The sequence below is a fragment of the Rhopilema esculentum genome, chromosome 10 (assembly GCF_057945365.1).
Source record: "Rhopilema esculentum isolate cy_ngs chromosome 10, ASM5794536v1, whole genome shotgun sequence".
Taxonomy (NCBI): Eukaryota; Metazoa; Cnidaria; class Scyphozoa; order Rhizostomeae; family Rhizostomatidae; genus Rhopilema; species Rhopilema esculentum.
In genome coordinates, this window is record NC_142824.1 from 7104080 (window position 1) to 7158843 (window position 54764).

Sequence of the window (54764 nt, forward strand, 5' to 3'; positions counted from 1 at the left end):
TTGTGATTCAAGTCAGTGAACAATCAGAACGTAAATAATTTTCTGTGGTTCGCAAGAGACATTATTTTCTATGTCAAAAATGGCAGTTTCTTGTCATTTTTAAGTTTTTTATTTGGGCTGCAAACTTTTTAAGAAGACACAAGAAGAGAAGATAAAAGATCTTTTTAAAAAGACAAAACCTCTGTATCATTAGGTGAAATTTTTTGCCAATGGTCAAAAAATATGATTTGACTCTAAGTTTCTTCTCAAGGTAAGCAGATGTCTTTCTTTATTTTTGTTAAAATTTTTAGCAAAAACCAAAATTATAATATATCCAGCCAATATGTATTAAAAGTTCAAGAATCAAATTCGCATCACCCTAATTTTTGTAGAAAAACCCATCAATGATAACGACAATAAGGAAGACCTAAGAATCGAGAAGAAGAGAAAAGAGCAAAATGAATATGTTTCTTTCGTTCACTCTTCTTCTATATCTACAAAATTTACGACTAAGGTATCAATAAAGACTTTTTACAATCTTAAAACCATTCCTAAATACATTAGCAACTCTTATTTAATTTACGGTATCTTTCAACCTAACAGAAAAGGACAGAACGCATTAGTTACAGAATATGTCTTATTTCACAGAAACCAACCAAGCCTGGCTTGGAGACGATTTTCAGCTTTGGTTGACGTTTGTCGATATTTAACAATATATTATTTGCATCAATGAATCATGGGAAAATGCTTTTCATCGCTACGGGTTTTTCAAAAGCATTTACATTAAGAGCTGTGGCTGAACTTCTCGATCTCTAATCATCTGAACATTTAATCATCAGCATAGCTTGATAGCTTTATTCATTAGGTATCACGGTTATTAGTAGCTTACATTTATTCAAATCTATAGAAGCTTGGGGCGGAATCCATTGCAACAAACTAGTAACATTGCTAACAACTAATAGCCGATAGCATTTTAAGCAACAAACTTGGTATATGCAAATTCTTAAACCATATACGTTTTTCTAACTATGTAGAAGATAATGAAAAAAGAATAAGGTTACAACTGAGCATGTAGTTGAACATTTTTCTTATACCTGCAAACCTAATTTTTTATTGCAATCCTATTGCAACACTGGAATGAAAGCTCTCAATTGTAAATTCCTCTTTGTTTAAACTCTGTTGTGATGGCACGAATATTACAATGTCTGTTTATGTTACATTCTCGTTAACAGAAGTCTTTAGTTAACATTTTGCCTGACACTGCTACCATAAATAAAGTGAGGCAACCTTTCTTTTGATCTACATACATCGAATTCAGGAGAACAGTTCATTGTTGATCTTGATATCGGAGAATCTTCTTCAAGATCTTTCGACATGTCAACGTGGTCGCTGAATTCTGAAGGCGATTTTCTGTCAAGCTCTGACTGCTTATTACTCCTGCAGAAGAAAAGCGGTGGTTGATAACTGAAATTTAAAAGAAAATACATTCCAGGTAACTAAATACTGTTTATTATGACAAAGATTGCCAATGATTACGCGTTATATCTTAAGGGCCTTTAGATCTAACAATGTACTACATAAACTTGATAAGTAGATCAAGCCTGGCAGAAACGATAAGCAGAACTCAATATCATGCTGTTCTCTCCTCCCATTAGAATGTTTGTACATGAAATAAATACACACAGTGCTCATAGACAGCTGAAAATATTTTCGAAGCAGCAAAAGCATATAGTGGATACATTCAGATGTTTATCGAATCAACAAGTAGCCTAGAATCCTGGCTTTAAGATATCTCTAAGAACGCTCTACAGAAAACATTTGCATTATCATGCCGGTGACAAAACACTTGCTAAATGATTGTTTGTAAACCAATTATCATGATATTGATCCTCTTTTGCCCACCCTGTAGTAAAATGTTGGCAAATACCAAGGTGACTAGATCTCGATTAGACAGTTGCTATTGAGATGAGAGAAGAAGTGCTCTCTTTGCAGCTGATTTAGAACCTTCATTAATATAGTCTTAAATCTTTCCAAAATAAAAAACGAAGATTTTTTGCAAGCTGCGATGCTGCTAGATCACTCCCAGTTGTAGTGACTAAAATTCGTACAATAACCGTTTTGGTTTGCCAAGAATGTTATCGCCTAGATTTGTTCGTTTGAGGTAATTTGCTCAACTAACTGATATAACCATGGAACCATAACACCTGCAGGTTTCTGACCTAGCCAGATTTTCTAAAGAAGAGCACTAATTCAATTCTACGGGGCAGGACTGTTGATACTTGAGATAAAATAAAACTGAGTTCAATTAAGACGTAGAAAAGTTATTTTGATCAGAAGTTTTCTTTGCAGATTACTGATAAAAGTTTATGCAGCTTTGTTTTAGTCTTTTGTTTTGTTTAAAATCAAGATGGAAAAATAACTTAATGCACAGAAAGTATTAAGGTATTCAAAGCTGAAATATGCATCCTTTCACAAAACACAACAGCATCGTCGCAATTCTTGCAATGTGAACAGCATCGCGCCAACTAAAAGGCAGCTCCATATTCTGTGAAGCTTATAACCTATTTTTGATGCTATTCAATTTTGCTTGAGTAAGCCTTCTAGAACATGTTATAATCTTGAGAACATTCAAAAAATTAATTTACGTTAACCGACTACCTTTTGAAAGATAACTCCTTTGACCATCAGCTAATTTTTATATGCCTTTAATGTTGTTTTTGATGCATTGGTAATATTTGAAAGAGTTGACAGTAACAAACCAGCAGTTTTAGCTTTTTTAGGATGAATTAGGCTACAAAATGGGATACCATATCGGAATTTCATTCAAGCAAGAAACTCCTAAAGCTTGCCAAAATGAAAAGTAAAGCACAAATTTCATTATGGTTTAGATGTTTGGTTTCATTTGATGTTCTTATTTAAATTGTTTACGATATTTAAACATCCTTTAAAAGCTTTCGAAGCAAGATTTTGGTCATCAGAAACGGTAATACGTATTCGATTATAGCTGCTAATTGTGACAGGCATATAGGTCGATGTTTGGTCTGGTAAGCAGTCTTTAGTGGAATTGCTCTCAACCAGAAAATTGAGACTGACAAAGAAGAAGCTGCTTGACCTACTTTTAAACTATCAAACAAGGATTAGAAAGAATCACAGCTTAATTTAGTGATTTCTCATGAAGTTTTATAGCTCCAAAGGATAAGTAGCTTACTCAGGTAAACCGTAATCAAGGATAGAATATGATCTGTAATCCCTTGCTACACGAAGTTTGGTTATTCTATTAACCATCGTCAGAAGATGCACGACTCTGTGGTAAAGATGACCTCTGTAAATTTGGTTGCTTGAACAACTTCTATTGCTTGATTAGAGTGTATGGATAAGCAGTATGAGAGTTTACCGATCTAAATTATGAATGTATGATGGAAACTTGATATGTTTTAAATCAATTCACGTGATAGTACGACAGATGATTGAATCAACTGCTCCTATATTCTGTAACAAGTAAGATTAAGGGGAAGAATCGTTTTTTATTTCAGATTATCCCATTTGGTATGGTAAAATAGACAAAAATCTACTTAGTTTTGCATCCATAAATTGGGAAAAATTTCACCCATGTCTTTTAAACTACAACAATGATATAGGTTTTGGACCAAAAGCACGTCAACACCTCAAAGACTAGCTGGAAGTGAGTAGAAAAATCTTCATCTCTTTTAAGCAATCCAGAAAAGGACTTTATCCTTGAAGGTGAATCGGTCACTCTTTACACGTCAATTTTATTTTCTTTATTGCCATTACAGATGATTTCACAAAATCCAGACCCGTTGTTCTTCACTCTAAAAGCTTACAAGAATAACTTTTATTTAAAAGAAATCAATTATTACGATGGACTTTGATGAAATCATCAAACAAAAATCTAACTTTAATGGCTCTTTGTTCTCTTCTCTTCCATTATCTTGCTTGTTTTATTTCCAAAACTTTTTGTGAGGCCTAAATTCAAGACCAATATCCTAATAAGGTCAATATGTGGCATGAGACCAACATGGGAGCCTATCTTTTAGTTTCATTATTATGTCTACCCAGTTGATACTTAAACGTACGAAGAAGGCTAGGGCATTTTGTAATACTTCTGATAAAACCTATTGGACCAGACTTCAGAAAACCTTAGAATTTAAAACTTAGAGAAAAGAAAGGTGAATTTGTTCATTCAGAATGTGTTGCAATTTTTCTTAAAAGCACCTTTGTGATTATGTTACTACTTACTTATGCTTGGCCGCAGCCGCTCTATCCCTTTGTCTTCTATTTTTGAACCAGTTCCCAACTTGCGTTGCTGTTAAGCCCGTAGCATCAGCTAGCTCCCTTTTCTTCGTAGGGCTTGGATATGGGTCTGATAAGTAGAATTCTCGTAACAGTTTTCTCGTTCTCTCTTTAAAACAATGAGTTTTTTGCTCTCCGTCCCAAATTGTTCTTGGTAGAGGAAAACGCTTCCGGACGCGGTATTTATCGACCGGTCCCAATGGTCGCCCTCGTAACCTTTCTGCTTCGCTATAATGTGCCTCTAGCCACATGGTCTGAAGTTTAACGTGAGATTCTTTACTAAACTTATAGTTCTCTAAGATGTAATATAGTTCGTGATAATGCCCAGTATGAAACGCGACCAGGGCTCGTGCTCGCAATACACACTCATTACTGTTCAGCAAGTCATACACGTCCGGAGAAGTCGGTAGGGACCATAGAAACCTTGAAAGTCGCTCGATATCTCCACATTCTTCCAATGTTTCGCAAACTCTTGCGATTTGACAAGGGGAAAAGGGAAGAGACGGAACTGGAGGTCGATGATGATGATGGTGGTGGTGGTGATGGTGATACGATTGCATCTCGTATCAGCTTGAAGCTTCGTGGCCTAAAAATGGGGCAAAATCCTTTATTAAGTATACATCACCTTGTTTTAAAATTTAAAATGAAAAAAGGGGAGCAAACACATACTCTGATAAATTACACAACATTGTCATATCATAAAGCATACAGCGTTACCGCAAGTGTATTGCAGCCCAACTGGCAGCTTAACCTTGAAGGTCGGTAGTATTCTGTACTCAGACAGTTGGCGGTTTGAAATTCAAATTAAGTGTGTTGCGCAAACTCAAAGAAGATATATGTTTAAAGATAGGAAGGTCATGAAAAAAGAAGTATTAGGTCCTTTTTGAGCCTAAAACGATGTCCATCCTGACACAATATCGTTCGGTTTCTTTCCTTGGGTGATCTTTAAATTTAGTCGTTAGACAGTTAATGTTTCGGTTAAGAAAATCAAGTATAAAACTGTTTGAATTCAAAAAAAGAAAAGTCATTATTTGAACACATCCATGTTAATGGTAAGGAAAGTGTCTTGATGGTAAAATAACGTAAAAAAGTGATGACGCCATTAGAATATGTTTAGAAGTTTTGAATCTAGATCTAAGGGTGAAAAAACGCCAAAAAATTCCTACATAGGTAGGTCAGCTAAAGCTCTAACGAAGTGACTGAGCTCTGACAAGTCAATGACCTGATGTTGCCTCTCAAGTTACGGTTGTTTTGGCCTGGTTCACAAATATTCGAACCCAAATTGGTTTGCAGTGATATTTAACGGAACGAGCCTATCCTTGATTGACTAAATCTCAGTCAGTTGTTCGCAAGTTTAAATATTTTTAAAGACGATTGACTAATTCCAACGTTTTTTTTGAAAGGCAAACAATCCTAGAAATCGATTTCATGATATCATCACTTTCTACTAGTTCACAATCTGTAAGACGTCCTATGCATATTGTAGCGGTATATTTGTTTTAGCAAAATGTTTCATCCTTTGATATATTTACTGTATAGTAAAACTTCGATTTCAGCATCTTTTTCAAACGATTTTTGTTCTATTTGTGCTATGATTTTTTTCAATTTGAAAAATAATTGGAATTTCTCATCAATTTTTTGACAACCTTATTTCTTCAATATATCACCACTTTGGGAGCAGGTTAAAAAGAATAAAATCGTTGATTTGGACCTTTTCAATCATATGTGGGAACAATAAGTCTCCAATGAGCTTATGGAAGGCGTTACCAATCTTTGCAAAGGAAAATTATTGTATTTTATGAACTGATTATATCATTATTATCATTTAAATCACTCAGATTAAGAAATATTGCTAGAAGCACACCTGTTTTTTGATCTGATTGTTGTTCGAAATCGTAATTCTTATAAAGTGAACTCTTGTAATCTGGTAAACAAAACGATACAGAAAGACATTGCAGCTGTGAATGAAGATTCTATTATGGTACGAATTTCAGTGAAGGCAGTAGTCCAGTGCTATTATAATTTGCAATGAGCCGACGACTGGAAAAGATGTTATTGATGATCAAATTTCCAAGAAACTTGATTTGGTGATATCGTACTTCCATGACTGTAATGAGATGAAAACTATATTGATTCAAATAGTTAAAAGACTGTTGAAAAATATGTTTTTGTGACCTAAAAGTAGTCGTTTTATCTTGGTTGCTGTAGAAAAAAACAAAATAAATATATTGCAATTTATTCAAAACGCTTTCTACGATTTCAAACTACGTTGTGTTCATTTTAACTTCGTTGAGTTAATAAACCTGTAAACTCTTTTGAAAGAGAGCCAAAAATAAAATCATTTTCTTATCAAATAAAAAGATCTTCACTGTCATGCTATCTTTTCTTCAATCAAGGGCAAAACTGTAGGTGGCAGGAGGTTTAGCAACGTATTATGAGCTGATAGGAACATTTGTGACATGGATAGAGATGAAATGACCCTAAAAGAGAGGCAGAGCTGCCTTTGTGACCTTGAATACTGTCTTAACAAACGTAGGTGTATCATTAAAGCGCACAGTACGTGCAAAGGAAATAGGAATTAATGTTTATTAAACTCATTCCACCCACTGCTAATAGCATTATCAAGAAAAAAGAATGTTGCAGCCATTGCAAAGGCAGCAGCTATATTTTAAACAATGGCAGCGGGAAAAATAGACAGAGAAGAATATCAAAGAGTGCAATTTCACATTTTTTATTCTAAAGATATAAATATCATATCAAACTCAAACTAACAAATAGATAAAATATCGAATGACAATGTAAGGGAATTGAAGCAAATTTGATCAAATCAAGAACTTCCATCTAGTCTAACGGCATCTAAGCTCATGAAAAGAAAGGTTTGTCACTAACTCTGAGTAGAGTGTCATACTTAATTAAGATCAATGAAAGATGAAAGATGAAAGTCGAGTTTCCAATTTGCTATATTTTCTACCCTCAAGAAGACGGTTGATAATATGATAAGATCCATTTTGATTTGACACCAGTTTGTTATAACTGTGCTAATTGAGAATACAAAAGGTAAGCCTCTGTAATACATTTGTCCAAAATCCTCTCGCTTGCTAAAAGAAAATAAATCTAAAAAAGTTTTAAAACATTCGTAATTTTTTTTTTGATTTGTAGGTTCCTCCATCGTTGCATTTGTTTTTAAAAGAAAGCAAAAATTTATTCAAAGAAACGAGAAGCTGCTTATATTCTTTGTGAAACACACCAAAAACTGACACATTCAATTCCATTTTTGAGCGTCTTAAGAAAAGACATTTGAAACGATAGGCATAAAAACGATATATAAATCGTCTTTACTGTTTTTAAAACAACTCTTTCAGTGCAGCTAAAGCAAGTATCTGTCGATTCTTTTTCATGATGACCAGTATAAATTGTGATAAGAAGATTGTTAGTGTAAAAGATTAACATTTCAATCAAAACTGAGAATACTTCCACAAAAAGAGATTTCATTACATTCAAAGGCAACCGTGAGAAGATAAAGCTTCCTTCTCTTTCTAGAGCTGAAAAGCTGACATCGGGAACTGTTGTTTTTAGTGGAGCAATCACTCTAGGCTGACAAGTATTTTGACAATTTCAAGTAAAGGATAAGGAGGTAATATCTAGGGATTCGAAATCATCTGAATAAGTAGGTCAAGTGCAGCAAGAGAAGTCTTTAGAGAATTTTATCTAGCACCACTTTTTAGGGATGCATCTACCAGCTCCTCTGACGGAAACTCTTTGTAAATAGCTATTTTTTCTAACGTATCTGGGAATTTCTAACGTAATGTATTTCGTCTCTGGGAATTTTTTCTAACGTACAATCAGCATAATCAAGAATGGTAGACTTTTCAACTATGTAATTTACTTTATATGTATGCGACAAGAGTCATTGCCAAGGACTAACTGAAGTTCTAAAAAAACCAGTGCAGACAAGTTCCAAAAATTTCGTAATATATTATCTGGTTTTTGGAGAGAAGAATGTCGAGGCAAGATAAAAAGGATTAAATGAAAAAAACTGTTGTCAAGGGCAGAAAGTCTACGCTTCATATCGTCAAATTGTGCATAAAACTAAGGATTTGGAAATGAATGATAAATGTTTGTTGGAAGTTTGGTGAGACCCTGATATAATCTCGCCGTCGGTTAGACGCGTTTCACACAAAACTATTCACGACACATGTCTAGATGGTGCTTTTCAATGGGAAAACTGGAGTTGCATTGATGAACATCTCTTAATTGAAATTCATATTTATAATAGTACGTTGGTAGAAAAAAAGAGTGATGCAAGTAAAAGAAAAATGGTTCTAAAATATGTGGATTATATGCAATATTGAGACTTGCTATTATAAAATAACAACACATATTTGGCACTTATCATAATTCAAGCAGTCAGATATTTCATTCTTATTTCACTGTTTGCTCTTAGTTTTCACTTTTGCTTTGTCTTTGCTCATATTTTCATTTAGAATATTCGATCTTGCTAGCAAAAGATACTTACAAACAGCACGCTCTCTAGTAAAAAGCCCAAGTTATCTTCTCTGCTAAATTCAAGTAAATTAAATAAGTACTAACTGGCTCATACCAATTAAATTTCTGACACGATGAGGAGCAATCAATCTTGAGTCTTGATCACGTCGTAGCTTGCACCATCTGCTCCTCAAGAGAATGTCATTTGATCGTTAATGCAAATACATTGTTCTCGTTTCTCTGAGCGTAAACGTATACATCGACCAGCCAACGAAAAGAGTCCGTTAATCCACAAACACAATGTAACAATTGACCTAAGATGATTTTCAAGATAGCCTTGATTTCACATGATACAAATCCAGATATAATTGACTACAAATTCTTCATACTTTTTCTCCGTATTAGCTGATGTAAGCTCTATTTTCTAGCCAAATTACAACGTATATTATCATCGGCTTGCCAATGCGCGCTTCTCTTTAAGCAGAATATTCTAGTTAAAGAAAAGCCGCTTAACTAGATTTTTTCAAAAAACAAACCTAGATGAATCGTTTAAAACAGAAATCGAGTAAATTAAAAGATGGTTGTTATCAGATCGGGTAAATCTCGGCGTAACAGGATGATCTATTCAAACTTTATGTCACGCCTGTCTTTCTACATTGTTTTGTGTGACAGATCTGCAATCAACCCGGCAAATCTACCCGTTCTATTCATTCTTTTAGATGATAAATCGAAACATTAACTCATCCGAATAATCATAGGTTAAATGCACAGACTTAGAACATCAAAAGAATGCTCGAGACATTTTTTAAGTGATATTTTGATTGGAAACTTTTAAATTTATAACTATAACATAATAATTATGTTATTTGCGGGTAAATTGATATTGCTTGTGATTTAAAGAAAAATGTTAAGCTCTGGATAAAAAGTTGTTTGCTTGTGGACTACCTGATAACTTTGTTGATAAGCTCAATGAGCAACTGGCGTTCGATGAGCAAATGATAAAGATAGGCCTACATTCCAGGCATATTGTCTAGCGCATAATGCTTAGAATAGCATTATCAGCGTGCTTACATGCCTGCTGTTTAAAAATGATTTGAAAATGAAACAGTAGCTATATTAACATAAAGCACTCTAAACTTGCTAAAAGAAATAGAAAATTATCAAGAGAACCACGGATTTACATGCAAGCATTGACCCATGCTAGCCTATGATGATGTTCAAAACAACCCTTATCCAGACCAGCCTAAACATTTTTCGTATTTAAAAAGTAAACAGATAAGCAATTACAAAATTTTACATAGGGAAAAAAGTTGGCAAGATTTTGCTACGAATAGATATAAAAAGAAAATGGTTTTGTTTAGTTAGAAGTTCCATCTTAACATAGTTAACACAATTCAAGTATATTTCCTTTTGGAAAAATATGTATTACGGCAGAAGTCAGACTCGCTGAAGATGAAAACCAGAGATCAAACAAAATAAAAGGAAAGGGGTTTAGACTACATATTTAAAAGATACAACTACTTTTGAGAATCTATAAATTCATGATCAGAAATCATATCAGCTGAAATAAACCCGTCGGGGAAAAAGCTCTTAGTTTGCTGCAGCTGATAATGACTCTTTTAGTTTACTAAGACAAAATGAAAAATGAATTGGTAGCACAGTACAAATTTGTTCAATTAGATATGAAAAAAGAATTTAAAAGAGTAACGCAGTATATGGTCTCACTATTTAAGTGAAGACTTTTATGTATGTACGTTTCAAGGGCAGCTAGCTTGATAATGTTTCAGTGACACTGAGAAGAAATGCTTTAAACTAATAACATGATTTTATTTGTCGCAAGGATTCAACTGCTTTTTAGATTGTCAAGTTGAACGCATAGAAGGAGAAGGAAAATTCACTGAAAAAATATAAGAGAAATTCCTTCTATAGGTCGTGGGAATGGCCTGGTAAGGCAGATTACAAGCTTAAGTATTGAAAGCTGTTCAACGCTCGTAGATAGAAAATGACACTGGCCTTTGAAAGAATTTGCGAAAATGACCTGATATGAATCACAACTGGCCATGATTATCTGATTGTCATACTAAAGCAATTCATGAATTCACTAGCTTTAGAGTCCTTTAAGACGACTTGCTTGTTCAGGCTCCTCATTTTGGAGCTGCTTTGTTTAAACTAGTTTTAGAGAATTCTTCATCAAAATGTCACACAGAAAAGAAAATATAAACACACAACGTCCTTCTTGTCTGTTGCTACGTTTGTGTAATCATTCGAGCTCAGCTGAACTATGACAATGTTATAAAAGATTTGTAATGCTTTTTAGATGACAAAGATAAAAGAACCTTTTTGTCTACCATATCAAACTTTGAAAGGCATGTTAAATTTTATGCTATAAATCTATCGAAAAGTAATTCTAAGCAATTCTGTTCTCGAAAGGTAACACGATGGTCAACACATTAGGAAAATCTCTTTAGGCCTATTTTAAAGTTTTTCAACTTTTAAATAGACACTTTAAGCGGCATAAAAGTAAATCCGTTCTTACTTCATTCAAATATTTCTGGTTAGAAAGTGTGATGCTCAAGAACTAAAAGTCATATTTCGGGTTGTTGATGATTTTAAAAGATTTTGAATAAAACCAATAGAATGATAGCTATTTCGTACAGCAAAATCTGCTTTTCCATTTTGGCAAATGTTCAGTTTTATGGTACTGCACTTTCTTTTAAATTTTGATAGCACCTATTTTTCAAAGTTTCTTGCCGCCATTTTGGCCTAAGTGTAACAAAACCCAGGAAAACATGGGAATTAATAAGTTGTTTAGAAGTAGAAGTAGAAGTCCTTAATCTTTCAACCGTCCAAATGACAATTGGCACTATTGATAGTTCGGCTAGCCGCCACCTTTTTTTTTGTTTTTTGTGCTTTGGTCTCGCAACCTGGATTTCATAACGTTGATTTAGGAATACTGCTCAGTTGCATTGGAGGAGCAATGAAATGCTTGGGTCAAATTACAATTTCGATACTTTCCCTAACAAAAACTTTTTGCAAACTTATACAAAAAGTGCTTTTTTGCAAACTTTTATAGTTTGATTAAGAGAATTAGTTGCTAATTCTATGTATCGTATAAGTGGTTTCAGAGAACTAACTGAGAAGTCTATCGTTTAAGGAAAACTGAAGAATATTCTGTATTTTCAAAATATTAATTCAAATTTATATCTTTATCTTCTATATCAATAATATATAAAAATGTATTCTTCACATTAGAGTTACTGAGGGCATAGATCAAGTTTTTCTTGAGCCACTTTACTTACATTTGGCCGACAGTGCCATGTCGAATATTGGAATAGAAGTAAACTTAATTGCAGCCAAAACAGAAATCGTGTAAAGATTAAGGCGTGTCTTTTCATCTTCAATAAGAAATTATCTCTTAACCTGTAAATGATACCTGTCCAATGCTATTTATTGCTAAAATGTATACCTTATTCTCTAGAAAAATACAATGCTGTATGTCTTATTTGTTAGAATGTCTGCATAATGAATAACAAGTGTGCTTCTTTTGCATTCATTTTATGGTAATCAAATCAAAACAACAGAGCAACAGAAAGCATCACGGTTGGGTCATCGTATGGTTGGTTTTTTAAATAATTCTTGCATGCTAATGTTGTTGCATTTAAAAGAACTACTTACATAGTGGCATAATTTTTTCAAAAAACCATTAGCTTATATTTTTCAAGGAATCGGACATTCTTTTGATTTGTCATAATATTGTATAGCTAGGTATGACGGAGATTCAACCAAAAACCGCCTTTGGTCTCTTAACAGAAAAGATTGGAACTTCTTATTTAATTATAAACAAGACTAAACTATGGTACTTTTATATCACTCATAATCTTCATCGCAAATGTTCTCTTTAAAGAAGATTCAGATATCAAACCAAAAGTTGGGATTTAAGTATGTTAATTATCATCTACACTATTTGCCAAAAACTCCAGCCAGTTCATTTTTGCTAGAGCTTTTGACACAAAGCTGTTATCCAAATTGCCATCACGTTTTCATCAATCTTTGTCGGCATCGATGCATAGATCGCTGTTATGACACTTTACAGCAATAAACAAAAAGAACTTCTTCTTCGAAGCTAAATGAAAAGCCTCTGAAGTCTACAAACTGTTTGCGTTGATAACAGCATGTCATACATGTTTTATGCCTACACTAGAGGCAGGTCAGATGTATGACGAAAGTCTCTTTACCAAGATAAGCAGTTTTGAATCAACATTATAGTTCATAATGCCACTGAATACAATTAAAATTACACATCTTAAAATGGCACAAATCTAGAACAAACGAAGCCAACTCCAGCATCGCCTCTAAGAGATGAGCCACACACAGCTACTGCAAGCACAAGAATTTTATCAACAACCACAAACTGCAACGAATTCTATATTGCATTTAGATTTTTCGAGTTTTGACAAATTTCTTTAAGATGAAGAGAGGGTGTAGAACTAGATTGGGTATTGTTAAACTAGTATAATTAAAGTATTGAAATATAATTATTCAATTAATCTAACTTTCTTACAAAATTGTGTTTTCAGATCTTAAAAATTAACCTATACCTGAATTTCATGACTTGTTTATTAGTTTTATGTAAGAGTTGCCTCGCATTAAAAAGAGAAACTCTCCTTCCAGTCTACACTTTGCTCGACTGCACTTTTAAGTTGTTCAACTGCTTGAAGCTTACTAGTTCAGTTAGAAAATTCGTCTGTCATATCATGATTAAAAGTTCAATTAAACTGAATGAAAATTGAGAAGTTATTTTCTTTTTAAAAGTATATTTAGGTCAGCAGTATAGCAGGATTTATTTTTAATGAATTCTCCAGAAAGGAGATAAATCATCAAGAGAAAAAATGTTTTTACGATCAGTCAAACCGTTTTGAAATTATCTTCAAACAAGGAAAAATTCCCTCTTTACGGTTTCTTACTGACGGGCCTGTGAATGAATACCTTTAAACAGTGGGAGATAAGTTTGCAAATAATTTTTTTCAGCATTCAAAACATGGAGAAGCCACCTCAAAAAACGGACACCTCATTACAACGAACAATAATTTTTGTTCTCCAGTTGTCCGTTATATTAAAGTTGCCTATATTCTTAACAATTTGTTCAACAACGCCAGTAAGCAGATCAAACAGCCTAGCAGACAAAAAAAGAGACATCTCTGGCGATGGTATTTTCATATAATAGCCTCTTACTTGCACATAATTCTCCTAACGAAGTTTTCCCATACATTATCGTTAAAAAGCTTAATATTTGAATTAATAAGTTTCTCTGACAAAGACAAAAGGCTAAACCACTATTTATAAAAGTGATGAAAGTTTGTCGATGGCGTCTTGTTTTTTAGTAGTCCAATATATTAATGCATGGAAACGAAAGTATGTGGATCAAACATTTTAGATCATAAGAAACTAATAATTTATAAATGTGTCTCGAAGACAATGGAAGGTTTACACATAAAAAATCAACCTATGTTTTACTACCCATAAAGGGTTGTACGGATAAACAATAGATGTCGTTTTCGAATGATAAAAGAATTCACAAGATCGAAACTTCTGTATTTTATATAATACTTTTAAGGAAACCAGTAAAATAGAGCAGTTTTTCAATATATAGAAAAATTTCAAACAACTACTACGTTTTTTCTGCAAGACATCAGAGCTGTTAATTGTGATAGCAAATATATCTGCCTACAACACCGCACCAAACTATGTTTGATTGGGCCATTTAGAGTCTTTGCATGTTTTGCAACTTTTTGTACTAATTGGTACTGCCTTGTCGGCGGTCGGCTTAACTGATGTCATGTTACACATGCTCTTTGATCCCAATTTTGCTTGTGAATTCCTGTTGGCAGATCTGATACACTAGCCTATTAGCAAATTTTCAATGATACATTGCTCACTGCAAGAAATCAATGTTGTCTGATACAAATATGAAAGCTTAGTACACTGTAGTACTACAATGAAACTTAGGTTGAAGACTGTTTCATGTAATTAGCAAACCTCTGCATTAGTAACATATTTTTCGAAAATATTTGACTGTTGGGTGTTACAATTGCAAGTCTTTTTTATAGGGCACAATAAGAAGGAGAACCAGGAACTAGCATGCAATGAAATAAGATGCAAAACGTGCAATGCAATGAGAATGCACCCATGTTGACATTTTTTTAATCCTTCCTATGTTGACATTTTGTTAATCCTTCCTATGTTGACATTCTGTTACGTGTGCTGATACTGGAAGGCACAGGCCTCGTTGTGTTGAACTACCAAAGAAGAGCATTTTAGGGTGGTAACAAAATCAAGAACATTTCCAGCTATGCTTTTGCTTCATATAGGATATAAGTTTACTCTGATGTGATGTGCACCAGTAAAAATTAAAAGGAATAAGGTATGTTATCTGAACAAACATCTAGTCAAAAAGTTAGATTGTCAGGCTGTTAAAGTTTGATATCTTTTTATGAGAGTTGCTCGATATCGAAGTAGAAAGAACATGCAGCTTAAAACTGTACAAAGCTAAAGAAACTGTGCATTATTGACAAGGAGCTGTGACTGAAAAGGGCAATTCAAGGATTCGCTTGTGCTTGGGCACTTGGAATTGTGTGACCAAAATCCTCCAACAGCTTAATCATATTTGAAAAATCTTATTTCCTTTCCAGAAGATTCTTAAAAGGTCCAGAAAAAGGTTGAAAACGTTTTTAAGGTAAATAACAAAGATATGGCATGGCCTGGCTACAGTAGCCAATTTTTTTGTCTCAATTAACCTTACGCGAAGCTTCAGGTGCTTTCGCAATTTCTAATTTTCACCACTTTGCATTTTAGTCCAAATCCTCATTTTTAGCAAAGCTGCTATCGATCATTAATTATGATCTTTCTTTCCATTTAACTTTTGCAATATATCAAGTGGTTTGCTCCTACGCTTCAACTAAAAGGCTACGGGATTTTTCGAGGTTGAAATTTCAATGAGATTATGTAGTGAAAAGAAGGATGTTTGAAGTGCCTTACCGGCTGTAGTTTTGTTCATGCAATTTACATCTTCATTTTTAATAGAAACGTTGCTACTTTATTTTGATCCACAGACTTTTTCATTTTTTCCTTTCTGTTGAAGTCACGTCTGATGCATATTTTGTGTATAGCTATAAAGGATGTTTGGTAAAGTTTTCAGGTCAGACTTTGAGACGTTCTCAGGTAATCCTTCCATGATCATTTCATGTTGAGACCACAAACTGGAGACTAAAAATAGCAAAAGATAACTTGACGTATGCAGTGATTGTTTATTACTTATGTGATAAATCATAAGCAAAAATTTCTTTTTAAATTCTCTTAATTGGCATTTATATTTTCCAGGTACTTCAATTTCAGATCTCTTGATAGCCACATTGGGAACTTCACCCCAAGGGCACCTATCACATTGCACTCTGAGATTATTGAAATGAAACCATCGATTGACCAATAAGGTGCTTACGGACTGAAAGATTCTAAATTTCAACATTTGCCTACAAGGGCATCGAAGGGGGTGTCAATTCTTATAAAAGTATCGTTTCTTTAATTTTCACGATTATTGTTCGTCCTTCGTTACCTATGATATCTGCTTCAGTTGGTTGATGAATTGGATCTTGTGGCTCATGTTGAAACTTTTAAAAATATACATAGTCCGTAAGAAGTTGTAGTAGCATACTTTCAAATGAAGAAAAATTGATAATTCTTGATAAAATTGAATAAAATTAATATTTTTGTCATACTTTTTCTTCTCTGCACAATTTTTTGACAAATCTTTTTTCAAAGTTTTGCTGATAAAGAAAATTGATGGCACATGAACGTTTTTATACTATTTCAATATCTATTCAAGTTGTTATAGCAGTAACATCTACACCTCTTTTTACATGATGCCTGGCCTTAAAAGATACTAGCCAAGAATGCGAGAATCGTATGCAAAAGTATCGAATAAAAACTGTTTATTTAGAGCAAGAGTACACACGAGTTCTATTTCATTCCCCGTTGAACTACAAAAAACATTGTCCTCGATGACACAAGCCCTTGCTTACTCGAACCATTCTTATCACTTTTTTGGAAGCTCGAGATATCGCGATTATACGGTATGTACTAAAAAAATGTATGTTTAAGGAACCCCTCTTATTGTTTAGTAGAAGAATAAAAGATTGAGTAGGCGGTCAACTAGCTGTACAAATCTGGTAATAGTTTTGCTTTAAGTTTGGGATTGTCAACGTGGGAAATGACGTTTTTGCTAACGACATAAATTTTGAGAACATGAATTTACTTCTAAGAGATTCCTTTGCTTCTTCGTTTAACCGCACCTAGAATAGCCTTAACGTATCCTAGCCTTTAATTTTTTATATTGGTTTAATTAAGGTAAAATCACCCCAAAATAGTTTCATTGTTTTAATATTCTTTATCTTTTTATAATATATACTGTGAACTGTGCATTAGCTTTTGAATAGAGTTGTGCATCAGTTCTCTTCATCTGTGATAAGCTTTTCATCGCTTTGGAGGGAAGCCTCTGACATATACACCCCAAAGGATAGCCACTATCACAACCTATGGCTGTTTGTGGTATACGTCAACCATAGTATGTAGATTGGTTTTGGCCAACACCTACAGCACCTTGAGAATTTACTCGCACCTCTTAAGTGTCAAGAACAAGTTGATCTGCTCTAAGTAGCAAATAGGCATATCTACTTATGATTTCTAATTTGTCATTTTAAGAGCGTAACTGATACGTCAAGCTGCCTATTAAACTTCAAATACCAATGTCAGAAGTTTCCTTACGTTTTATTGTCAAGTGTAGCTAAGGGTAATGGAATGTTGCCGTAGGGGATCCAAAGAGATTTCTTCCAACGGCAGGATCCTGGGAAGTTAGCCTGTGTTGCTCCAAACTATCTAAAAAGTATTGGTTTACATTCAGCCTAATTGATCCCAAGTCATTAAAGCATAAAACCTGTGAAACACTGTGAAAACTTGGCTTTGTGACCCAAAGAATAAACCATCTTGAGATCGTTGCCTATACATCAAACTTTGTGTTTGCTTGTATGCCTAGAGGGTATCTTATAAAACCGTTTTAAAATGTCCCACTCTCGGTGTAAAATGCTTGAATCTTCGTAGACTTCATCTTTTAAAGCCATAAACGAGGCAGTTTTTAGTACGCGAGAAAATTGTTAGCCCGCCTTGATATAATTGGAGGATGACCAATGAGCAAGGTTAGGCTTCAGCATGGTGGCGGATTGACAAAATAAATTTAAGATTAAGGTGTTTTTGGTGAATGTATAGCATAGTTCCTAATGAATGGTGATCAAAGCATAAAGCGTTTCGACTTTCATTGCAATGAAAATTTTACGTGTTTACGTAAAAGTGGAATTGAGGTGTCTTATCTTCAATTGAAAGACAATTCAAAAATATATTTTCTGTTACTTTCAAAGAATTTGGTAGTACATTGAGATATAATTAAGTATTTTGTAACTAAAACCTTGCCTTCATTTATTTACAAGGTAAGCGATTCATGAAATAAAGTATTGAATATATATATATATAACTATTCAGTATTTGAAGGTTTTGAAACTAATAACAGCTAAATATATTTGCATTCAAAAGTTTTTCATTCAAACAATCTTTTGGTGGTACAAAACTTGAAAATGGCTTTGAAAAAGCAAACATTTAGTAAACCAAAGCTTTTCGTCTGACACTCTTCAGAATTTAAAACGTCAGCAGTCCTGTGCTCATGTTTCTGATTGGCCTATTTCGATCCACAACAGGATAGATATATTTCCTAGCGTAGAGTTTTCGATCTATGTTCTGATGTTTTAAATTCTGAAGAGTGTCAGAAGAACAGCTTTAGCTTACTAAATGTTTGCTTTTTTCAAAGCCATTTTCAAGTTTTTTATTCCTGTCTAATACTTTTTCTAGACAAACTGCTTCAATTTTGTGGTTTATGTCAAGGCAAATGCCAAAAAATCAACATCAATTAATATGACAATAAAGTTACATAGGGATAAAATGAGCATAATATTTTGGTCACAACCAGATTGATCCCATAAAGAGAGTTTTCTTTAAAGATGAACTCTTCTAGTAACGATACATAAACGACAGCACTGGAGTATATTTGCACTGGTAGCATCAGACAATCAAAAATATTAATTAGACAATTATTTTTTTGCTCGGATAACATCATCTATGCTACTGGTCATATGTGTCACTGGTCATTTAACTTGAGCCTAGAAGGTGAACTTTGTAAATATCAAACAGTCCTAAGGAAATAATGACTGTGTTGGCTGTCCTCTAATTCACATCAAATTAGGCTTTCTGCAACTCACTAATAATCATAGAGTGTTGTCAACCGCTGAGATATTAAAATAGATACAACACTTCTACATCTCAAACAGCGAGCTAAGAAGAATTATCAATCAAGAATAGAGATGTGCCTCTCTCTGGCTATGAGCAGACCTAAAGCAAAATTCAAAATTAAGCCTTCACTGGCTTGAAACCACTTCACATTAAAATCGTAGGAGAGATTTAATCACATTAGGCTGTGATGCTTATCACACCAGGAAATATATTTTGAAGTATGATCCTATCTTTTGACCATCAGCATAAGGCTTTCAACAAATAACAGTTATATGGTATTTTAAATCAATTTCATACCCACTCAGTAATCTTTTATCCTTTCAGATTACATTGCTTCTCTATCTCATTATGCTGAACTGGGCAGAACTGGACAGATTTGATGAACATTTTTCTTTTGCTTTTATTCGCTTATTTCTGGCTGATAACTCAGCTGGATTCACAAATACTGCCAATGCGCTTTAAAACCTTCTAGCTAGGTTCATCTCTCATCTTCAGTTGTGGCAAAAGAAACAAACCACGCAAAGGACAAAACAGAATTAAAGATAAAACACATCGTTTTGTTTAATTCATGAATGTGCATTGTAAAGTGTTTTAATTTGTCCCACTTTATCTTTCAGGATATTCACGCACTATATTTGCTATGGTGAGATATGAATAAAAAGCAAAAACTGCTACCACAGAATTTGATGTTTGCTTTTGTTTGCTCAAAAATTGAAAAGCCCGCTAAGTAAGATATTTTAACATCACTATTACACATTACTTTAAGTAATTACGAATGAAATAGACTTTTGCGATGAATACATAGATTAGAATAACTAATAAATTATTTCTAAAGAAGCTTCACAGGAATCCATCTTGGCGCTTATTCATTGGATTGCACTGTTTCGTTAGGCTCACGAGAATTATCTTTGAGCATTATGGTCAGTCATACTCACAATGAATTATTACTAGTTAGAATCCATTTTGAAGGGATTTCACTTTCTCCTTGGTTTGACTGTTGAAGGAATTAGGTAGCTAGTCGTTGTGTTTTCAATAAAGTTATAGATTTCGACTAAGCCGAACATTTTGCAAAGAGAGTTACTATTGTAAACTTATACAATGATTTATTTGCATTGGTTACGAATATAGGAGAATGATAAGAAATGGATTTTGCTTTCTGAAACCGCTGGCTGATGCATCTTGAGCATTTCATTTAATTGTACTGAATTGATAAAAAAACGAGCCTGAACCCTGTCCAAAAATTTCCAAAAAGCAATCTTATTCCTAATTGCCAATACTTTAATACTTGGTTTTAGGGAAATTTTCCAGCCGACCTATAACTAATTTTTGGAAGGAGAAAAGAAAAATGTCTTAGGCCCTTTTGAAAGACTGATGTGAAAGACTTGAGGTCACTTGAAAGCTCAGTGTTATATGTACACTGCTATATCTAAACAAGTCAGAGATAAGCGTTAGAGAGAAGTATATAGCAAAATACAGGATAAGCCTTTTCAGCGCTAAAGAATGCCATTATCAGTAAGACAAATTCAGACTCTTACATAAAGTTGTAAACATAATGGTACTAAAGCGAAAATGCCTGTTCCTTTGGCATTATCATTTTTCTTGCACGATCGATTGTAGAATGACCTTTAAGCTCTTAGATTCATCTCTTGAATTTGAAAAGCAGCAACGTTTGGAAGTTAACTGTTACGTACCAGGCTCTATTCAACTTTTCTGATTTTGTGTCTTATTCGACTAATTGAGATTTTGCTTAAATTGTACTGCCGGACCGTGGGAAAAGAACTGGCAACAAATTTTGATTCTTTTAGAAGCGTAGTTGCATCTTCTGACCCATCGTACAGCGGTACTAGCTTGAAAACGTTTTACCATAAGCTACAAGATTCAGGTACGGGAATTTTTGCTATGTAAATTTCTGCAAACCATTTCCTTAGGTTCGCTGGGAAAATTGTCTCGCTCAAGGGCAAGAGTTTATCACCGGACCAACTAATTAATCAATCAAACACAGTTGAAACCCTTGAAATCGATTATATTTTTCAATGTAGGACGCTTGCCCCACTGTTGATGAGCAAGGTGTTTTAGGAAATTATGTGTTTATATATGAAGCAGTAAAACATTTGACAAATAGATGTAAAAGGTGCATGAATGATTACTATTTTTATCTTTCATTGACAACGAAAGCAAATTTTTCTCTAATATTTTCCAATAACAAACTGTCAAGAAATTGGGGTTGGGGGCTTTTCAGCTGTTATATTTGTCTGGAAAAATTTGCCCTTTGACTTTCTTCACTGACTTTTATTGCGCACCACAATAATCACGATAAACTAACAGTGAGCATAAAATTGTAAGAATGAGTTTTAATTGATATAAAGCATATTTCCTCCCGCTAAACCAATTCAATTGGTAAATGACCTGATGTTCTTGCCCCCAGCGTGTTTCTTTCACAAAAGGTAATGACCTGAGTTTTGCGTGGGGAGAACAGAATCCTGGGATTACCACAGTACATGTGTTCAAAAAACGCTTTTGTTTTTCGTCTCATCATCATTTTTCCTGATCAGAAGTTTGTATTCCGAATGGACGATTCGCGCTCAAAGATATTAGCAATGACATGTGAAAAAAACAATCCGTATTGTGTGGCTTACATTCGTTTTGATTATTATTGTTTCTGATTCGTTCAGCATGAAATCCTATTTGCGTAGACTTCGCGAAGGATGTTAAATCAGATTACGAGTAAAAAAGCTGGAGGGAGGAGCTTCTAAGCTATGATATCTTGTGTAAACCGGATTATTTTCGCAAAGGTTTATTTGCTATTTGCTGCTGTCAAGGAATTCAGCACAACTTTCCTCACTAATTTCTACTTGCTTCTTCTCGCGGATGTCTTGGTAAAGGCTTTGTCTTGATTTTGACAACTCCTATTTTACGCTATGGTGCTTGAATTTGGACAATAAATGCACTTCATCAGTGACTAACTGCGAAGGAGCTCAAAATTATGATTTATATCCGACCAATTAGCCCCAATTTATTTTACAGAAAGTTTGATCATGAAAATTGTAATTAACTGAAGGATCTAGGACTACTTGAATCATTTCAATCCAAATTAGAGCATATATTGTGCATGAAAGGCAATACAAATTAACAAAAATTTTGATGAAGCTCAGACAATCAATCCGAGGATTAATTATCCTCTACATTTGAAGTTGATCCTAATATATTTACCTATCTTTGAAAACTTTGTTATATCATGATTTAAAATTACCCCATTCTTTATTCAATGATGTCTGATTTACAACTGCCAAAAATTACTTGTTGAGTATGTCCACAAAATCTATTTTTGAAAGGCAAGTTTCTTTTTTTTCTTTACACTCAGTATGAAGAAATGTTTTCTCGTCTATATCGAGATGAAGTAATATGAAACAAAGTAGTGAAGATGTATGTGATAAAGGAAAGAACATCACAAAAAGAATATGCATTTGTTTATTCTAAGTAGCATATTTGTCGAATAGAAATTCTCACATTTCACTTAGGCCGATGACAACTTGCGCTTTCATCAAGTTTTCTATATAATGATAAATTACAATAATTATGCGAATGTTGCTTTGAGTACAAAACGCATGCAACTGATTGGTTTCGGCAATCCCCTTGGTATTGGCATCAAATACTAGTAGATTTCACTGTGAGGTGCCAATGCCAAAACTCACTGATTTGCATGAAGTAAAAAATGAAGTCATATTTCAAAGAAAGCTTTTAGCAGCAAAAAACAGTGGGTTGATGAAAAAATTGGTGGAATTCAAGAAAGTAGACAGTTTTCACTTGGTGAGTCCTCCAATCTTAAGCCACGTTGGAATTTTTTGCGAGAAAAACCTAGTGTAAATTTGTAAACAAGAGATGATAGGCCCTATTGGTTTAAATAGAAATTTTGGTTGAAAATAACTCCTAAAAAAACAAATCAAAAGTCAGTGATGTAGCCTAGGAAGTAAAAAATATTCCAAAATTGACCTGTTGAACTAAATTTTCTTTCGAATGTACCTAGAAGGAATTGAAACGAAGTCAAACGCTAACCTTTGAAAAGTACTGATGAAGGATTGTTTACTCCTCCAAAGGTTAGAAAGCGTCTTCTGAAAAGCATTTTGCTTCATAAGCAGTTTGATGTTTCACGTTATGATCTTGGGTATTACTTGCATAGTCTACAGCATGAAATGAATGTGTCAATAACACAGTACAGAAGTATACCCTTTCTAATATCGAGAACAGTTGTTTTTCGCAGTTAGTATGTATTTTGTTACGCTATTCATAAATCGTTTACAAAGAGACTGTACGGGTGCACAGTTCCCTGGGCGTGTCTATCAATCGATAACACCGAGGTTTTCCTGCCGTGGATAGGGAAAGCAATAAGATCTTACGAAGGAAATACGTGAAAATGTTTTACCCAGTTACACAGTTGCATGAATTAACATACGAATCAAGTCTCCTCCTACTTGCATGATATTCTTTGATCTTTTGGTTTGTCTTCGTTAGGCCATTGTTGGCGCCATTCTATCGCAAATTTGCCTTCATTTAGGTCAAGTAGCTCTTTTTGACAAAGAGAAGTTACTGAAAATTATTATACTGTAAAGAAGTCAAAATGCCCCTGTCAATTTGTGCATGGTCGTGACAACACTTTTGGGACAATCTTGTTCTAGACGTTAAGGTAAAACAGCTACATTGAGAATTAGCAATGGAGGCTTAGAAATACGAAAATCTTTTGTTTTTAGGAGTAACTTTGGTCACATGTCTACATGGATGGTAACCTATTCGCTGTAATGGTTATTTCTAAGACCAAGAGCTGCCTTTGCGTTGCTGAGCTTTTAGCCAATAAGATACGAGCTAAGAATTTTAACCTCTTGGTCTTCATGTAAAGGGATGTAACTTTTTAGGAAATTAGAAACTAACCAAAGATCAACCTGATATACGTTTATGACTTGAAAGTATGTTTAAAAAAATTAGAATATTCTTTTTTGCGTACAACGGTAGGGTTTGTGATTAAATTAGCCTGGCGATCTATGAAGTTGAAATATCGCATATCATTAAGTGATTTATCGTTAACTTTTCTTGTAGACGCTTCCGCTGCTAAGGGCCCGATGATCGCATTAAGGATGGAACTCGGGGTAGCAACTTGAACCGTGCTATTCTATACATCAAAAGCCTTTCGAGTATGTATCATTTCTTCAAATAATCCATTGCTTTACGTTGGCATTACATCAACGTGCCGACAGAACGAATGCATCTGATATCGGTATCATTTTTCAGACCGGGATTGTTCTCATATCTATCATTATTACAACTAATCTTATGGCAGCAGACTAAATCAAGTAACGAAGAAGAATCATTTTGATTTTCACAGCTGCAATGAATCTCCCATGGTTAATGTCTGGGTCACCTTCAAATTCGACAATACCATCAAAAAATCAATTTTGACAGCCTTTCAATCATGTAGCGCGTACATTTTTCCAAAAATGCCAACCTCAAGCTTTATTATCCTGTTTCTGATATTTTTCTATGCTTTCAGCAAGAGATTTTCTTAAATATTCAACTTTCTAGGTGCAACAAACCATCGTTTCCAAAATAGTGAAATACACTTTTAATGTCAGCATTCAAATCAAAGATTTTGATAAGCTAAATTGTTGTAAACAACCAAAAATTTGCAAAGGGCCTGAGCTATAAGTAGAGCCTGCTCTTTTAGGAACAACGGCCCATGTCATTTTACACTTAATGCTCACAGGTTCATCTCTTACAAACTATCAAAGTGGGCGATACCCCTTTCAGGACCGTTGAAGTTTTTGCTAAAAGCAGTAAACTATTGTCATATTTTTATATTAACAGATTCACGCTCTTATAACGATTTTCACGCTCTCATATCATATAGTATTACGTGGACTTCTAAGAACTTTTATGAATTTGTCCATGATCAATGCCACTCATTTGATATTTATTTGCACCGTTAGTGGAAATTATTCTTTTTCTGATTTTTTAATCTGATTTTTTTCAAGTGACGAAAATATTTCCAGCTCCAGAAAATATTCTAAAGCATCCTCTTTTTGTAAAAAGAACTTCCCATCATCTTTCTTGAGAATTGGGATAAAAAACTATTAAAAATACAAATCTAATCTCGCACTGCAATATGTTTCTTCTGAATCTTGTTTTGTTACGTGTTATTCATGTTTATGACTGCGGAGCATTCATGGTATCTTGCACTCCGTGTTGTCGTCTTTGTAGTGTAGTCAAGTAGACTCTGCGTAGTATAGTGAGTAGCTTGTAACTGTAAAATTTTATGTTGGATATGAACAAAATAATCACCGATTTGATTTAAATTGAAGCACATGGGTCAAAAACGGCCATAAACATTAATTTCGATTAGAATAAAATACATTTAAAAATTATTAAAAATTGCTATACAAAGAAGACTGAAATATAGATGGACCTATCTATAGTTACCACATTTTTTTATCACCAATGTTCGTTGGCAAAAAGTCTGAAAGGAGATTTTTTCGATCTTTCTACCCATTTGAAAGATGATTGAGAATAAAAAACATTGACGTTGTTACACTAATGTGGACATTGGCATCTTGGAAAGGAAATCATTCTCCTAGTGCTTCATGAACTGTATCTGAATAATCAAAATTAATTTTTACGAATTTGATTCCCTTTTCTTATCCCTCAAGATGGAGAAATTAGGACGAAATGATTTACCTATAAAATCACCCTTGCAGCTAGCAAGTAAACAAATGTTATCTCACAGCTTAAAGGCAAGAAAATTCTAAGAAGAGCGTTCTATTGCGATTGTATTGATGTTGAGCGTAGCTGTTGATACAAAATCATCCTCTGAAAGAAATTAGACTATATAATTATATTTTTGATATACGTAGTATCTCAACTTTTATGTTTTCATTTGTTGTGTCTTCAAAATGAAAATAGAGCAAAAATTTGTATCTCACAAAATTATAACGTCATTTTGTGAATGTCAGAAGTAAGTAGTTAGATTTTTGGAAATAGTAAAGAAACTCTACGATTGTTTCCAAAACCAATAAATTTCTTCTCATCTATCTCCAAAATAGAATTGGTAGAGATACTTAGAGAATAAAAACCTTCAGAAGTTACCTTTTTTTCAAAAATCCAATGGTGCGATAGAGGCATGGTCAGACCTGCTTTTTCTCATTTTACATCGAGTAACAATACTTTAAGCTTTGGTGTATTGCTGTTATAACCAATTTTCTCGAGATCCATGACACAGAAGCAGCAAAAAAAACAGATTCTAACTACAAGCATTTATGAACGCATTGACGCGATTTTTCTTTGAATGCTTAGCTTGTAGATAATTTTTTAAAGTGCAAGTTGTCTAGGTTCTAAAGATCGCAAATTTTAGAAGTCATTAGAAGCTATGTATACTCAAACAAGTATTTTCTGCTCGAAGCCCATCGAAACCTTTCTAAGTATAGCAAAATGACCGGATAATATGCGAAATAATGCCTATTTGTGGCACAAATAGTGACCATCCAAGTGAAGAATTGCCTTTTTGTGATCTCGTTTATGTAGAGAGATGCCGAGATAAGCAAAGGCACGTGTGAGTTCCAAGGACAGGCATAAAAGATAAGTACGCAAATTACTAGAAAAGTTACTTTTGATTAACGGAGCCAGCAAATCTTCAAGTTTACCTGGGGACCAAATGATTGATGAACAAAGTGCAACTAATTTCAGACTTTTTGCTCAAAATATAACTCAGTAAGTAGAACCCTAACCCTTGGTCTGAAACAGTAGTTACATTCATTAAGGATTTCTTGCAAGCAAATAAGTGTTTATCTTTTGGCCTTGATATATGCTAAAATAAATACAGCAAAAGGTGAACTTTGCCTTACAAAAATTTCCAAACCCCAAAACCCAAAGCCAATACAAAGTAGTAGCCGCATTGCTAGAAAAGCTAAGAATGCGTTTCAATTCATTACAATCATACTGTAGCAAAATATGAGAGAATATGAAAGCAATGTGTTTGTTTGGAGATCATGATTACTTCGCATGAACTGAATCTGGTTTCCAACTTGCTGGAAAAAACAAATGTGATGCTATGATCGATCGCTGATGCATTAAAGCAATTATACTGAGGCTTATTCACAAAATTTGCAGCTTGTCTATCAAACAAATCAATCATATGCGAGTAGAAATCAGATAGAGTTGTGTCTTTAAGAGATACCATGATTGATAGTACATCTTTTGAAAATTGATCAGAGCATAATCATGACAGTGATCCAATCAATAGTTAATAATAGACCACGGAAATGGATTAGTTTGTTTAGTTTGCACCTAGTTTGTTTTTATTCAACTAATTGGAGCAATACCTTCTTAGACAGGTTGTACGTCTAACGCCGTTCAGCAAAGAGGAGCTGCCTTTAGAAAACCCAATAATACTTGTAGGTAATAGATTTATTAGAATAGTGCAAGCGATAAAAATGCTAAACACGAGCTTTGAAAATAGAAATTAAAGGTCTTTTCTTCAAGCAGCAACGCGAAAACAAGCCCGAGTAATGGATGGACAGAAGCTCAATTTGGCTTTTTGGCTAACTTAGCTTCATATCGCTCAAAGATGATACCCTAGTTAGAAATGTTCAATGAGGGAAATATTTACCTTTCCAAAAAAAGGAAAGATATGCTTACGTTGTGTAAGAGTGCTCTCTGCTGGTTGTCACCCAGTACTAAACCTGATTTGTGCCTTGTAACCATCAACACGCAGATTCTAAGATCTTTTACTGTGACTGGCGGTTAGAGCCCGATGTGTTTTCACTGCTGTTAACCACATGACGTTCGCTGCTTAATGTCCACCAAAAAGGTGACAACTTTTACAGGCAACAAATGGAACATAATTCAATACTTCCTAGATATATTTCGCAGCAATTACAACTTTTGGCATTTACTATTTCTTCCTCGCAATGCTTGTCTATGTTTGATGTTAAATTAACTCTAAATCAAAGGAAACATTTCGTTGTTTCAAGTTGAGTCGAAGGTCTTCAAATTTCATGAGGAATAAAGAACAAAAAGGGGAAAAAAGGAATTGATAAAATCTTAAATGATAAAAGTATGATCGTCATATCCCTCTTCATGAAGGGAGTGCTATCGAAGGTGTGGAAAATTTTGAATGTGACGAAATTCAAAGCGCGCGATTGTACTGTTAAAATGCTGATTAATATTGGAGGTATTACTCAAGGCAGAATAGCATAGAAACTACTTACCACTGCCTGCTGAAAAATGCTTCAAGTCGAAAAATGCAATTCTGTTCGTCTTTGCTATCGATTGCAAATTTTCCTAGAACGATCTGCAATACTGCTGGCCAATACTGCTGGCAAAGATACCAATAGGTATTACGTTTGTTGCTGCTAAACTCTGAATAAGCTTTATAAGAACCCTTCTGCTCTTCTTTTTGAATTATGCGATGACAAATTCAAGAGTGTGATTATATATCAGATCAACTGTCAATGGACATCTCAATATCCACGTGATACTGAGGCTGATAGTTCTGTATCTAGGAAAATTCTACGGTCGTTCGGGACTCTCCGTAGGAGGTTATCGTTATGATGTTGTTGTTAAGTGCTAACCAGAAACATTGCTTCGCACTCAGGTATGGGTCCTCCTTTTCTCTTCTAATCTTTTTCTTGTTTCGCCTTTCAGGTGGCTACCCCAAGCTTTCTTCCGAAAATAATTGCAATTAAAGATTTCATTAGTATATTTATAACTGTTTCCGGAGACCGATAAATTGGCTGTCACGCATATTGCCCATCTAACTCCCTGTGTTAACGCTGGGTTCCTGAACTCTACAGGAGGCCTAACAAGAATGGAATGTTTGGTCTATATAACTCCAGGAGATGAGGGGTCATCTGATTTTCTTTGTTTTATAAAAACCTGCCCAGCCTCAAAGTAACCTAGGCAGAGCGCTTCGGCCACGAGGGGAAGGATTGATAAGGTGTTGCAATCTGCAGGCTTTTAATAAAGCTAAAAAGAGATTACAAATGAAAGTTTTACATATAATGACACTACTTGATGAGTAAAATTTTCAAACCGTTTTAATCCCTTGTAATCTAGGCTTATTTTTCTAAGATAATGCTTTTGAAGATGGCTTGTGTATGACTTTGATTTGACATTCCAATAATGATATTTATCAACAAGGGTGGATTGAAGCAAATGCTACCACAAAATTAGAGATCGCCATAAATAAAGATTAAGAGTTGTGAATTGTAAGCATTTGAAATCTAGTATATTGTAAAACGTCTGAAGCTTTAAGAAAAAAACTTGTTTTGACCAGATTACAAGTGAAAATTCTTTGTCAAATTTTTTAGAGCAATGGGGCACCTTTTTTACATAGAAGAGGAAATGAAAGAGAAAGTCATTAATCCAATCATGACATTGCATGCTTCATCTACAGCAAGAACGTTATGTCTTCTTTCCTCGTTTCTTGCCAGAGCATGGTAACGATGCCTGATGGTATGTTGCCTTGTGCAAGCATCATCGTTGTGCATACGTTTCAAAAAAGGAAACTAATGAAGGCAACAAATCTAAGAGATTTAACAGGTATATGGTACTCTTCAATTTTACCTCTAGTTCATAATTTTTTAATAGATATGAAAAATAAATTTAACATGCCATACAGTCATCAATATTTTTATCTTATTGGTAATGATTCGTAGGATGTCGTTTAGAATTCTGTTGCAAATATTTTTTATATTTAAAAATGGTCAATCTTATTTTGAAACACAGAAAATTTCTTGAAAAAGTTTTTATTTTTCTCATCAGAATAAATGGATGAATACATTAGGACTGCATTAATTGTTGTAAAAGGTGAGAGAGACCTGCATTTTTAAGATTATGCTATCGCGTAAAAATGTTTTTCCAGATTTGCTAATAACCCAAGAAAGAGGTTCAGAGGCATTCCTAGCTTTTGGATATCACGGCATCCATTGCTGAACATGCTAAGCATAAAAGCAAGTGAGATCCTAAATGTTCTCGAGACTCGATGCCCTTATTCTAAAATCGATCTTCTCTGAAGACAACCTCTGCTAAAGATTCTTGGGTAGAATAGACTGCTATTAAAAATCAACGTAATGCTCCTTCAAAGTAGTAAGGGAAATATCAAATATGGCGACAAATTACCACGTCATTCAGGCTTGAATATTTTTAGATAGGACACTTTGTTGCCTTTTTTCTTATAATTTTTATTTTTTCCAATTCGAAAACTTTTTATTTAACTGATATTAGTTCAGTTTTACACCTAACTTTAGCTTTTTTACACTATAAGAATCCATATTTCATTATGGAGAGATACAAGGCATTAGTGAGTTTTTCAACTAACTATGGATGAATGATAACTGCAATGCAGAATCTGAAATGTTCATGCACAATTTATGATTCATATGAAGATTTTGATAGAGTTTAAATCAATTTCCTATCTTTAATTATTCAAGGCTCTTAAATAAGAGATTTGCGTTATCGACCAGGCTAAGAATTTTGATCATTAACTTTTGGCCCTCTCTAAATTAGCATATGCTACAAAGATTCGAGTATTCATTTATACATCAATCTCAAAGTATCCAACAGGGATCGTGATAATGCATTGCAGCCCTGTGGCCTTAACACGGAACATTATAGATTAACATGTTACAGGATAATTTGAATATTTCGTGTCACTACAATGATTGCCCTCTGGTGATAAACGGCTAGCTAGCGGTTTTTTAATTCAATGTCTGATCATACTAGCGGGGTATCCTGATTGATCCCTGTTAATGCAAAATACTTTGTGAGCTGATATGTTTTCATGCAGATTCCCCTCCCCCATCTCAGTGTCCAGCAACCTGACTCGACCTATTTTCATTGCTCCCTGCGGAGGCCCTTTAACTGATACTTTCCATAGTTACAAGCTGGTCGTTTTGGATGTATTTCAGTTTTATAGCTTACATCTGGAGATTTATTTCCAAAATAACCAATAAACCTCAGCTTTTAGTTAGCTGGTCAATATAGAAGAGGTCAATATAAGCTGGTCAATATAAAAATTAACTCAGTCCTCAAATTTTTGAAACACTATTGATTGTAATTAGGTCTACTTTGTAGCTGAAAAGTGATGAAGTGAAAGACAACGAAAACAAACATCTTTGTTTTCACTGTAATGATTATTTGCTTATTGTTAAAACCAATTAAACGCCCCATTTTTAATCTAGCGTTATTAAGAACCACATCTGGATAAAAATTTTGAAGGCCCAAACTACTTGCCCGTACTTGAGCACTTTTAACTGGTGTGAAATGGCTGTATATTCTATCTACCATATGCGCTAGGAATGTTTTTCAAAGGAATAATTATCCTCAATTCATGACCAAAGAACTATATCACTTTTCCTGCCCCATAGTCATATCATTTAAGCACCAAAAAGCCATTATATCAAATGCTTAATGTTCTGAATGTATAATACTGTCTGCGGTGCTTCTTCAAGCCAAGTTCCTGCTTGTACTTTCAGCACTAGTAAAGCCAAGCATTTTGATTCACATATTTTCGTAAATTTATTTAGAAAAACTATGAAAATGAGCAGAAGATCTCAGTTATGTCCATAAAAAATAATGGCAACAAAGGCTGGCAGGGCCGTCGTTGTAGACGGCGTGAGGGGTGTGACACCTCCTTGGTAAAAATTCCGTTGCAAAAACGAGGAGTTGTCTGCCATCAAGGGGTGCATAGTCCTAGTCGGCAAATCTTCAAACTTGTCGGCAAGTAAAGGATAGCTCATCCACTTTGTTGGCAAATGGGACCAGGAAACCCTCCTTGTGCAACTTGTCTCGCCACTGGCCTGAAGGCTGGTTACTATTCGATAACACAATGTGTTCGAAAGCTATCATGGACATAATGTCGATGTAGATAAAGGCTTACAACAGGGTATGAGATCAACGTATTAAAGAAAGGACATTAGCAAAAATATAAATGTAATGGCAGAAATAGACATCATAAGAATATGAATGGTCAGGCTTAGATCTTCATTCATGGAGCCTTCTTCTACAGCTAAAAAAAGTATGGTATTTGCAAAATCTAGAATGATGAAATCACCACCCTTCCATTATGTGTGATTAGCTTAGCCAAGTTTATCCTTATAATTATTCATTCCATTTCTTTTGATTTACATACTATCCATCAAATGTGCCAGTGTGGTTAGCTTTAACTTGAGACGAACAACTAGCTGACTATTGCCACTTTGAAACGTATTTCACACTCCTTTTCCCCGTATTAGAATGTTGTTATTTCCATTCGGAAGACAAAAGAAGAAAAGAGCATTTCATGAAATAACAGATACACTACTGTATAACAAATCTTCTAAACTGACTAAATTTTCATTAACTTCCTAATTGCATTCTAGATAGATTTACGAAGGTAAATGTCTTATCATCTACCATTTACCATAAAAATGATTAGACTTATAACAGTGGAGCTAATCTTATTGTTCCAACCCATATAGATTTCAGGAACCTCCCTTGTTATTTACCACTTTCGTTTGTCGATAGATTACATTCAAAAGTGGGTATGATATCAGCAAACCTAGACTCAAAAACAGTCATGCTAAATATGATGATCTGAATGAGGGAACATCGGCTTTTAGGAAAAACACTAGTTATCTTAGAAATATAAGGTTTCATCGGCAAAGGAAAAGTGGAAACATAGGATGAAAAGTATTTCTGATTCCTTTCACCAAGGTTTGCATTTGGTAGTGAGATTAGGGCAGCAGTGTAGAGCCACAAAATGTAAAGGGGGCCATATAGCTTTCTTTTTATTGCTTACAAAATGAACGTTTCGGTTGTTTTGTTTTGGATAGCTCCCCAATATCAATTTCTTTACCTTTCCATTTTCTAGGGTTAAATCATCTTTCAATGTCTACATGTTACTTGAGAAGACAAATTTTAGAAATAAAGTAATTACAGTATTAAAATTTTGCCAGCATTTATTGAGTTTTCAGTTATTAAGACGGCTATTGAGGTCACACATGAATGCATAGGTAAAAAATAGTATAGGTTCAATCAAAGATTTGATCCTGGCAGAAATTAGCCATGAAACTTTAGAATTACCCACTAAAAGAAGAGACTGAGCCCCCTCCCCCTTTTCTACCTCCGTGGAATAGGGGCGATAGTATAGCCTAACTTAACTTGTTTATGAAAAGGGCTGGGAGCTGGGTCAAATAAGATCTTCTTTTGAAAACAAGTATCCTTCAAGTGTGTAAATGATACGCAGAAATACCTCAAAACGATGCGAAGCAAGCCAATATAATGTAATCAAATAAGTCTAATTTGAGCAACCAATATATCAAAATAGAATAAAAAAAACTAGTATATTCTAGTATATTCTAAAAACTATTAAATACTTCTGAATTCAAAGGTTCACAAGATACTTCATTTCGTCACTGTGAGAACTCCTGTTTCCATCTCTATATAGGAGGAATTCGAGAAGACGACTTCATAGTACACATCTTTTAAAAGTAGTAGGCCGTTATAAACTTTAGTTTTACTTTTCCTGTTCCGACCTCCAAAAAGTCTGAATTTTTGTTCTTTATTCATTCAAAATGTTAGCGTCTATATGAATCAAAATATTCTTGAATGGCTTGCTCGACTCAATAAAGGATATCACAAATAGTTTAAAAAAATGAAAAACAAAAGCCTCGAATCAGCTGTTTTGGACAAAAAGAGAAGCAATGACAACAACACACTTAACTTATAACCAATCCAACCAATAGCATTTTTGAATGGGAAGGAGGTCGCATGAAAATGATCAGAGATCTGTAATGCATTGCTAGAATTAATGGACCAGACTTTCAATGAGTATCAAGATTATTTAGAACCTTGCTCGTCTCTCCCCGTATTGTCGGCCCCTGTAAGGAGACTGTGAAGTCGCTTATCAGCTTTTTAGTATCTTTTATGACAGATGATGTGCTTGTTTTTAACCAATTAAATATTTCTTGACCAGGATAGGTTCACCTTTGATTTCATGTTTTTCTGGTTCTGCCTTCAAAGCTGCTGAGTTGAATCAATTAATAAATGTACTCAATATCTTTTGCTTCAATGATTAGTTCGGTTAATTTTGCTGGGTGCAAAGCTTTGAGGTTTTCGATGAAGCTCTATTAGATATTGAGAATTACGCAAACAGGGGCTCCAACGTATGTTGTAATGAGGGGGGGGGCAAGGGCAGATTGAAGACCAGAAATTTTGCAGAAATGCTCTAATATTTAGCAGAAAAGTAGGGGGATTTGATTTGCAAAAAAATCAAACTTTGCACAGAAATTCAAAAGTGATGGTTTTATCAAAGATAAATAGATCACTACATTTACTGAGCTAGGTCTAGCATCAATACCTGTTTTGTGAAAAGAAGAGAAAACTTTTACTTGAGGTTTCCAAAATATATATTGTTTTAGTAACTGTAGTTATATATAATAGATTTCACTTTAAATCTAAAACTGATAAAAAAGCGTATTTCATTGTTTTGCTCCCTAGTATACAAAGGTAGTTCTCGGACACTGAGAAACTGTGCTTTTCGAAATGTGTCCTCGGCATTACTTTCGATGTAACCACAGCTCTTGATTCCTTGATAAAAAATGATTGTGTATTGCTTGTTAAAGATGGGAATGGCTACATCATCCCAAATCAATATATATTAGCTATCTCGAGTTTCTACATCAGAAAGACACCAAAATCATAATTGAAAAATTTTAAATTCCATGAACAGTCCAATGAACATCCTAGTACAATACAAGGCCAAACTTGAACTTGACTGAAATGTGACATATATGTTAAACTAAGTGACAGTGACAGCTAAAGACCTTTATAGACAGGCGTGAGGTCAATAAGATGGTGCAGAGGAGTTTAATTTGCTGCTTGTAGTGGACCTTTTTTATCAATTTTTACTTTGGACTGAATTTCTCCACATACTTCTGTGTCATTTTAACAAGTTTTATAGATTACATTTAGAGCTTGTGAAGGTAATATCCCAGCTGGCAACAACTTTGTCAAACGATGGCATTAACAATATACAGTTTTATGATATATGGAACTTAATCTGAAAATACGGCTACCTGAGGATTACATTAAGCGTGAAATTTGATGTTAGTCTAGTTCTGATCGTCCTGTGCAGAGTTCTATACACCAAAGCTAATTTTAAGAAGACATAGAATGCCTCATACGGCCAGCGAAAACGGGTCATGTGATAATTTCAAGGATAATGTTTTCGCGTTCTTATAAGGGTTGGACGTCATACAGAAGTTCCCGGTCAGCGTTCGTTGCCATGGCTGGTTCGATTGATGGCCGTGTTTTTTTTCTTTCGCTCGTTTGACACAAAAAGTTTGTTCGCACAAAGTACATAACCTTGAAAAAGACAGATCTCCAGTTATTCGGGAAATCATTTAAAAATCACAAAATCTTTGCGTTAAGTTGTTTACACGTGCAATTATTTTTCAACTGTCTTTCACCTTATATGGGCATTTGAATTTCCGAATTCAAATATTCTTGAAAAAAGTCTTTAGGTTCACACCTCCATGAAAAAGTGACTAATCTCAAATCGAAGTATCCGGGGAAATAGCACCAATGCTTTTTTCTTTAATTTTTCTGCTTGAGCGACCGATAATGCAAATACCGTATATCCTCCAATGAGCGTTGCCCCCTAATAAGTGCCGCCCTCTATTGAACGCCGTATCCAAAATTTGGATTTTGTAATAACGCCGTCGCGTTCTTTAGAGGAAATACGGTAGTAGTTTGACGGTGCTATTCAAATTTTCTGCCAACAATATGGAAAACACCTCTAGGAGAAGGTATGGCACTTTTTTGCTATGTCATAATTTTCAGTACTGTTGTTGTATCATATCTAGACTATTGGCGAAGATAAAGAGTCATCTAATAAGGAAGCAATAAGGGTAGAATCGAGTCTTAAATATTTGCAAAGCAGTTCAGAAGCAGACATGACATCATAAAACAGAAGCAACACATGTGTACAACTGACAGTAATTCTTGATGAAAAGCAGTCAATGAGACTACTTATCGCTTCTCACCAACAATTCGACTCAATTCGACTCAAAATAAGGCGTTCTCGATGACCTGACTTGTCAAAGAAGCTTTTTCATAGTCTCACGTAACTATTATTTCATCCCCAATTTTATCATGGAAAATGAGAATAATCTTCATTGACCAGCTCTTAAGCCATTGGGTTTGCATCAATGTCATGAGAAAGACAATATGAAATAACAAGGGTAGGTCATCTGAATAGCAACGAGTCAGGTCATACGAACAATTTTCAGTTGAGATATTCATAGTACCGTTATTTTGTGATCAATAACTTTTTTGATGAGAAAAATTGCAGAAGAGTAATCTTATTGTGTGATCCACTTGCTTTTCAGGAGACAGATCGCAGAAGATTCTCTGTAAAGCGCCAAACAATTTGTCGTTTTGATAGCGTAGCATAAAATTAAGTAAGAAAGGACAAAGAATAGAAGATTGTATGATAACATGACATACCATGACATAGCACTGCGTCAGATTGATGACACAGAACTTATAATGCATTTTATTAGAACCTTCAATAAAGCTCGCTAGTTTTGTAAGCAAACCCATGGAAAACCTGCATTTATCTGCATTTATTTGCCTTTATCCACTTAGTGCTATCGTCACCAGTCTATGAATAGGCCTTTCCAATGCTGGTTGGTACAATGCACCTCAAGGTCCTATCAATTTGACCCAGGAACTGCAAATTAATAGCAAATGACGGTGAAACGTTTGTAAGACAGGTGGCTTGCAATGGTTGCAATTTAAACTGTTTCTGAAGTAACAACAATGACGAGTAATAGCACTGTTGACTTAGCTTTGTTGTTTGGGAATAATCCGTTTAGTAGCGCACCATATTTCCCACGTGTGGTGCCGAGGTCAGACTAGAAGGCAACAGAAAGTCGTTTAGTTTTGCATATGCAAGGTTTGGATAAAGCAGGATTTGAAAAGCCATTGCAGCCCTAGGATAACAAAAATGCATGGCTATCTCTATCTGTAATTTCCTAACTCATAGTTAAGAAAACACCTCCCTCATTTTTAAAAACGGAAACGATGTTTTTTTCTTTTTCATGGAACCACACAGAGAAGAATTCTTGCCATCAATAATTCTTGATTCTTGTGGTATTAAAGATATCTTGAGTCACATGGTTTTCTATAATGCTGCCAAAGTTTTTTAAATGAAGACTTTCTTATCAATGTGCGATGTTGAAAATTCTTTTTCATTTCAAAAGCACATGGCATCACAGCAGTAATATCTATTTTTGATTTTAAGAGAACCTTTTACAAGACTAAGCATGCAAAGTTGCAAAAGTTATAGCTGCTTCATGTTGTAGAAATCTTTCATTAAATGTTTAAGATAAAAAGCACTGTGAAAGAGTTGAAATATGTTCAATTGCAGGCAATGCCGTGTGTTGTTGAACAAGGATTGACTTTAGCTCCTCCTCTTGATCGTCAATAGGCAAGATTCAGTTTATATTTTTGCATAAATTTCTCGATTGCATTTTGGTTTTAAAGCAGACTTTCTCCTTTCAATTCTATAGCATGCTGTAAAACTTAGTCTGATTCTTAAAATTCTTTTCATGAAGGTGATCTCTGCATGAAATTTCATCTGCAAAGTTAATTTGTCAGACATCAAGAATAACGAATTATTTTTGAAAAAGTAACTTCCAGGCAATTTTGTCATTTTAATTGTTACACCATTCCATTATGAATGCATGGAATACCATAAAGTTATGCAGCTTGCAGATTCGTTCTCATATGCCAGCTTTATCAGAATCTGTGAAAAATGAAATGCTTTCTCATCTCGAGATCCCACAGTTCTATAATATAGTTTGCAAATGATATTCATCATTTTGAGAACTGTTTACCGAACGCTTATGCCTACCATATTTCACTGAAACTATTTCATTGAAAAGTTAATGCTATCTTCATGCTTGTGCCTTTCCCTTTTTGAATGGGTCTCCCCACAGCAATTCCAACATAAGAGGGAAAGGACTCGTTCCCTATAGTTTCTAGAAATACCCCCCACTCTACGTTATCCATTATACGTCTTTCTAATTCATCACATCATTTACTTTTTGCAAAAATTGCAAATCTAGAATATTGAATTAAATTATATAAAGAAATTAAACAAGAGGTGAACCAAGATAGTTCCAAGGATCAAGACCACCGTACTGTTCAATAAGATATATAAATGTGTTGATTTGTATCCAAACATTTTTTCATTTTGTGGTCCCTCAATCTATGTCTCCATTTTGCAGGTAAAGGCGTAGCTGTGAAAAACTAAGTTTAAACAGCAACAGCCACAGCATTCATTCAAAGGTGTGCTCATCCTCCAGCATTGAATGCAAGCATATTTCATCATGCTGCCTCGCTTAAAGATAAGAGAGCTAAAGGGCTGGAAATCTCACGAGTTTGTTATCGTAATGATGGCAACTACAACCTTGAAGGTCCATATCTAATCAAAAGATTTTATTTCCGTTTATAAGGAAGATGCTATCGAAAAGTGGGCTGGTAGTTCTTGGGCGTGTATATCAAATGATATTCAATTAAAGTAGATTAAGATTTTGATGAGTGAGATATGCTGCGACCTTATGTATTGAAGGGAAAGCTCTCTATCCAACATTTACTGAGACTTAATCTCAAAATCCTTCGCTCAGTGAAAAAACTGAAAATTTTCAAAAAAACTTCAATTGTCATGTTAAAAGAGATTCAAAGATACGTGAAATTTGTACCTCTTATTGAATTTATGATAGATCATTTCAGCGAAAGAAGCTATAGGCTTACGCAGTGTACAGAAAAATTCTCAAGCTACTGTACAAATTCAGATGCATCCTAACTTGCTCATAAGTTTAGTTATTGTTATTATGATTTTTATTCTCGGGCAGGCAGGCAGTCATACATGATAAATTTCTCTGTGACTGAATATGTTCGTTAGGGGTTAAGCTCCCAGCATAAATTTCCTTTATGTATTATGTGGTTTGTGCTGTTAATGATGCAATGTTCACGAGCAATTGAAAAGCGGTTGTCGAGTTTGCGAGATTTTTTTGCATTTTACTTGAGATTTGCTTCTTATCGATGCATTGAAGCCTTTTTGTAAAGTCGTTATTGTTGTTGTTTAAAACATCAATAATTCAAATGCTTTTGATGGAAAAAGCAGTTTTGCTTTTCTAGTGTTAACACTATAACAGTTAAGATGCTAAGTTGGCATGTCTTTAGAGGTCTTGTGAAGGGTCAAGAAGCCTGTTATTGTTTTGGGTTGAATAAATTCCTTTAGTTAAAACCATTAGCGATCTCTCACAGCGATGTTGAATATAGATCTGCATAGATGCAAGTGTTTGATTTCCTGTCATTCCAAATCGCCAATGACACTATCTTCTCTTAAGGCGAACCATTTTATTACTTGATTGCTAGCTAAAACGATTAAAGGTCTCATGCTTAGTTATAAGGCCATTTGAAAGCGAGCGTTTATCTATCCTCAACCAAGGTCCGCCCTCTCGATTCAGCCACTGGTGTAAGTGGATTAGCTCTGTCAATCGTACCCTGCAGCTTACCTTGACCATCCTTAGAGGGCAGTTGTTGTAACTAGAATAATTTCTATGACACTAAGAGAGGCTGATCAACAAGCAAGCCTCTTCGCATATCTGTTGTTTGTCATTGATATATCTGCCTCTCTCTCACGCAGCAGGAAGTAGCATATCAGTTTTCAGGTTTAGATATTCCAACCAGGCCAATACGAAAAGATCCACTGGGTTTCTTATGACTGCCTACAGCATGCAGAGTTGCCCTTTTCAATTCGCAGACATTATTGTTCAAAGGTTTAAAAATGCGTTTCCAAATTAATCTTCTAGGGCAGATACAAATGACGACAATGAAAAGCACAGCACTTTTCTTGTTTTCTGCATCCTCGATAAAATAGATAGCGTAAACTAACCAGCAGTAGGTAAAAACGAATATGTAAACATAAAATCTTTGAAAACTTAAGCTTGTTTAGAATTTCTTTTCATAAATCAGATGTAATTGAGTAAGCCTGTCCAAATTAGCATGCGAAGGCTTGGAAATGAAAAAAAGTGATGTGTGAGGTACTTGACACCTTCCATTTGTCGATATGTGAGGTACTTGACACCTCGAAGCAAATCTTCATCATAAGCGTGCCTTCCTTGTTCTTTTTATCATGTGACAGTATTAGCATTGAATTTGTAGAGCAATGCATTAGCGTCTCCGAAGAGAGAGGGAGAACATTGGAAGAACATTTGGGAACAACAGGGCATGCGTGGTGAATTTTCAAATTCACATATCTGTGTTGCCCTTTTGCGGAGATTGTTGTCAAACATCAGCTCTCTTATTCTCAGAAGGAGTGTAGCATTAAACTAAAAGCTGTGCTTTGCTATTATGTTCTAACATACACTGCTCTATTTTATTTATAAGAAAACTGCTTTATAGAAAACTAGTACAAGGATGGCCAAAAATTCCAAAAACTTTTGTTCTAGGCTCAACTAAAGGAAGAAACTGTCAAAATTCTACTTTATAAAAAAGAGTCCATAGTTTTATTTTTTTTATTTCTTCTTTGGAAAAGATAGCATACTTTGAAATTTGATCGTGACGATCTCCTTTTATGTTTCTCTAAAAGAGCTCAATATCAAAACAATAAGGTAATTTTAGGTCCCGAAAATAAGAAACCAACTAAGAAACTTTTAGCAATTTTTTGCTGATCCAAGTTGATACGATAAAAACACTGACATTTATGAGAGAGAGCTGCCACGTCATCAACAAAGCACGTGTCAAGATATCTCGATCTTGATGTTTATGTTTGTTAATTTCTGTCGATTTCTTTTCTCATTAAGTTAAGAAGCAGATCTGATCCAGTCCTGCGAAGTTCCAGCCAAAGTATGTGCAATAATTAGTTACATAATTACCTAGGCACTGAAGAACCTAACAGCTCAATGATCTATATACCATGCAAATTTGTTGTTGTTGGCTAACTGCTCAATATAACTCAATCACAACTGCTGCAGCAAGAAGGTAGACAAAGTATTAAAAGCACTAACAGTTACTATAGAAATCTTTACAACGAAGTAACACCGCAACAGCCCTAAACAAGGCAGAGTTCGCTGAGATGGGACTCTGATATACTCTTTTACTTGCAACCAAACCTAACTAGTGATATCCTTATTGCCCGAGATACTTTTTCGCGTGTCGTTTGTACTTGGTGCGCCAGGTTCACATCAAGCCTTAACCTCCAAAGTGGTGGGAATTTTCTTGGGACAATGTTGTTTTCAAGAAATTCCTCTTCAATAGCATTAGGGGCAGCCAAAAGACTTTTTTCGGAGGGGCACAGAAGTTATTTTTGCCGGCATGAAAGGGTGTGTCTCACTCTTTAAGGGTGTGGTCATAAGATAAATAATCTTATATGCTGCTTTCATGCGTTTCTATTTTGAGATTCAAACTTTAGTGCCCTACTTTGAATGTTCAACTGCTACAGAAATGTTAATACGTTACAATTGCTGCAGAATAGTTAGAATTCTACTGTAAGTTGAGAAACAAATTTTCTTTCCTTGCCCGGCAAAAATCTGCTAATCTGACGGGTAAAATGTTAGGGAGTACAGTGCCCACCCATACCCCCTCTTTTTCAGACGTTCCTGCCTTTAGTACACGGTTTGGTACTATCTCTTGTAGTCCGGTGTGATCCATCGTCCACAGAATAGTAGTTTCTGTAATATTTGTGAAAATGGTACCTTCTGGTTTCAGTGGCTCTAAATGCTTTCTCTTTATAATCTATACCTCAGAAAGCAAGTTTTGAGCCAATAGGTTCAAGTTCAACTCTCTAAACTTGAATCAAGTAACAGTGCCGTCGGAACGAATTTCATTTTGGGGATGCGGGGGGGGGGGGGGGTGGACAGCCTATTGTATTCTTTCTCATTCAATACACTGTTATAAAGGAAATATACTAAAGTTTGATAATTATTGGGGGAGGCTCTAGCCCCTCAGCCCCAAGCACCCCAGCCTCCTGGTTCCGAAGGGCCTGAGTTATAGACTCAAGTTCAACTCAATACATGACAAGCAGGTAGCAACAAAATACAAAACAATGCTAGATTCATTATAATTAATCAGGTTAAGGGCCAGAAAACACTAGGTGCCTTGAAAAGAAAGATATCTTTCTTCAGTTAGGAGGCTAATCAGGCAGGTCCGCCCTCTTTCATGCTGAAACTTATTTCCCAGTCAGCCAGTTATGGGAAAAAGTACCAGCAAAGATTAAAATATTCAAAATATTTTACAACAGTAGCTTGAAAAAATGGGAGACATTTTCTTACAGAGTAGCTGACAATGCGACAAGGGCCAAATCCAAAGAAATTTGAAACTACTCAAATACTCCTTGAACACTAACAGCTTCAAAAATGCAGAACAAGAAATTATTTATGCGAATTCACGCTACATTTGTCTAACAGAGGGGGATGAGCAAAGGCGGATTGGCAGGTCGAAACTTTTGACGAGAAGACACTGACAGTTACTTTATTTTAAATTATCTTCCCTTTGTATAGCAATATATTTCTAAACTACTTTCAAAAGATGCTACTAGGGAATTTCTACGTTATAAGATCTGACCTTTTTGATGAAAGCTTTGGGCTGCTTTAGGTATTTAAAACAACAAATGAATAACTTTTTAAAGCGTAGTACTTGTCAATGAAGTTAAATTGTTTCTCTCTAAAGTGCAAGCCAAGCTAACGTTCTGAGCGTTCTGGGGTGACGGGTGATGGATTGTTGGATGAGAAAACAAGTTAGCCAAACGATTCATTAAAATCATTTTTTGGCTTCTAAGAAATGACGTATGTATTAATTAGATAACGAAATATGCAATACAGAGACATTCATTTGTTAAAGGCAAAAGATTTAATGTATTGCACAAATGGTGCAAAAGGATAACATGAAGCTTTGTCAGAGTAGCCTGTTTTACAGAGACCCTTTAACTTTCAACAATGTTGGCTTATGCTAAAATAATGAAAAAGCCTGTGGAGTAACTTTTTCCCTGTGACTTGTTCTGTATATTTTTTAAACTGCTAACATTATTCTGGGGGAAAGGGGCAAAAGTAGTAGTAGTATTCAGAGAAGAAAGGAAAAATATCATACACACAATCACAACGCAGATAGCTTGGAGCATAGCAAGGACTTTTGACATCAACTGAACGACTTCATTGAATTGCTGCTGGAGTAACTTTAGGTATAGAAAAGGTTGGAGGAAATAGAAGGGGATTGTAGCAATGTGGGACTAAAATATATTAAAAAAGAAAGGAATTAAGCAGCCACTGCTTCAGAAAAGGTAATGGTGAAAAATGAAATGATGAAAATTGATAAAGGAAGCAATGAATAAGCCACAGGAGGTGAAACAAGGAATCAAGTAAAAGCAGTACAACGGGACACATGGCAATGTAAGAAGATAGGATAAAGCGCAGATGTTGTAAATAGAAGAAAATTTAGGACCAGAAAATCCAATCATTTAAAGCAATATTGGAAAATAGTTGAAGGCAAAGGAAGTAAGGAGCAGTAAAAAATAGAAGCAAGAAGTTGAAGCATATAACAATGTAAGGATATTGCTGAAAGCATAAGAAATGTTATGTAGAGTTGGAAAGTAGAAACAAGAAGACAAAACATATATAACAATGCTAACAGTAGGAGAAAGCACAGAGGATGGAAGGAAAAGGTCAAAGCAGAAAGTTGAAGATGAAATATCGCAATGTAAGAAAATACAGGAAAGTTTTGGAGTTGGAAAAAAGACGAATAAAGGAAATGCAGAAAAAAAAGCACATATTGCTATGCAGAAAAATAGGAGGCGACGTAGGTTATAAAAAGAAGAAGAAATTTAGGGCCACGAGATCAAAGCATATAAAACATCATAAGAATATGGTTGAAGGCACAGGCAATGAAAAGAAGAAATAAAATGAAGAAACAGGAAGGCAAAGCATATAAAGCAATGCAGGATGATAGTAAAAGGTGCAGATGGTGAAAGAAAGAAAGAGGAACCAGTAAGATGAAGCATATATAGCACTTCTTAAAGAAAGAAGCAGGAAGATGAAGCACGTATAGCAAAAGAAGATATTGATATAGCAAAAGAAGATATTGAAAGAGGTGAAAAATGGAAAAAAGAAAATGATGTAGAAGCATTGAACATTAACCTTCTATGCCACAAATATAAATAGATATTAATCCACTAGCTCAAAAGCTGTTATCAATAAAACTATTGAATAGAAGCAATTCATGTCACGGTTTTTAAAATGCATAAAATTGATCAGGAGAGATATTGTTACAAAATTAACACATTGCCCAATGGTGCTCAATCTACACATTCTTTAGAGCCTCAATTTTTCACGAAAATCCATAATTGCTTTGCAGGAACCTAGCGCTAACTAAAGCAACACTGTTATGCCGACCCCTGCTTCAACATCGCCCATTTTTTATTATCAATACCTTACTGACGATTAAAAAATTCTGCTGCTAATTTGCTGGAATATCGAAAAATGCTTGACCATCTGAAGCATTTTCTTGTCTGCTTGATCGCAAATTTTGAAAAACCTTTCCATTTTTCGAAATTTTTTCTCACAAACAGATCTCTTTAGAATTTTCTATGACTAGGTAAAATGACAGGATAAGAAGAATGGATAACATCCTTAATTCAAAAAGCAAATACTCGATTGGGAGTTATATATCTGGTGCTATATACTGAGTGTCTTACCGAGAAGAAGCTTCAAGGCTCGTCTATAGTTCGAATACAGCTAAAGGATTTTACAATTTTATTCTGGGTTGCAGCCGCTGCAAATTGCGCTGCTGGTCAATTTAAATATATTTTTCAAACGGGTTGCTGTCTTGATTATGCGACAAGAAACAATTGGCCCAAGGATATATGTTTTGAAGACATCTCTAGCTTCAGCAACCACATTTTATGAGAATTTTGACTGCAGCTTTTGGGCTGCACGGTTTGCGGCTTGTCCCCCATAGCAGGATCCAAGTAAAAACCAATTTTTCAATTACATTCTATCTGATAGACAGACAAGCAATACATTAAATGCTATTTTAGCAAGCTACAAATATATAAATGATTTACTACTCGAGAGGACCCTTCTAATCTTTATAACAAATCTAATTACTCTTCATAAGACGCTCTTAATCAGGTTCTAACTAAAAACAAAAAGTTTTATATTATCTTCTATTTTGCAAAACATTCGCTTAGCAATTCAACGTCAGTTGAACTACTGTACCATTTGTCGTGTTCACCGATCCCTGATTAGTCGATTTGCTTTCTTCGCAAGCAGGGTTTAGCAAACATTCGTCAAGGTTTAGAGGCATTAGACATGCATAAGCATAAGTAAAGCGAATTCAAAAATAACTAGATTGCAATGTTACGTCAACCGTAATCCGTCACCCAGTCCAAGCACTTGATTTATTTCAAGTTAGGTCACCGTTTTGGTAATTTTAGAACCGTATCTAATGTGGCAATCAGTTTCACTAAATCCAATAGATCTGAGATACAGATAAATAGCCAAGGGATATATTTCTACAATATGCATGACCATCCTGCTTTTTGTAAGAAAACATAGATATGTATCGTATCAACCTTATAATTAATCTATTTATAATCATCATATCTTTGATCAGTTAATTTCTTACACTTCGGCAACATGGCAGTCAGAAATCTCATCACACAAGGGGGAAACATTGATGTTTAATAAAATATATCCTTACGGCCACCAACCTAAGTACATCAAGTTGAGATCAGTACTCTGTTTGGCCACACCATGTATTTGGTCACAGATTAGTATGCTATTGAATTTTAGGAAGTATTTCGTGTTCTGTATCGGGGAAAAGTTAAGGGAGAAGGTTGGTAAAAATCCTACTTCTCCATGGATCCATGGATTAAGTCACTTATCAATATCCCATAATTCTAACAGGCTGAGGACTGCTTCGATAATTATATTGCTACAAAAAAGCTGTTTTTAAGAATGGCTATGTTAATCTATAATAGCGGTTGGAACCTATAAACCGAGAAGCACATGCATATATAGCATGTATATTAATTATCTGGAGCAGTTGATTTAAACCGGCTTTCCTCGCGCTGTAAAATGCAGTCAAAAATTTGAGCATAATTTTTATATACTGTTAAGCTGTAATTACACGACGAGTTTTCCTTGACAAACTTTTTTTGAGAAGTTTATTTTGCTCGTGTAGATTGGGGTAGACTGAGAAAAAATGACAATTTTTTACTTGACGAGTAGAAAATTGTCATATGCAAAACTTGCCCGTGTAGATGACTTGACAAGTAAAATTGATAAATTTGACTCAATTCCAGACCCTTCTTTCCGCGCAAGTAATTGCTTGTTTTTGGCTGTCATGGCCGCCACGAGGTTAATCTTGACCGATCAAGGAACGTCAATGCTCTTGGAAGCTCTGCAAAGCCGCGAAAGCCTTTGGAATACAAAGGCAAATATGTACACCAATGAAATATTATTGCCTGCTAAGATTTCCAATGAAATTTTTGAAGACTCCAAACGCAAAATTTTAACCGTTGGACTTACTGGAAAAAATTCTGAAAACTGTTTGGTTCTACGAGTCTCAGTTCTCCAATCAAGTTTCCTGCTAATCCTATGATCTGCCTGCGAAGATGGCTCGCCCAAGGCTGAACCCACCTTTTTCGCTGTCTTTTTTTCTTAGATTCATAGTACATTAATAGTGCTGCAGCTGTCCTACACATAAATAAAAGTTTCTTTTTCGTTAAAGGAGCCATTTTTGCAAGAAAATTTGGAGCAAAAATGATCCCCCGTCAGAAAACGAAGCTAACCTATAAACTGCGCTTGCCATTACGCAAATAGAAATTGTCAAAGAGATTACACGAAATGTGTAGAAATTTGTAAACAAAACTTGTTTATAATCTACACAGGCAAAGAAACTTGTCAAGGAAAATTGCCAGGAAAAAATTGCTCGTGTAAATGGGGTTTCAGTCTCTTGATCAAGGCCTCTGATCAAGACAGAAGGGGGCAATTGGCCCCAGGGCCACGAGGTCTAGGGGTGTCATAAGGTAATCAATTTTGTTTCAAGAATTGAATTAATAAATACTAAAAATGCATGCCTTAAAAAGAGAAACGCTTTAATAATTTCGAAAGATGACTACATGAATTATTTTCATATGAATCTCTAGCTAATATAAAAAGTATAATCGAAGAAAAATTTATGTGCTTTGCTCACAAGAGGCCTCATCTTTCTGTTAAGCGTCGGCGCCACTGAAACCTCGTTTACTTCATTAATTCTAAATTATTTATTCATTGTAACACCGTCAATCTAAGTAGATTGTTTTTCAGGGGCCGTTACTTAAACTTAGAAATAAACAATGCTTTATAACTACTTACAAATAATACACTGCTTAAATTAAGAAAAGAGTGGCCCATACTCTTGATGCCTTTCACCCTGAGCTTGGAGGAAATTCAAAAGCAACATTTCTAAAAGACGATTTTGCTATATATTTTTCCTTACTATTATTGTGAATGACATTTGCTTCCCGTGACATGTGGTATTCGTCCTTTCTGTCTTCTTTCTTCAACAAGTCAACAATGCCATTAATTAGGGACGCAAGCAAGGATGTACCAACGTAAAGCTGAAATGCAAGGAACAAATGAAGCGGTGATAGCGCAAATATATCAATAGTCAGATCACCGAATCCAATCGTCAGCATAGATACAATGGAGAAGTATATAGAATCAGTCATGGTCCATTTTTCACTTTTGAATATAGCTGCACCACACACAAAGATCCACAGAATACCCAAGATGATGGTCATTATTAGGAGCTTGGAAGATCTGTGTATTACACTATTCCGATGCAGCATCCTTATTTCAATGACATATAGCAACTTTTTCAAAACGTAATTTATTGTTCTGCCAATCAAGTGACTAGTGTACAAGTGAACTGGTATTGCCAAAAATGCATAGACGCACAGGAAAAGTTTTCCAGCAATTGATTCTACAACAACATCGCCATATCCTACAAAGAACATAAAAGTTATTACAAATTTTGCTAAAATCTCAACAGGTACGATGATTTTGTCAATTTATTTAAGATTTTCTAGTTTTAAAAGCTCTGTTTCTAGATTTCATAAGTATACTAGATTGCGTGCTGTACATTATAAAATAAAATAACTATAAACTTAAGTAAATTGTCTAGGAAAAAAAAAGATTATTGATTAACGACGATTCGCGCATAGTCCGTTATCAAAATATAACAGTAATCAGTAATCAGTAATCAGTAATCAGTAATCAATAATCAATAATCAATAATCAATAATCAATAAACTGTTATTTATTGCTGGCATAATTTACTTAAATTCATAGTTATTCTCCTTTTTATAGGTTTGCAAACAATATATTCCTGGTACAGAAATTAAAAATGGCTTTGAAAAAAGCAAACATTTTGAAACATGTTACTAAAGCTCTTCAGAGTTTATAATGTGAGCACATAGATCGAGAACTCTACGCTAGGAAATATATATTTTATAGGTCTGATAAGATTACCACGCTCCATTTAAACGAAAAACTATGATAGCATCTTGTAATTCTATATAGCTGCATCTTTATTGCACAGAGAAAACTTAAAAATCCTTGTTCAAAATCATTTAAAAATGAAGCATAAAAAATAGCAAAATGGATAATTCTATAATTTAGTACGCCAACTTTAAACAAATTATTTATATATTATATATTTAAATAAAGATAAGCTAATATTTGCAAACGGTACAATTAGAGACGTAGGAACAAAGGGACACGAAAGGCACCGTATCACAAGCAATTGTTGTTGAGTGCCATTATGAGTGTCAATCAAGAGGAGTTAGATCCCTTTTTAGGTTGAAGTTTTTGTGTCACAGTATCTTTTATTCCAAAATTTCTTGACGAATGGTGACCATGACAAATGTCTTCCTAAATAAGTGCCCAAGCTACAAATATTTCAAGCCCTAAGCTATAATACGTCACATTCAAAATGCCTGTTTTATATGGAAAACAGAATAACAGAAGATCACAAAGAGAGTTCTAAAGCATTTGGATTTGATTAACTGGCTTCTGTATTGGACCAAGTTTACACGACGGAGTTTTGTGAGTTCAGACTTTCCAAAGTGTCAATATTGTTAGCTAACGTAGACGTTAAACACATTATTCTATGAGAAAAAGGTTTTCCTTTACTTTTGCAGTACTTCCGAATCTGAATTTTGAATTAGATGATCAAGCCAGCATGGAAAGCGTAGAGCAACATTGTAACCAAAGTTTGCTAAGAATCTGGTTCATAGTACGCAAAATTGCAAAAATAAGGAATGCCAGCAACCAAAAAATTGTTTTTTGGCGAAGAGAACGAGGCCAACGCCTTTTCAATCAATTTTCAGAGGCCAAAGAGGTTTTTTGATCTATGTTCTGACGTTTTAAACTCTGTAGAGTGTCAGACGAAAAGCTTTACTTTACTCAAATGTTTGCTTTTTTCAAAGCCATTTTTAAAAGGTTTTTGCGCATAAACGGTACAGGTGTACGGTTGAGTACATAAATGTAAGAAAGCATCACCTATTGTGGTAACTATTGTATATGCAAAGTAACACCATCGAATGAAAGTTCTTGTATTAATCTTTTTCTTCCACGTCGATGTATATTTAGCCGATTTGCTTGGTTCATACTCGTGTACGTATTTCTCAACTCTCGATATTATTTCATTGAATTGCATTTCGCTCAGTGTCTGATTGATCATTGCTTCTATATCAGTTTTCACCTGAGTTGCGTTTTGAGCAGGCTGGACTTCCTTGTAACGGTATTCAGTGTACATGAAAACTACAGCTCCAATATACAAGATTATGTTATCCAAGATAATAAATCCTAATACATGTCCAACTTGATTCATGCTGCTTTTTTAGCTTTATAACTTCTGTTTTATTACCCAATAAAGATTTAATGCCAGAGCTAGCTAGTGAGCAGAGCTAGCTAGCAACCAAGCTAGGCCACCTTTTCTTCTGCACATTTGTTGCTTTTGGCAAAAATCTTCGTCCTGAAATTTCTTCCAGATATCCTTTACATATCCTTCTCTGATCAAGGAAAACAGTCAGCTGGTGTTCCACTGTCACAAAACAGCTCTAGTTTTTATATTTGCCTAAAACATTATGTCAACTAAAACTTGCAGTTCTAGAGGATACAACATGCTACGTGAAGAGTTAACGATTCACAAGAATCTTATAAAATCATTCCTGTCTTAAAAAAAGCCATCATCTTTGGTATGTGTTTACATCATTTATTATTAAGCGGGTTATTTGTTAAACTATGTTTGGTCAGCCCATTCTTCTTCCTTATCAATTTCGTATTCAAACGTTTCAGGTGAAATCAATATGTACCAGTTAGGTTCAGAAGCTCTGGAACGTAGCTTATGAAAAGATGCTGGATTGTAGCAAAACATTGTCTATGGATAAGAAAAAGATTATTTCACGGTAAACAAGGACACTCAAACCATAAAATTTTTATTGCTTGCTAACTTCTAAACACAGAGAGCGTTGTCTGTCGATTTGAAGACAATAATTATTCTTAATCTGGTCGGACTACTATCCGCACCCGAGTCGATTTTTCGTCCCAAATATCATATTCTTAATGGTTTATTAGGACGAGCTACCATTTCCAGCTGTGTAACTATTATAGAAAAATATCTGAATACACATAGCATATAATCAGCCAAATGGTTAACCTCGGTAGGCCGTGTACAACAGAAAACAATTGTTTCTTGTCAAAAGTTGACTCAGACCAGATTTTCAAGCTTTACCCTTGACATTAAGGCTCACTATCCTTCGATGATTTTCTGCTGCCGTTCAATATGAAAGGGACAGGAATCGATGAAAAAAGGAATACTTAAACCCAGAATCTCATCAGGATACAACTGCCAATGATGAAAATGTTCGTGCTTTTAACCATAGACTATGTTTTAACAAGGCGTTTTAAGTGACAAGGACCTGCAATAGACAATTCTTAATCATGAAAACAATTGAAACCAACACGATTCTGCAGAAAAAACCACTTCAGCTCTGCGCTTTCTTTGATAATCCTCAGGAAGCTATATATTGCAAATTCAAATAACTTCACCAAAAAACACAGTTATACTGAAAAAATAAATAGAAATAGAAATATATTTGACGACCTGTTAGGCATTTAAAAATTCTTATACTAGATTGCTAAGGTCAAGGTTTTGATAATGAAATGAGAATATGCCCAAAAGTTAAGGTAACTTTTGACCAACGTGAATAATGCAAAGTGAATGGGGGAATAATCAGCTTAGTGGACTGAGTCTACAGTGCAAATGATATTGAATAAAAAGTAAATGAAAATTAAAACTTATCTGGTGACTATGCCAAGCAGTCTAGGAAGGGGAGTTTTATTTGTATTCAATGCAGATTGAGAATTAAATTGACTCTTGGCAAATCAAAAAAATAAATTCAAGATAGATGGAATACCAATGGAAATAAGAATCTTTTTTCCAATTGAAAGAACCTGAGTGGATTGAGTCTCCATACACTATCAATCTAAATTTGAATCTTTGTCCAATTGAAAACTTTTCATCATAACAGGGTGATTTTCCAGACTTTGATGATATTTGAAAAGGGGCTTGAACATTTGCAACAGAAGGACTGCAGACTGTAAATTGGCATTTCACTTTAAAAAAATGAGTTTGAAAACATCTATATTTTACTAAATTTGAATTTATGTAAACAAAGAAATTTTTATTCAAGTACTTTTGAAATTTAGCCATTATTCTTAAACAAATCGAAAGGCTACATAAAAAGCATTATCTAAGAGCTTTTATCTTCTTCACCAAGCCTTTGTAGTTGGTCATTTTTAATTAGGCATGCTTTTTCATCTGTTCCTAGTGACTGTGTTTCAGGAAACGTGTGCCTGTAGAGAGGGTTTTTCAAGTACATTTTGTCTAGAAATGTAAACTGTTCATCGTTTCTTTCTGTGTCTAAACTAATTGCTCCATCTATTAAAATCCTTGCAGAATCTTCTTTTGCCATTTTAAGTGTTGAGATCATTGACGCAGCTGTACCATGGTTCTTGCCATATTTCATTCTAGTAAGCTTTGATTCTGTAGAAAAATTGTAGCAGAATAACACATTACAGTATAATCATGGCCGTGCCATTACTAAAGCTATTTCTTTTCAGTAGAATTTGTCATTGTATGAAAAGTGGATGATGAACATTTTTTAATCATGTATTCGACTACACCCTGGGACAAAATTGTGTAAAACTCATTTTGGGTGAGAGATTTAGGTCAAATTTATCATTTAGCATTAATAGAAACTAGATATAATGCATGATAAAACAATCCTTTAAAATATATTTTGTACACACTGTCGCAATACATACGATTTGCTGACCTAAATACTAAAGTTGAGTTTGGCGGTAGATTCCCAGCTTGTGAATATTGCTATTTTCACAAAAGGAAATTTTTCTATTCAAATGCAAACCTGGACTGAGAAGCATACTGTGCTAGCGACAGCATATATTATTTTAAAGTTTGTCTTATCATTCCCTTCAAATTACTCAGATAAACTGACCAAATGATTCACAAGAAAAGAATAGAAGAAAATAGGCATTGTTACAATAAACTGACAAGAAGTTTTGCATATTGTTATGGCTTTTAAAATGTTTGGCTTAAAAACATAACTTGTGAATATATGACCCAATAAAAACCACAGGCAAAGTTTACAATTGAAAGCTCTTCATGAAGTAAATAAAAAATGATTCTTTTGGCTCATAAGAGATATCTTATAATTAATTTGGCATTTTTATAGATCTATGTCTCAAGACACCCTACATCCAAAACACTCATAGAACAGACTTCAATTTCTACAGCAGTACATAACTTATATACATTATATGGTAACAACAATTCATTCACCATACACAAATAGCACTTCTGCAAATCATTATGTATCCCATTATATTCCATAACTTAACATGCTTACAAAAACTGCAGCATACAATTAGATCATTTCAGCCAAGCCTTTGGAAACTTCACTTACATAATTTTTTGAAAATTAAAAATAAAAATCATCAAAAATCGTCATTTGGAAATAAAAATATTTGAAAACTCAAAACTTTGCTCGTATAGCAGCTATATTGAGATCCAAAAAATTGTGAAATTGGAATATACATCAACAAAATGCCGGTTTCTCCGTAGAATGATTGACCTCCCTCCTAGCAATAAATAGGATTTTCAAGACCCCGGCATCCGTTGTTATAAAAGATAACAATAAATAAGGCCATTACTGTATGGAACCATTGACAACAACATTGACTTCTTACCCAGGGACTGTATATAATTTACTTTTGAAGCTTGAAACGTTAAATCAGTTTCCTTCACCTTGCCCTCCTCCATTATTTTGTTGGCAGATCTAGGAAAGATGTTGTTGTTGTTGTTGCGTAGTCATCCACTTTTGGTATGAACATAAACATACCTTCATACAAATATACAAACATAAAGTTATTTCAAATGCAATAAATGAAATGAAAAATTTGAACAGAAAAGCTTACAAATACTTTCATTTCTGTGATTATTCAAATCTTTGAATTTAGATAAAATGGCATCCTTTGATAATTGTTGCTTTAATCTGTTAAGTACTGTTTTCATCCTTTGGATGTCTTATCTGACGCCAGTTGATAATTGTAACCCTGCTCTATGTCAGAGAAAGTTGGAAATTTTTCTAGCTATATTTTCTGCAAGCTGCTGGAGATAGAGCAAGTGAAAGAACTTAGAAACACGAGCACATGACTGTAAAGGTTGACCAATCAGTGCCGCTTGAATCAATTAGAATGTTACCAGTGGAGTCCTAAGGTGAAAACGAACTCCTTTTGTCTACACAGTAGCGGTTTTTTCGTACTTGTGTAGATAGGCAAGCGGCACTGAGTGGTCAACCTTTACAGTCATGTGCTCGTGTTTCTGATTGGCCTATTTCGATCCACAACTGGGTGTATATATTTCTTAGCGTAGAGTGAAAGAACTTACTTTTGCTGAACGATAACTGTTGTTTGACCTGGTTCATAAATGTGCAAGCCAAGACCAATTTATTGTGATTTGATGTATTCCATGAGAAAGTCTACCAGTACACAGAGTGCTATTTAAAGCATCAGTTCGACCTTTCATGGAATGAAGAAGACAAGACAAGGATTTATGGTCGATTGATTGACAGAGCTTTACGTCTTGTTTTTCCATGGGTAGTAAGGGTAGAACCTTTCTCTAGATGTGCAGTTTACTGATAATCAATATCTTTTTGCTTTAATTATTGATATTTGACTTTAAATTTCTAGTCAGTACATTTGAATAGGCTCTTCAAAACAGTGGCCGTAATCATTGGGGTATGGGGGGCTCGCAGGAATTTTAAGCTAGTCTAAGGGGCGTAATTTCCAAATTTTACAAATTGAAAGAAGTAAAACAGCATACTCCTGACTGAGGCTATTCAAGGCAACCAACAGATACTAAAGGGGCTTATTAAGTCATCTGTC

General features: G+C 34.6%; 2 protein-coding genes and 1 long non-coding RNA gene across 5 annotated transcripts; 1 reads left to right on the forward strand and 2 right to left on the reverse strand.

Moving 5' to 3' along the window:
• Nucleotides 1-1217: 1217 nt before the first annotated feature.
• LOC135694041 (homeobox protein SIX6) lies at nucleotides 1218-28750 on the reverse strand. 3 transcript variants are annotated; one of them, XM_065212695.2, is made up of 4 exons: nucleotides 28410-28750; nucleotides 8891-8958; nucleotides 4237-4876; nucleotides 1218-1416 (listed from the first exon to the last, which is right to left on the reverse strand). In XM_065212695.2, the coding sequence occupies exons 3-4, from the start codon at nucleotides 4848-4850 to the stop codon at nucleotides 1218-1220; spliced, it is 813 nt and encodes a 270-aa protein (XP_065068767.1). In that variant the 5' UTR covers nucleotides 4851-4876; nucleotides 8891-8958; nucleotides 28410-28750. The 3 variants fall into 3 exon arrangements, with proteins under 3 accessions (XP_065068767.1, XP_065068758.1, XP_065068773.1); XM_065212686.2 differs by lacking the exon at nucleotides 8891-8958; XM_065212701.2 differs by lacking the exons at nucleotides 8891-8958; nucleotides 28410-28750 and adding an exon at nucleotides 27838-27927.
• A 193-nt stretch (nucleotides 28751-28943) lies between these two features.
• On the forward strand, nucleotides 28944-38469 carry LOC135694062 (uncharacterized). The gene is made up of 3 exons (XR_010517101.2): nucleotides 28944-29742; nucleotides 29965-30009; nucleotides 36573-38469. It is a non-coding gene; the product is annotated as an uncharacterized LOC135694062 (long non-coding RNA).
• A 6076-nt stretch (nucleotides 38470-44545) lies between these two features.
• Nucleotides 44546-54049, reverse strand: LOC135694034 (potassium channel subfamily K member 1). The gene is made up of 3 exons (XM_065212674.2): nucleotides 53568-54049; nucleotides 49797-52344; nucleotides 44546-48237 (listed from the first exon to the last, which is right to left on the reverse strand). The coding sequence occupies exons 2-3, from the start codon at nucleotides 50125-50127 to the stop codon at nucleotides 47660-47662; spliced, it is 909 nt and encodes a 302-aa protein (XP_065068746.2). The 5' UTR covers nucleotides 50128-52344; nucleotides 53568-54049; the 3' UTR covers nucleotides 44546-47659.
• Between the last annotated feature and the right edge of the window lie 715 nt (nucleotides 54050-54764).

Bases quoted from the DNA above. Each gene is read 5' to 3' on its own strand.
- LOC135694041 (XM_065212686.2), bottom strand. From the start codon at position 4,850: ATGCAATCGTATCACCATCACCACCACCACCATCATCATCATCGACCT. The intron at 1,417-4,236 runs GTAAGTAGTAAC...TTTCTTCTGCAG, and splicing joins GCGGCTGCGGCCAAGCATAA to GAGTAATAAGCAGTCAGAGC.
- LOC135694034 (XM_065212674.2), bottom strand. From the start codon at position 50,127: ATGAATCAAGTTGGACATGTATTAGGATTTATTATCTTGGATAACATA. The intron at 48,238-49,796 runs GTGATGCTTTCT...TGTTCTTTGTAG, and splicing joins TACAATAGTTACCACAATAG to GATATGGCGATGTTGTTGTA.